At 33.2% G+C, this 68,214-nt stretch overlaps 5 protein-coding genes and 1 long non-coding RNA gene across 8 annotated transcripts; 2 read left to right on the top strand and 4 right to left on the bottom strand.

Annotated features, from left to right (window-relative positions):
* Positions 1-19,980: 19,980 nt before the first annotated feature.
* Positions 19,981-21,315, top strand: LOC126715447 (calmodulin-like protein 3). The gene has a single exon (XM_050416046.1). It carries the CDS (start codon positions 20,179-20,181, stop codon positions 20,878-20,880), a length of 702 nt encoding a protein of 233 aa, XP_050272003.1. The 5' UTR covers positions 19,981-20,178; the 3' UTR covers positions 20,881-21,315.
* Positions 21,316-23,421: 2,106 nt separating this feature from the next.
* On the bottom strand, positions 23,422-28,034 carry LOC126715446 (uncharacterized). The gene is made up of 5 exons (XM_050416045.1): positions 27,613-28,034; positions 26,718-26,868; positions 24,492-24,712; positions 24,113-24,286; positions 23,422-23,849 (listed from the first exon to the last, which is right to left on the bottom strand). The coding sequence occupies exons 1-5, from the start codon at positions 27,814-27,816 to the stop codon at positions 23,763-23,765; spliced, it is 837 nt and encodes a 278-aa protein (XP_050272002.1). The 5' UTR covers positions 27,817-28,034; the 3' UTR covers positions 23,422-23,762.
* Positions 28,035-38,268: 10,234 nt separating this feature from the next.
* Positions 38,269-42,850, top strand: LOC126715444 (serine/threonine-protein kinase PBL35-like). Its single transcript, XM_050416043.1, has 6 exons — positions 38,269-38,722; positions 39,595-39,914; positions 40,016-40,151; positions 40,717-40,850; positions 40,940-41,063; positions 42,010-42,850. Exons 1-6 carry the CDS (start codon positions 38,602-38,604, stop codon positions 42,468-42,470), a joined length of 1,296 nt encoding a protein of 431 aa, XP_050272000.1. The 5' UTR covers positions 38,269-38,601; the 3' UTR covers positions 42,471-42,850.
* Positions 42,851-45,923: 3,073 nt separating this feature from the next.
* LOC126715445 (U11/U12 small nuclear ribonucleoprotein 25 kDa protein-like) lies at positions 45,924-51,814 on the bottom strand. Its single transcript, XM_050416044.1, has 4 exons — positions 50,147-51,814; positions 49,824-49,920; positions 48,857-48,956; positions 45,924-46,479 (listed from the first exon to the last, which is right to left on the bottom strand). Exons 1-4 carry the CDS (start codon positions 50,337-50,339, stop codon positions 46,450-46,452), a joined length of 420 nt encoding a protein of 139 aa, XP_050272001.1. The 5' UTR covers positions 50,340-51,814; the 3' UTR covers positions 45,924-46,449.
* Positions 51,815-52,039: 225 nt separating this feature from the next.
* On the bottom strand, positions 52,040-54,703 carry LOC126715442 (uncharacterized). Its single transcript, XR_007651864.1, has 2 exons — positions 53,729-54,703; positions 52,040-52,850 (listed from the first exon to the last, which is right to left on the bottom strand). It is a non-coding gene; the product is annotated as an uncharacterized LOC126715442 (long non-coding RNA).
* A 3,323-nt stretch (positions 54,704-58,026) lies between these two features.
* On the bottom strand, positions 58,027-65,919 carry LOC126715441 (UDP-N-acetylglucosamine transporter UGNT1-like). 3 transcript variants are annotated; one of them, XM_050416040.1, is made up of 11 exons: positions 65,596-65,919; positions 63,694-63,770; positions 63,190-63,351; positions 62,960-63,093; positions 61,830-61,960; positions 61,693-61,737; positions 61,484-61,581; positions 60,269-60,376; positions 59,344-59,400; positions 59,122-59,238; positions 58,027-58,526 (listed from the first exon to the last, which is right to left on the bottom strand). In XM_050416040.1, exons 1-10 carry the CDS (start codon positions 65,801-65,803, stop codon positions 59,164-59,166), a joined length of 1,095 nt encoding a protein of 364 aa, XP_050271997.1. In that variant the 5' UTR covers positions 65,804-65,919; the 3' UTR covers positions 58,027-58,526; positions 59,122-59,163. The 3 variants fall into 3 exon arrangements, with proteins under 3 accessions (XP_050271997.1, XP_050271998.1, XP_050271999.1); XM_050416041.1 differs by lacking the exon at positions 59,122-59,238; XM_050416042.1 differs by lacking the exons at positions 59,122-59,238; positions 59,344-59,400.
* Between the last annotated feature and the right edge of the window lie 2,295 nt (positions 65,920-68,214).

Genomic DNA, 68,214 nt, shown 5'->3' with positions numbered 1-68,214 from the left:
CACCCGCCAGAATCAACTGGAACCAATCTGATGCTAACCAAACTGACTACTCTAGCAATCGGACTTGTCTCTTCCTCCAAAAATCGATGGTAACAGGTCGGATGACGGTTCTCCTGCACCAAAACTTGAGCAACCCAAGCCAACTAACTCTTTAAGCCTTTTCTGACGAGTTTTGGTAGATTCGGAAGGATCTCGACCATTTCTAGCGAGGTCTTGGCTAGATCCAGTGAGATTTCGACTGAATCTAGCGAGATGTCTTTGGATTTTCACCATTTTCTGTTGTTATCATGCCAGATTTTCCTTTCTGACCGCCATTCGTTGAAGGCCTGATTCGCCCGATCTAATCATCTTCTCAAGTGGGTTGCGGGTTCAAGATTGCTCCACCCGATTAGGTCGGGTTATGCCTAAGCCCAATCTAGCCCGAGCTGTGGATTGCACTATTTGGGTCCATGAGAAATACCAAATATGCCCAATTCACCCTCCATATTAACCACACTCCCTTAAATCTTTACTTAAAGTATGGACTTGGGCCACACATAATTTTTTTTTTTTTTAAATGTTACAAAATATGTGTAACTAACCCAAAGAAAGTTAGGCTTTGCTTTGCGTTGGGCTTAAAGGATATTTACAAAAAATGGCCATCAACACCTATGTTGATCCCACCTAACTAGGGCCTTGGGAGGGGTGGCTTGATATGATTTATTTTCCTTTGGTTTCTTAAATTTTTAACTCTTATATATACCCACTAGTTCCATATGTATAATTTAAATTTTGTACTAGTTGGATTCCCTGATAAGATGGTAGGACATGCTCTAACTACTAAAACTGTAGGGAAAGGGTCGATCTGAGCAGTGGGGTTTTTGAATGTGACATGGCATACTTGAATAAGGTGCATGAATCAGAATCATGTTCCACGACTTTGCCATCAGTGGAAGGACTTGATGTTCAGCTTTTATGCTTCATAGTAATTTTTATTCACAGGTTTTTCACCGAGTGCTTAGTCACCAGAGTGGATTTGCAAAGGCAGAACACATGAGTCTTTACATCAATTAGTCCTTTCTGTTGTTATACTGTTTACATGTACTGGCTCTTTGTCATTGAAAAGTGCCCTTCAGCTTTCTACATCTTGCTGGATATGGGGCCAAACTCATCTATTTAACTAAATTCGGGGATTTTTTTAGAGGAAGATATCCAACAAAACTGAAAAGACGAAAAAAAGATGAGTACTTTTTCTTGTCTTGGCCAATTTATGCGTGACTATCATGGAGTATAGTATTATTATTCTGAAACATCTACTGCCTTGGTTGGTTGGCTCCTTCAAGCAAGGATACGAATTTGGTGAAAGAAAAAAATTTCTCATCTTGAACTCTTGTACATCCCTTTTAACCAATAGATGGGTGTGTTCATAGCTTTTCCCTCCCTTTTTTTTCCCATTGTACCTATGGTTAGAGCCTTAGAGGAGGAGTGGCTAAATTTCCTATTTTCAATCAAATGATAATAACAATAAACAAAGAGGGGACAAAAAAAAAAGAAAAAGGCACTTTGGCCAACTATGCCAAGTCTGCATGTCCTTTGCGGTAAAAAGACTATGATAAACCTAATTACTTTTTTTTTTTTTTTTTTTTGGTTGAAATTCGATAGTTGTGAATTGGGAGATTTGAATTGTGAATATCTAGAACGGAAACACTGAAAATAGTTAACTAATTGAGTTATAAGACCCTTGACAACCCGATTATCTAATTAACGGATTATAATGTTTGAAATGGAAGCTTTAGCTAAATAGGATATTGAGGTTAATGTGTCATAACATTAAATAATAGTTTATATATAAAATACTCACATCATATGCTTAAGAATTATTGCAAAATTAGAGAAGATAAATATTTGTTTCCCTAAGATAATTAAACCAAATTATCAAAAAATTAATAAAATTAAACAAATATCTCGTGCATGTGGTTCAAGTGATAATCCAATGATACCCACATCTCCCTCCCCTACTATTTACCTATCTAAAAAAATATTTAATGTTTAAATTTGAAGTCTACTGAAATTTCTTCTTATTGCATTTGAATGAAACTTTAATAGTTCATTTCACGAGGTTGAAGCTTGAAGGGTATGTATTATATTTTTTGTTTGATTCACACACACGTTTAGGTTTGCATATGTTTATTTTCCAACAAAATTTGTATTATTCAATTTTAAGATAACTTATCCTTGGTTAGAATTTTGCCATAAAAATTATATAGTAAATTAAAATATAACAAACTATTATCTATTTATATCATGATTCTATGGGCTTATTTTGATTAGAAGTGTAACTAACCTACTATTAAAGATAAATAACCTGATCCCTTTTTATTAAGACCCACATAAAAGTAGAGTCCAAATCTAAACCATCAATAGCATTTATATCATTTGTAGGTGTGGCTAATTACTTGCGAGGTAAATGAATGATTTTTCAAGATTGAAGAGCACCTCACAAATTCAAAACAAAAATAAATAGAAACAAAGTTCTAATAGAGGAAATCAAAGGACATGTTTCGCCATTAACATAACGTAGATAGAGGCATGTTATAATATATCTAAATAATAAGAAATTCAAAATAGTAATGTATGTCATGTCATATATGTAAATCAAAATAGTTTACAAGTTCAAATTTGACATAGTATTCTTTAGTAATCAAGTTCATTAATGCAAATATACATCATTTTTCCGTTGATAATTTTATAGTTAGAAGTATGAGAATTTAATCCATAGATATTTCAATTGAAAACACCCACAGCTATAATTTAACAACATTAGGATTTATATATACTTGTGTTTTAAAAGGAGAGTATAATCTAGGTGGTGGGTCGCACATATATTCTGGTAGTAAGATGTAGTTTGGCAGTGGATCCACCCAAGCGTGTGGGCAGCAATAGAGGACAGAAGAAGGGCAGAGAAGATGAAAAGATGGTTATGTTATCCTTGTATTGTTGTGATAATTGTAGGGACCCACATCTATCTTTCCTCCAAATCAGCAGTAAATTTTTTTTATTATGTCAATTTGTCATATGATTCATGACAACTCTGTGCACGAGTAAACGCATCATCTGATCATATGCAGTGGTACGGATCAATGCAACCGTATCATTCTGTTAGTTCTGATTACTTTGTTTTTCTTTTCTTTTCTTTCTTATTTTATTTTTAATTTAGGTTGATAATAATGGGCAGATAGTTCGTGGTGTTTAATTGGGTAAAATTTACTTGGCTGCTAATTTGTCTGAATGGATTCAGCTCATTTAAAAAGAAAAAGAATGTAACCTATTTTTTTTCAAAAAAAGATCCACACTCTTTGCATTACTACAGGTATCATTGATATGGATTGAGATTAGGATCAATAGTTCTCAATGATTGAGAATGAGTGTTGAAAAAGGAAAAGAAAAATTCAGTTTTAACTATCGAGTAAAAAATTGATAAAAAGTTAAAAAGTAAAAATGGTATAAATATTTTGTGAGTGGAGAGTGGGTAATTGCACCGAGTGTTGATATTACGCCCAATCCAAATGCTATTGATAATCTATCGAGATTAATTTTCACTCAATTTTTCGAATTTCAAAAGGAATATGAGAATGTTTGTTTTCATTTTTCATTCTTTTGGTGTAGGTGAATCTATGAAATAAGGTAAATTGAAGCACCTAACATGAATAGAACAAAATTTCTCTCCAAACTAGTTTGAAGAGAAACTTTTCAAACTTCTTATATATATATATATATCTTTTTTTTGAGTGTGTATTTTGAAAATCTAACCATTAAATTTCATGTTCTTTATGTTCTTAACATGAATATAAAATTTTGTTCAAATCGGATGTTATTTACTATTCAATCAATAAACTTATTTTTATACACAATTTTAATTCACAATTTTTTTTTGAAATTTTAACATTTATTTGATAACAAAGCAATTGATCTTTGATCTTCTTGAAATTTTGCAAATATGAAGGATATAATAAGAAAATTCAATTCAACGGTTAGATTTTTAAAATTCACGCTCAATATAAATATATATAAAGAGTTTGTAAAGTTTATCTCCAAACTAGTTTGAAGAAAAACTTTGGTAACTGGATTTTGAAACATTTGTGTTTGTCTTTGTTGTAGGTAAGATTGGTGTGGAATTGAATGAAGGATGGGTTGGCCAATGGTTGGAACCGTCCACATGTCCAATATCTCCTAAATGACTTGAATTGATTGGATAATGTAGAGGTTGTATTTGTCAACCGAAGAGGGTTTTTTTTTTTTTTTTGGTAAATTCTACTAACTATTGAATGGCAGAGCTCTCACCAAACAGTTTGAAGAAAAACTTTGGTAACTGGATTTTGAAACCTTTGTGCTAGTCTTTGTTGCAGGTAAGATTGGTGTGGGACCGAACGAAGGATGGGTTGGCCAATGGTTCGATTCGTCCACACGTCCAATATCTCCTAAATGACTTGAATTGATTGGATAGTGTAGAGGTTGTATTTGTCAATTAAAGAGTTATTTATTTATTTTTATTTTTTGTAAATTCTACTAACTATTGAATGGGAGAGCTCCAAACAAACAGAGAAACTTTTCGTCATAGGTGCAATAGTCCATTTATATAAACTGGGGATTTTTTTTTTTTTTTTTTGTAAGAAACAAATTGTTAAACACACACACACATACTTAGTGTGTGTTTGGCTTCAAATTAAAAAGCCAGCTTATTTTACTATTCAGTTTATTTTTGCTACTATTTATTGGTCTCATTGCACTTTTTGATACTATTCATGAGTCTCACTGTACTATTTCAGCTAACTTTACCTTTATTTACCGTACTTTTTGGTACTATTACACTTCTGATTCCCATCATTTATTGGTTTTTGTCTGTTTCTTACTTGCATTGTTGGTTGGTGGGTTCGATCTTAGTTTCTTAAATTTGGGGTTAGTTTGATTTTAGTCTCTTAAATGTGATAGTGGTTCAATTTTTATCTCTAAAATGTGGAGTGCCTAAACATTTTGTTATTCATGCAAATCAAATAAGAACAAAATTTAGCTACAAAACTAGTTGTACCTTAAGACTACAACCTTACTCAATAAAATAAATATTACTACATATTTTAAAATCTAACTGTTGAATTGCATATTCTTTACACTCTTAACACACATGTCAAATTTTGTATCAATCGGATATTATTTACTATATGATCTATAAACTTATATTTTATGTATAATTTTAAACTACAAAAACTTGTAATTTAAACAATTTATTGATGACATAGCTATTGATCTTTAATTTTCTAGAAATTTTGCAAGCATGGAGGATATAAGAAGAATGTGTAATCCAATAGTGAATTTGTCAAAATTTACCTCCAATAAAAAGATATTGAGTAAGGTTGTAGAATTAGGTTACAACTAATTTTGTACCTAAACTTTGTCCATCAAATAATTACATTTAAAAAGTTTTAAGAACCAAAATAAAACTTTTTTTTTTATACAAGATAGAATTTTTACTCTAGCCTAATCTAAGTGTATATGTGTGTGAAACTCCCTCCTAGAGACTTGAAGTGACCACTGCACCAAGGGTATGCGGTGGTCAAAATAAAACATTTTAACATTGAGTGGCCATAATGTAATAGACGTCATAATTGAGGGACCAAAATTTACCTAAATAGAACAACAATCATGTCTCTCTTCTTCGTTGTCCTAACGTCTACCATACAATGAATGTACTTTTTATCTTTCTAATCCCATTCTCTTTACATTAATTCCTTACATTCTAGCATAGTTTTCACAAAACATAGTGTTACTTAGCTTTGAATATATAAAAATCTTCTGTATCTATTTTGTATTCCACTTTATGCTTCACCAATTGTAATATGCGTTTTTTTTTTTTTTTTTTTTTGAGGAAAAAATAACATGTGTCTAAGCTGTGATAGTAAACATAGAAGATAATACTTTTTTGAGAGGAAATAAAAGATAATACTAAGAATGAGATAGTAGAAAATTTTTATAGGAATGCTACATGTTTTTTCTTTTTTTTTTAGAAGATAGGATTTTACATGTTAATATTGAAAGTAAAAATATTCTTAAATTATTGACCCTAATTTGATATCCTACCATCATAGGACTTTAATTTGACCAGAAAATCCTTTAAAACACATAAAATTATATCTAAAATAACAATAATTACATTAAAAAAAAATTTTCAAAATGTGGGATTAAACATTTCACTAACTCCTTATCTTTCATATTAACTCCCATATCTTTATATTTATGTTGTCATATTTATTCATTTTAATTATATAATATTAAAATGCTACAACAATTGGTTCTATATATATATATATATATATTTAAAATTTTAGATATATATATTTATATTTTCCCTCTCTTCTCAAAGAATATAAATATGAAATATTAAATAATCATCTGACTTATAATTAGGACCCAAAGTTAGACGTTTGAGACTTTGGGATTTAACTAATGTTGTTATGCATTCCCACCTAAGTGCTTATTATTTTTCATCCTTGTGTTTGTTGTCTTAATTTTCAACTTAACAATACTAATTAGAAGTTGGACGTTATACAATTGCAAGTGTCTTCCATCCAAAACGATGGGTGGTACGTAGGTTTTAGTTTGAGAATTAGCTTTTACAAAAATTAGAAAAAGGATTTAAGGTACAAACCATCACACTCGAGAGTAAAAACCCCACACAAATAAAAGTTTTGTGCATTGGTACAATTTTTGGCCCCCAAAACAGCAGGCCTAGATCCGTTCTCGCCTTGCCGAAAGTTAGATTATTGGTTTACAATAATCAATTAGGTTCATTATTATATTTTTGACGTGAGGCCCATAAAACAACAGCCCTCATCATTCAAATTTTCAAGAAAGCAAATGGGGATGGAATTTGTTGCCCAAGGCCCCAAACCAACCAACAAAAAGAGAAGAAGATTCTCATTGTTAAAATTGCGTTTGGGGTATGCTTATATTGGGCAGTTTTTTTTTTTTTTTTGTTGCTATTTATGGGTTTTATTACACTTTTTAGTATTATTCATGAGTCCTATTGTATTATTTAAGATAATTTTTAAATTTATCTACTGTACTTTTGGTGAAAAAATTTCAGTTTCAACTAAATAAGTTGTTCTCAAACAGACCCTAAACGGGGTCGAGTAAGTTTTCGACACAATCTTGGCAGGTGTACCATTAACAGTCATTCTATATTTAGTTATTTGCCTTTCTTTCCTTTTGGCTAGAGAAGAATAATATGGTAATTTTCCAATCATAAAAAAGAAAAAAAATTAAAATCAATATTGTCACGGTCATTTTCACCGGCCACAATAATTATGCATGAACAGGAACAGTTTGGAGCTTTGAAAGCTTGACACGTTGCAAGTAGTTAATGCTCATTTGCCAGTTACCACGTTGTTAGCGACTTAGCGTATGTAGGGTGAGTTTGGCTTAATTTTTTGAATTTTTTTTTTAATAAGATAGAAAGTTGTGATTTTAAAAAGTTCTCAATGAAACTAGGCTTTTTAAGAATGAAAAATATTTAATAAAAATTATTAAAAAAATGTTTTTTTTTTTAAAATTGTCTAGTATTTGACTGGCACTTATCAAAATTGCCGTTTGTGACGTAAATTATCAAAAATGTTGTTCAGGAATTCTTTCATATTTGTAGCTTTGCCTTAATAATATATTTTTTATGGTAGTGACTTTTGTAAAGTTAAATAATCATTAGAATTTAAATAAATTTCATAATTTTTTTAGATTAAAATTTTCTACTCTTTAACTTACACTTTAAATTTGATTTTTTTTTAAACCCTTAGTTAACTTTCAACCATACTACTAATTATATTAATGTAAATTAAAATTAATTTTATAAAAAATATCACACCAAGGCTTTAAAAAAGCAAAAATTTTTAAAAAGAAAAACGAGAACCACACAAATGGGGCTCAGACCTGTCTCATATATGGTGAGGCACAGATCTTTTGGAACCACAGTGTTTCAAAAAGAAGGGCTATTGCCTATAGGCCCATCCCGGTATTTTACTACCAATTTTTGACAGTGGACAAAATTTATCAGTGGGTTCCCAAATATTTTATAGGTCATAAATCAGACATTGACCATCAGGAATTTTTTTTTTTTTTTTTTTTTTTTGGAAGGCCCTAATGAAATCTTTATTTTTGAAGGCCTTGACCATCAGAAAATTAAAAATAGACTATAATTAGAATTGTATCGGTCCATCAATTTCAACGTGTCACAGACTCACAGTTAAGTTTGTCGATAATAGAACACGAACCATTTTTTGTCAAAGAAATTGTATTTGCGTGATGACGAAGGAGTATTGGTGTTGGTGAATATTCCAAACATTTTTATTATTCTTTATTTTCTGGATGTTGGGAATTTATGAGTAAACTATTTTTTTTTTTTTTTGATAGGATTATGAGTAAACTATTCATTGAACAATAATGGATAAAATAGTCATCGAGCAATTATGAAAAAATTAGCTATTGGACAATAATGGGTAAACTAATCGTTAGACTTTTATGAGTTATTAGTAACCAACAGGGGCAGAGCCACATAGTGGCTTGGGAGGGCCGTGGCCCCTGCCAAAAAAAAAAAATTCCCATTAGCCTATGAAGAAAAAATAAATGGGCCCCCCCAACATTAGACAGCCGGCCCCCCTACCCATTTCTCACCCATTCTCCCAGCCCTCAACCAAAATTTAGGAACACCTCAAATTAAAAAAAAAAATAAAAAATAAATAAATAAATAAATTATCTGTTCTACTTTCAAGCAAAAAATAAAAAATAAAAAATAAATAAATAAACAAAGCCCAGCCCACGGTGAGCCCAATAGATGACAGAGGTAGCTCGCTCACGGCAAGCCCACGGATTCTCAACCAAAAAAAAAAAAAAAAATCAATATAGAGAATTAGAAAATGAACCCATCACGTTGCTGGTCACGTCCCTGCCAGAGAAATCAAACCCCAATATTACTGCCTATACAGAGCAAATCAGCAAAAGCAAATCAAACTCCAGCAAAACCAAACACAGACTCACAGAGTGATAGAGGTGTTTATCTAAAAAAAAAAAAAATCCCCAATACACAAACCAAAACCAAACCCCAGCAAACCAAACCCAGAAACCCACGATCATGTCGCCGCGACGCCGCAGCTCGTCATCGCTCTCCCCTCATCGCAGATCGCAGATCGGAGATCGCTCTGCCTCTGCTCCGGTGCTCGGTGCTCCCTCCGACCCTCCCTCAAGGTATTTCTCTCTTTTTCTCTCACTGAAATGAAAAAATGAAATGAAATGAAATTTTTGCAGACGGCAGATCGTAGATCGGTCATCGGAGATCGGCTCTGCCTCTGCTTCGGTGCAGCGGTGCTCGTTGCCAGTTGCTCCCTCCGGCAGTCCGACCCTCCCTCAAGGTTTTTCTCTCTGACTCTCTCTCTCTCTCTCTCTCTCTCTCTGAAATACTAAATGAAAAAAATGAAATGTAATTTTTGAACGTTTCTCTCTTTATTCTTTAACTTTAATAGCCTATCTGAATATCTGATCTCACATCTCAATAAGTCTCTCTCTCTTTTGAACGGTCTCTTATTGGCTGGCTTTTACTTTTTTTTTTTTTTTTTTTTTTCTGTTTTTGTCTTTTTTTAATTTGGCTTTATCTTATCCCTTTTTGTTGGTTAGTGTGTTGGTCTTTTATTTTTTATTTTTTGCTAAAAGTCAATGTGTTAGTCTTTAGTGTAAGGTGTGTTTACTTTGTTGTGATTTGTGATTGGCATTGCAAAATTTTATGATTGCAGCTGGCTATTGTGATTGGGGCGCATGTTGTGCTTGTCTGTTGTCCGTTGAGTGGGGTGGGGAGGGGGTAGATGGGCTCATGGGGCCGGGTAAACAATAATTAAAGCAATGTAATATGCAACACATTACACTGCTTTAATTATTGTGTTGCACATGTAATGTATAATGTTCGGCTCTTTTAATGTAATATGTACAAGGGGCTAAACAATATAACAAATTAAAGCAGTATAATTAATGACAAATAAATTAAAGCAATATAGTTTATTGTTACGTTAAACAACAATAATTAAAGCTATATAATTAAATTAACCAATACATTATAAAAGACAAATTAATTAAATTATTTTTGTTTTTGTTTGAGGGGTTATTATTAATTAAAGTTGTATTAAAAATGGGTTGACTGTTTAAATTATAGTGGAAATTTTGTTTTTTTCTTGAGTATGAATAACATTCATATAACTAAATAAAAATTTCTAATTAATATTTTATTTTTTAAAATTCTTTTCAGGTTAATTTTTGAGTCATATTCTTAAAACTAAAAGAATTATGAGCAAACGAAAAACAATCGATGCATTCTTTAAGAAAAAAGATGTTAGGAATTCAGAAATTAGGACACCTGTGACTGTAGAAACAAATGTTAATACTTAAGAATTATATTTAGTATATCTCTGTTACAACCCGGCCCCCCCAAGTATGTATTCCTGGCTACGCCCCTGGTAACCAATAATCACAAGTCATTATTGTCATGAGTAACATATATAATACTTATCACAACACCCTTTCCTATTAGTCATTTTTATTCCAAATACACAGTCTTTATTCTCTCTCCCACATATTTTTTTACAATTTATATTTGTTTTAAGAAAAGACATTAGAAGGTTGTTCTTAAACCTTCGTGAGTGGAAATGCGTTCATTACAAAGGTTGACGCTATATTCTAATCCTAGGAGTTTGGTTGATCAAGAAACCTTTAGTCGTTCTGAGTTTTACTCCGGGTGTGACAAATCAACCTTTTAAGGACAATGTATCTGCAACGTGATTCTATAGCATTATGAGATCATTCTAAATTTATTTTTATTTTATGTTCTTGCAAATTAGCGAGTTATTATATGTTGTATCAAAATTTTTTACTCACTAAAATCTTTCCAACAATCTAAAAAGGTTGATCTTTGTGTTTCAAAATGGATAAACAAGTTATTGATCATGAAATTTTATGTTGTGGTATGATAGTATGTTTATAAAGAAAAAATGCTAGTGGTTACATTCTTAGATATAATTACTTATATCTTTTGTGGAATTTCATTTTCTATATGGTTAGTCTAAACAATTAGGCGGACTAAGATTTTAAAAAGGAAAAGATGAAGTAGGTGATGTCTATTTGTATAATCCGCTCCAACTGTGAAAGGAATCTCGATAACCTTGCCACATTTGCTCCACACTACCATGGGTTCTGATATCACCACTTGTTGGAGTTGATGGGGAGATAAATTACTTGGGGAGACTACTTGAATAATTAATATAACATATAGAGACATTTTAACCTAAAAGGCCTAAGCCCAATAAGTATATGTTCAATTATATTATATTAACCACTCATTATTCTTATTATTATTATTCAATGTGGCACTTCACTCACATATGTATACCTAAGGGTGTGTTTGTTTGGAGGTGAAATAAGGTGGATGGAAAACTTTGGAAAGAAAATGGGAAGGAATTTTTTTTTGAGTGTGTTTGGTTAGGTGGAGAGGAAGGAAAATAAATGATAGGGTCTAGGTGTTTTCTCTCCAAAATGGAGAGAAAACTGAAATGAGAAAATGGGGCTGCTTAATAGACAAAAATGCCCATGTCCAGTTCATTTTTTTTTTCTTTATTATTATTATTATTTTTTTTGTGCTCAGCACGTTGTCTATTTCTTTCTTTTTTCTTCATTTTTTGATTTCTTGGGCAGTGGGTGGGCACATTGCCTTTTTTTTTTTCCTGAACATTGCCTTTTTTTTTCCTGAACATTGCCTTTTTTTTTTTCTAGGCGGAGGGTGTGATAGTTGTTTTGTTTTGTTTTTTTTTTTTTTTTTTAACTAGACATGAATTTTTTTTTTTGGGACATGATTTTTTTTTTTTAATAATTTGGGTGATTGCTTTTTTTTTTTTTGGTTGTTTGTCACTTTTTTTTTTTTTTTTTTTAAATTGACGATCATTTTTTAACAAGGATGTATGAGTAAATTTATACAAACTTACTTTTTCCATCTCTCCATTTTTTCACTTCCAGCCAAACAAAAATGAGAGAAATTAAAATATTTTCTATTTTCCCATTTTTCCATTATCTCACCATTTTCTATTCTCTCACTTTTTCACCCCTTCAACCAAATGGGCCCTAACAGTTTGGTTGTTCTCCACCCCATCTAATCGGGTCTGGTGTGGATTAGACAAAAACTCAACCAATGGACACCCCTAGTCTAGCCCTTAAATACCCTTACTTGGGCTTTTTAGTTGGAGCAATGTACAGACAGGACCGGCCCGAAATGAAACAATATGAACCGGTAAAATTTATTATCCTTCAGTCGCGTTTGTTTGTTTCGTATTATACAATATCCAGTGGACACCCCTAGTCCTCAATATTTGTTTGTTTCGTATTATACAATATTTTCTCCTTTGCTTTTATTAATAGAGCTACACTGAATAAGCATCAACAACAGTAAGACGAAGGCCCGGTGCTCCTTTGCATGAATTTTTGTTTGTGGGTTAACTTGAGAGGGTCTATCACCTGTTCTATAATGTGAGCCCATTAGTCTTCAGGTCTTGTCAAAGTCCAATTAATATTGTTGAGCAAAAAGTTTTTTTTTTTTTTTTTGTAATTTAATAGTTGGGGAGAAAGATTTAAACTTTGAATATTTCCTTTGTAAATATAAGGAAATGTTAATACAAGTTTATTTATTTATTCTTATTTTGGGTTGAATGAGTGATTTTTCTTTAGTCACTTCAATATTATATTTTCATTTTCCATTTGCAAAAAATTCACTTTTGGTTTTTGCTGATTTCATCCTGGTCTTTAATTGTGTCAATTTAGTCAGTTATTTCTTGATACTTTTTTAGCATTATTTTTATGTTCACTATAATCACTTTTAATTCTCTCATTCTATCATGGGCTTGAATAGTAAGATTTCCCACTATCCCATGCCAAAGTCTTCAAATATTCACTTCTAAATTGGGGAACGTTTGTTTTATAGGATTTGGAATATGGGTGTTCAGATAAAAATTTTGTTTAGGGATTCAAATTGTTATTAGTACAATATCACTTCTAATATTACTTTTATTTTAGACTAATCACAACCTATCTTACAATTGTGAAAAATATTGATAAATTTGTTGTGCCACGAAAGCTTTTTGTTGTTGGTTTGTGTAGTTGCTTTTGATTTGGTAATGTATTTTTGAGTGAGCTCTTTTTTCTTTTTTCTTTTTTTCTTTTTTTTTTGGATTGATAGATGGGGTAATTCTTGGCAAAGGGTGGGTGCTAGTTGTGGCTAGTGGAACTGCTGGTGGATGGAAGCAATCAGTGACTCATAAAGAAAAGATGAGGGAGAGAGTTATGCCAATTTATTTGTTGGTGTAACTATTTGTACAACCTAAGCCATTGACTTGGACATAAGCATTGCTATATTAGCTAAAAAAAATAGGATAAGGGTTGAATATGGGTAACTTCTCACCAAAACCAAAAGACACCCAAAAAAACCCTTCGGCATCAACTTACCCAATTCACTCCTATGATAGGTTTTATGAATAATGGCTCTCTATTTTTAGAAAAAAACCGTTCATTCCTTAAATCCTTTATTTATTTTTTTTGTGTCTTGATAACTATAATGAAGTAGGAGTTTTGAAAAGTGAGAAGAATGATAATTAAAAAAAAAAAGAATAAATAAATAATATTTAAATGAAATAGAATTTAAAATAAAGAACATGATGTGAGTGAAAAGAAAAAGTAATTAGCTAATAGAGGAAAAGTAGGTTTTATCCTAAAATATGGAGAAATTTAATAAAAGGCTGGAAAGCTACTACCAATTCTACCATTTGTACCCATATCAGCTTATTTTCCATGTCTGTATATATATATATAAAAAAAAATAAAAAAAAAGCTTATTTTCCATGTCATTTTTAAGCACAACTCTATATATATATAAAAAAATTGTTAAATCTGTTAGCATTTTCTATGAGTGAGATTAGAGTAAAGTTAAGATTAAAATTAAATTAAAAATAACCAAAAATGAAATTATCTTATATTTATAGCATTATTAGTATTGGGAAATTTCAATTCTACTCTATTTTACCATTCCAAAAAGCCACTTTATCATTATATCATACCATTTTACAATACCTCCAGTATCCCAAAACTCTATTTTTATTAAAATATTATTTTTTAATCTTTCTTTATTATTTCTTTCCAACCGTCACTTTTTTTCAGACTTGGTTTTCCTGGGCTTTCCAACAGTTATTTTTTTTTCCTCTAGCACCGGTTCAACACACAAAGCCACACACACACATAGACCCATGATACACCGATCAACCTATCCAAACCCATCACCACACACACAGAGCCACACACACACACACAAACACAAACCATCAAAACTTCAACAGAGCCACACACACACAAACCATCAAACCAGTTGGAGCCAACAACGGCCACCACACCCACCACCCAAGCCACCAATCAGCAAATCTAAGCCACCAATCAGAAACCCATGCCGTCGATTTGAAACCCAAACCGTCGAAAATACCTAGAAAAACGTCGAAATTACCCAAAAATACCCAAGCCACCGATCAGAAACCCACGTCGCCAATTTGAAACCCAAGTCGTCGAAAATACCCAGCAAAACCAAAACCAAACCAAAACTAAAGCAACGCCACCGGAGCAAACCCATTCAAAAAAAAATCATCTCCGAAGCCACCATCAGAGCTACTGATGATCAACCCAACCGATCCACTCATCGATCAACAAATCCATCGTTTCAAACCCACCGATCAATCGAACCAAACCCACCATCAATCGATCCCAACCCACCGATCCAAACCCAGCTTGCCGATCCAACCTACAAAATCCAAAACCCAGCACCAGTGAGAGACAGAGAGAGGAAGTGAGTCAGAATGAGAGAGGACAGTTGAGAGAATAAAATATTGTTTTTGGTTTTACAATTATGCTACAGTACAATTTTAAAGGTAGAATTACATTGTAGCAGTATTGCAAAAAAATTTGCAATACTTGAGTTTAGAATTCTCTGATGTAGTGACATTTGGGACTGCAAATGCCAAATTCTCCTTACATTTAGCATTAATATTTCCCAATGCTAATGTTATAAATAATTCTTTCCCACACCACATTGGAGAGAAAAGCTAGCTATTTGGGTTACAATATAATTTAAATATATGGCATAGTGGTTGGAACTTGGAAGAAGACAACAAGGGCGGCCACAACTAGTCAAATTTCCGTTGAAAAATTATATATATGCCCTGATCCAAAATTGACCATCCTTTCAGTAGCTATTTGGCACATATTATATGCTATTTTCTTTTTCTTTTTCTTTTTCTTTTTTTAGAAGAAGATCGAAACTTTTTATTAATTAGGAAGGCCAGTTAAGTCAGCCTGAGTACATGAAAAATATCTAGTAATAAATCCTCTATCCAAACTTGCATTTGAGATTAAGAAACTGCCCTTTTAGTTAAAGAATGAACTACAGTATTACACTGTCTACGCAGATGAGAGTAATTTATTTTGAAATACAAGAGCCAAAATACTGAATGTCTTTCATTATGTGGCTCCACTCAACAAACTGCTATCTTTTTTTTTTTTTTTTTTTGGTAAATAGACGTTATATTAAACAAAACTAAACACTTACAGCAGAAACAGAACACATGCTATTACAATAAACACCATTCAAGTCATCCTCAAAGGCATTGCAAATGTCCACAGGTGGACTTACAAAGGAAATAAAATCAAGCTCTTGAGCAACACCCATTTTAGCAAGCAAATCCGCACAACAGTTAACTTGACGATAACAATGATTAAACTGAATCTGATGAAACCGAGCTGCCAAGAGTCTACAGTCAACAAAAATGGGAGAAACAACATTATTTTCACAGGCATTGTTCTTCAATACATCCACCACAGCTTGAGCATCCAATTCAACCATAAGGGATTCAATGTTTAAATTACAGCACAGTAAAAGACCCTCTCTCAGCCCCTATAATTCAGCTATGAAGCTACTCGTAGAGCCAATGTGTCTTGTAAAGCCCGCAACCCATTCTCCATGTTCATCCCTTACTAGGCCACCACATCCAGCTCTATCCAACCCTCCCAAGCAAGATCCATCTGTATTAAGCTTCTTCCAGCCCGTTGGAGGCCTTTCCCAGCGAAGATTTCTACTGATTTTGTGATTTGGACTCCTGGGGGACTGCACACAGTAGATAAACTCTAATACTTGGTCCATTATCTCCTTAGGCAGATTTTGGTTCACCCTTTTCCCATGAAAGACAACCATGTTCCGGTTTTTCCATAAGCACCACATAGCAAAAGAAAAAGTAATTTTCCAAGGGGGTTTCTCTTGGGCACAGCTGCAATTGGTTCTCCCATTAAGGTTAATCCAGTCTTGAAGATTACTCATCCAAAAATCCCGGTTAGAAGCACTCACACCAAGCTGCATCCAGATTTCCTTAACCCACTCACAATCTCTAGTGGCATGAATAATTGATTCCAGAACCCTTTGGCAGATTGGACATAAGTCTTCAATTGTCACCCCTCTCTTAGCAAGGCAACTCCTAACACCTATGCTATTATGTTGGCACATCCAAAGGAAAGTTTTAATCTTAGGCAGCGTTTCAAGCTTCCAAATCCACCCAGAACTGAACAGAGGAGTATCTACATCAGCCGTGGCAATTGAATAGGCACTCCGAAGATCGAAAGTGCCCCTTGGATTACCTGACCAAGCAAGCCTATCTTGACCTCTACTCGTGATAGGAATGGGAATGGCTTGGATTATGGCCTTTACCTTGACAGGGAGATCAAAAGGAATCCGCCCCCAATCCCAACTAAAATCTGAAAGTAAATCACATACCTTCCATTATTATTATTATTATTATTAACTTATATCCAAACATACATTTAGTAAATTAGGAAGAATTATTAGATGCTCCTATGTTTCCTCATTTTATATTCGTAGTAAACCATACCATAAATTTAATTAATAAAACTCGTCATAATTGTAAGAAGAGTGAGCACAATGTCACCATACTCCAAAAATACACAATAATTACTTGCAAGTTAGTAACAAAAAAATGAAATAAGCATTAACGTTAGTCATGTCAAGGTTTGGTAAATACTACAGTATTCTATGTATATGGTTCAAACCGCCCCATGTCCCCCTCCCTCCCACTATTTACCTTCAAAAAATTAATGAACTTAGTAACTAATACCAAGGATTAGGGATCAATGATTAATGAGTACTCACGTATGATTTGGGTTGGGATTAACGTCTTAAAATCGAGCTATGACTGAACCCTTTTAAAGAAGAACCTCCACGTTGTGGCTTGTTGACTTGCTTACTATTTGTTCCTCAATAGATGTGGATTACTATGATACGCTATAGATAGGAGTTTGTACCACCTTTTTCTTTTTCTTTTTTTTTTAAAATCTTGTCTTCTGCATGAATGTTTTTCTTTGGGCCCTTGCCTAGACAAATTAGAAAAATATCTGGCACTCCCTCAATGAGCAGCCTTAACTTTATCTTTCTAAAATTAAAGATGAAAAAATGGCATCATTCTCTTCTCTTGACGTGTTTTTTTTTTCCAAAAAGAATTTATTCTTACGGCTCTTGCTGATTGGCAAAAGAGTACTCTGTATTATTATGGCCCGTAAGTTACGACACTGACAAATCTTGCAATTTCTAAAATGAAGAAGTTGTGAAGAACACACAAGCGAGTGAAACAGAAAGATTCAGATTCTCATGGGCATTTCCATGATGTTGTGGCCAAAAGGCATCTGATGCTGTGAAATTAACTCGGGTGCCGCATTAACCACGGCACTTTAGCAAGAATTTTTTGCTCCAATTATAGGGAAGTCCAATAAGAAACAACCATGAAAAAAAATGCTTCCCATTCTTCATTGTCGTTTGTTATGAAACTTTCCTAGGCAATTACAATCAAGACTATGTTGTGGGTTTCAGTTAGTTCAACTGGTAAAGTCTTTGATGATTGTATAAGAGATCTGGGTTCAATCCCCGCCTATACCAAAAACTGATTGGTGTCTTGGTCTAATGATAAAGAATTATTATCAGGAGTAGACGTCATAGGTTGAAACTCTCTTTAAAAAAAAAAAAAAAAAAGACTTTTATCACATCAATAAAAGTACTGGAAATTTCCATATTCCCAAAACATAGCTCTACTTGTTAGAACAGTTTCCATTAAGTCTCTGCACTTATCATTTTTATTCTTGCTTTCTTCTTAATCCTTATTTGTTTTCGTAAAATAGGATTTGGCTCAAAATTGCCCATTTTTAATTCTAGAGTTTCTCTGAATTTAAAAGTTATCGTTTAGTAAGTTTCCATATCAACTTTCTCAAAAAAAGAAAAAAAAAAAAAAGTTTCCATCTCAAGGCTCAATTCAATTAAATCGGTAGCTCTCTATGGATATGGAATGGAAGGCCTATAGAAATCCATAATCTCCTCCTCACCCAACTTTAAAGTTTTTAGTCCACATAAAGTCATCAACCACTATCTCACTCCACGAATTTTTAATAGAAAGATCCAAGGGCTATGAATGGCTCAACATTTTTCATTTGGAATTAATACTAGACAATCATATATGAAGTATGTGGGGTTGTCGTAAAGTGCAACTTGGTTGGGTTTAACATTGTGCAATGGTGGGACGGTGAAACATAAACATCATTTTGTTCCTTCCACGAGGACACAAAGTACTAAATACTAACAAGTATGATGTCAAACAATGAGTGCATGAATGTATCATCCAACTAAGATCCTCCATGCTCCATTACACACGCCACAAGATGAGCCAAAAATAATTTTTGTTGGAAATTACCATTTCAAATAGGGTTATGCTAAAGAGTGCCCTTAGGGCATTAGTTAATAATTTATTTTAAGAAAGTTTTGACACTACTTTTATTGGGAAGGAAAAAAGTTGTCAAAACATTAATTTTTTTTTTCCCATAAAAACTTTCTTTAAATGGATTATTAACTAATACCCTAAAAACATTCATTAGCATTTCTCTTTCATATATATATATGTAAGGTTTCCAATAGGCACTTTTACAGAAAAAAAAAAAAAAAAAAAAAAAAAAAAAAAAAAAGGGCACTTTATTTTTTTATTAATTCAAAATTTTTTTCGAAGGCTTTTGTTAATGGATGGCCTATATTAAATAATATGTTTATTCATTTAAAAAAAAAAATAAAGTGAAATTGTGCGCAAATATCTAAAAAAACCACACATAACTACAGTAAATTCGTATGTACTAGCCAATAAATCATTAACAAGTTTTTTTTTTTTTCTATTTATAAATATGCATTTTGGCTCATAATTAAGTATTTGTTAATTTTTAACATGTGCCTTTAAGATATTCATTAATATATAATATCATTTTTCTAATAGTTGCGAGTGATTTTTGTGATAAATACATTTTGGAGCATCTTGATTAAATTAGGGCAAAAATCAACTTTAGTGTGTTGGATTACTGTTGCTTTTATTATTAAAAAAATGCATATTTATATTAATTTTTTATTGACATATTGAAAATAGATAAAATTATAGTTTTATTTAAAGAAAAATGAAATTTTAAAAAAGTGTACATAAATCAATAAAATAATAAACTACGGAAAAAAAAATAAATCCAAACACGAGTTTGGCTAGCTTTTTTTTTTTTTTTTTTTAATGTGAGATAAAAATAATTTTAAATAAAAGTATTAGCCAACAAAAAGAATTAGCTTAAAGCCACTTTCATCTACCTTTAAGCAAATGAATTTAGCCAACCTCATTATTTAATTAGAGTGGCGTATTCTCTGTACTGTTGTATATATAGAATTGTCAATTGCCTTTGTTTAATCCAACGGTACAACATTCCATGATTCCATCAATGCCACCATGTGTCACCAAACATATTTATATATGTGACAACTTTACAGTTACTACGGTTCACGCGGTTTGTGGGGATCAGAAGGTACCACCAAACACCGCGTCTTCACTTCAATACTCAACCAAGCTTTTTCAACACAACAGAACAAAGTCATAATCAAACAAACTTCTCTATATGATATTTTCCAGTCTTCCTCTTCGTCCTTAACCTTTTCTGAATTTCTTCTTTTGATTGTATTTGGGAACAGAAATGGTGCTAATAACAGTGCTGTTATTAGCAGTTCTATTTCTTGCTGGCTTCTTAAATATATTCTTTCATTTTCCTAGCAAGAAGTTTCTTGCATGGGTGCAACAGTATTTTTCACCCATCAAATCTTCTTCTTCTTCTTCTTCCTCTTCTTCTTCAGCTATTTCTCACACACCCCAACAAGTTTCTCACAAAGAGAAGACTTCCCACAATAAGGCTGAGCTCAAGAAAGTCTTTTCCACCTTTGACAAGAACGGTGATGGATTCATAACAAAGCAAGAGCTGAGAGAGTCATTGAAGAACATCAGGATATTTGTGACAGAGAAAGAGGTTGAAGAAATGGTTTTGAAAGTGGATGCTAATGGAAACGGGTTGATTGAGTTTGATGAGTTTTGTGTGTTGTGTGAAGCCATGGTTGGTCAAGAGGGAGCGAGCGAAGGAGATGGGAAAGAAGGTGTAGGAAAGGAAGGAGTAGAGGAGGATTTGAAGGAGGCTTTTGATGTGTTTGATAAAGATAGAGATGGGTTAATTAGCGTGGAGGAGTTGGGCTCGGTTTTGTGCTCTTTGGGGTTAAAGGAAGGAAAGAAGATTGAGGATTGCAACGAGATGATAAGGAAAGTGGATATGGATGGGGATGGTATGGTTAATTTTGTTGAGTTTAAGAGCATGATGAAAGGTGGAGGAACCCTTCTCTTTGGCACCTAATTCTCTCTATGTAAGCTCTCGATCTCTCTAATTACACATGCACACACATAAATATAATTAGCAGAAAGCGGAAAAACAACAATGGAACAGTATTCCTCACTACATATATATTCTATTCTATGCTTCAAAGCTCTAAGCAACAGACTATGAAAGCATATATTATTGGTATTACAACGAAGTAGCTAGGTGTTTCATTTCATCCTTCGAACAATTTCTATATAAGAAGTTCATCGATCAACCTCACATGGAAAAGAAAGTCTGTGTGTATTTACTATTTAGAATTAGAGCTTCGAGTATGTAATTTCTTTTTTCCCTTTTGTTTGGTTTTTAAGGACTGGTCCGGATCTGTGGCCCTTGTTTGTCCTATGTACATATGATATTTGACTCTTCGTAAGCTGTTTGGTCAATAGACTCAATACCGCGGTGTTTATTATATGCTCACCAATTCACATTTCACCCACTCTTACCCATACAAAAATATCTGAAATCAATGTTTAGAGTATTCAAAGTGAGTGCTTAGTCATTCAGCCAAAGAAAAAAAAAGTTAGTGCTTAGTCATGACTTCAATTCATTTTTATATGCGTGTGTGTAAGAGGGTGTGAATTAATAATATATACTATATAATAACATTTTTCATTTAAAGTATGAGTAATGATACATACACAATAAATTTTATATTTGCTAAGTTGACATGTTATTATTAATTTTCATATGAGCTAATTATTAACATTACTTTAATATTTATTATTAACAACTTGCCAGCTTAGATAACAATTTGTCAACTTAAATAAGTGTGAAAATTATTCTAATTTTGGTGTGCATCTATACTTATTGTCGAAGTATAACCCGAAACTAAACAACCCATTGGCAAGGTTTTGTCTTTTTGACTTGTTACATTGGTGACCAATTAAAAAATATGTATATGGGCACGAACAAATATGTAAAGATGCTCTTAATTTCAATTTGTTTGGAAATTAATGAGATCTTCCTTTGTGGTGAGTACTAATTTTTATGGATTTTATTTAGAAAAAATAAGAAAAATAATTTATTTTAAAAAGCATAATATTCTATGTAAATATACTTTTAGATTAATAGTTAACTAAATAAACATTTTATAAATAATCACTGATTTCAATAAAATAAATAAATACAACAGTCATGTAAAAAACCATGTCAAAAGGATATGAAAAGAAATGCAAGCAAAAGTGTCAATTCCAAATAAACATAACCTTTTGCTTTTGTCCATAAATTGGGTCCCTGCATGCCCAAACCTTGCTAATCTTTTTAAGTCAATCCAATCATTAATCCATATGGTGCAAAGAACCATGATTATTCATGAAGACATGAATAATTTGTTCATTGCATCAAGCAGAATTATCTGTTTCTATATCCAAGCATAGCTAAATTATGCTATCCATCTTAAAGCCATTCCCTCCTTAAGGAAGTAATCAGAGAAAAGTGCAAAGGAGAACCTTGCATGTGCGTAAAGAGAATTCCTAACAATGCCAATTACAGAATTGGCAGGCGTGCTCTTTGGGTGTGAACTAGATCCCAAAAGAAAAGAACCGAAACCTTTAGCTTAATTGGAATAATATGGGGCCTTGTGTTTAGAATCCCTCATCACGATGATTACGTACTCCAGTGTATGCAATCAATTCTATCTGTATTTCACAATTTATTAAAATGAACGTGGATTCGAGGGTTACTCAATCACTAAGTTTCTAACTCCTCTTTTGGTTTATGTTCAAGACGAATTTTCACTGCGTTTTTAACTTGCGGTTTTATGATGTTCACTTTTCAACAGTTAAAAACTGCTTGAACTCATATTATTTTTATTTTTTCCTTTTTAATAATTCGACAGTTATACTGAAGAATAAAATATTTGAACTATGAACATTTTAATTGGAAACACCATGAGTTACCACTTCAGCTAAAATATTCTTGACAACACAAACTCATATCACTTAAAATTGCATTTTGAAGATGCAGGTATTTGAACTCCCACAAATTAGACGCTCCTATGAATACAACTATTTAGTCTTGATTAAAAGAAATATCACCTTAAAAGAACCTTGTAACTCAACTAATTAGCACATTCCAATGTTCAAATCTCTCACCTTAACTATCAATGATCCAACACACAATAAAACAAAACAAAACCTTTTTCTTTTTTCTTTTTTTGAAATAGTATCTTTTAAGGTGTGATTTCAACTTGCCTTAATGGACAAACACCGCTGTGTGACACCGCCATGTGAAATTGCCAACATGACATCCCATCTTCAAGATGGGATTTTACTTGAAGTCACATTTTAAAGATGAGTATTTAAAGTCATGTATTCTCGTATTTTGTATCAACTAGCGGGTATTTTTACACTTTCATATTAAAAAAACAATTCCGTATAACATTTGTTATACAATTAATCTGTATTCAAAATCAAGGTTGGAGAAACGGTTTGAGAACGTTCTATGCGGAAAAAGCTTCTCACAATAGCATTACTTTATCAACAGACGAACCAGAAGTGTGAACCAGAGAGAAAAATATTAGAGATAATTTAAGCACCACTAATCTTTTTATCAAGGTATAGTGCTACAATATATTTATTTGATCTCTTAACGCATATACCTACAAACATCTATGATGTGTAACGATTTCAATTCAAATCGAGGACACAAACAATAAAGAGAAGTGACCCTTAATGATGTATTCAAATGAAAGTAAATGTGTCTTTCATCACTGCCTACCATTTGACAAAGAGGGCAAAACCCCCCACAAAGCAATTGGGACATCAGATACCATTTGTAGTGCCTACAGATAAATAGCACTACCTTTTTCACAGCAGTCGAAAGCACCCACCAGGTCAAATTAACATATCCAAGAACCACTAGAAGACGTCAGGGTGGAAACGCCCTGGGATGGAGTTGCTTTGCTGAGCCTGTTTTAGATGCATTGTCAATGCATAATTGTTCACCTGGTAGTGCATCACAAATCAAACAATAATCATCAGACTAAAGAAAATATAGAAAACAACAGCAGGAATATGGTTCAATCGTGCAATGACTGTAAAGAAGCAAAGATCCAATCAAAATGACTATGCCAAGAAGACTAAATGCACAATTTTTGTTAACATTTTCTTTCAAATGCCAAACAGCATAGCCTCAGAACACTCTGCCGCTGACATGGAACATGAGATCATATACAGAGTCAAGAAATTATGGGGTCTGTGAGTCAAACCTCTAATGTTCTCAGCTGATCCTGGTACTGGGATACCAGTTGCTTCAGATGTTGCAACTCCTGGTTTCTTTCTTCAGACTCTTTCTGACGTTCATGTTGGATAGACACTGCTCGCTTGAGAATTGAATTTTCCTGAATAAGTGCTTCTACTTGTTCCTTCAGCATCATGTTTTCCTACAATAGAGCAACCCACAATAAGTAAACAAAGCCTTAAAAGGAAACATGATATTATTAGATTTAAATTGTCCAAAGAAAATATCGCATCCACCAAAGAAAATAAAAATAAAAAGGAAAGAACAATATGGGAATTTATGATTACATTCTGCATAATTGTAGAAACCACAATAACAGTAACAGAAATGACAGTAAAATAAACAACCTGGTGAAAGCTTTGGGTGGCCTCAGTGCTTGCACGTGCACAGATGGATCTCTCCAAAACCTCAAGCACTCTTGAAGCACGAGCTCTAGCATCATCTACATTGGAGGAACTCATCATTTCTCTAACGAAGAGCTCCACCCAGTCATTACCATCCATGGGAGGGTTCTGTGGAGCTGATTGCTCCTCACAAGGTGTGACCTCTCCATTATCTGTCACTACACCTGAAACAAAATATCGCACCCATCCCATGAAGAAGTCCACCACCAATTAGAAATGGTTGCAATGGCCCAAAACTTAGAAAATCAAAGGTTGGGGGGTTTTTTTTGGGGGGGGGGGGGGGGGGGTTGGGGGGCAGCATATAGTTGACACCAATAATTATGACAATTGTCTTGTATTCTTTAAAAAATTTACTCAGCAATGAAGCACATTAAACAAGTTGCACTAAATTCTGTTAAATTTTAGAAGGAATAGTTGCAAAGCAAAAAGAGACATAACATTATGTAAGCTATACCCCCTGACTTCACATTCACCTTTTCAGTCATAAATTGCTTGAACTCGTTCTCTATTAGTTTACAAAATCTCAGATAAAATCTGAAACAATAGCATGGATTATTCTCCTCACCTGCAACATCTGGCACTTCATAAAAGCACCATCCATTTTCAAAGAAACTCGTTTCTTCTGAGTTTGGTTCAAATTTTCAAAAGCATGATGGGTGAGGATATCCTTTCAAAAAATCAGTGTTCATAACCCTTTTGCTATGTTGATTCCCTTACGTAAGAAGAATCAAGTTGGGGTCAAAAGCTGCTTTTAAGCAATGAGTAATTGCCAATAAGATTCAGTCAGGGGGTCAAAGGGTACTCGATCCATTAGCACCTAACATACCAATTCCCTTGACATGTTATTGGCACCAACTTGATTCAGTATTGTTAATGGATTCCCTTCAGATGATTCCTTTCCACATGCCAATGGATCAAGTCAAAGTCAAGAAGTAGCTTTGCAACTTGTAGAGATGAAAAGATGGTTTCCATTGTCAGTGCAAATAAACACGTCTTACCATTACCATCATGTGCCGTTAAATTACCTAAGGTTTTAGCCTAAAATTTTACTTTTTATGGAACTGAAATTTTGACCAAAGTCAAGGTTTGAACTCTGAATTGGATTAAAATTCCTGAACCAAGATGTGGCAGCTGACGGCAATGTTATGGACTCTTTCTCTCTCTCTCTCTTAAATAGTAGCCTTGGCTATGTCTCAAGTACCAACTCTCTTTCTGATAAATCTCTAAATTGATCTCTATTTGTTAGCAGTCAACAAACATACTCAATTTCTTCCTCCAAAAAGCAGTCAAGCAATGTTTCAAGGTCCAAAGCAAAGTTTACATTAAAAACTATAAAGAGAGGTCAAATGTAGTCTAATGCCTAAACCCAGGTAGACTATTTGTAAATTTGAATGAAGAAAGTGGCTCATCAATACAATGGAGAAGACAATGTCTTCACATTGACCGACCAACCAAAGCTACAGGACTGATAAACTCTCCCAGAGATTTAATACACCTATATTCCAGTTTAATCTGCCATGAGTAATCACATCATCAACATAAAAGGCATGTGAGAAGCCCATGTGCCAATATGTGTCATTAGATAAAAGGGGAGACAGAGAACACAGAAATGGGGGGAAAAAATGAACAGCTAAAGATTGAATTAAAATTCTTAAGGGATCATCAAATCAGAATCAATAATTAAGATCACATGAGAATTATTGCCATATATCAGAATTCTAAGGTACAAAATGGGTAAGAGAGAGAGAGAGAGAGAGAGAGACAGGCAAACATAAGGTACTCAAACTCAGGCAATGATCAGACAATCCAATAAAGGATAACCCTCTTATGGTCATATAGGTCATAGTGGTGGTGTTTGAAGAATAGAAAATACATATTTAAAAAATTGTTCTGAACATTGTTTCATGATTCAGATTAATATATTATCAATGGTAATATATGTTCATACAGTTTATAAGAAGTTACAGAAAAGGAAAACTATTAGACCTTGCATTACTGAACATACAGAGAGCAAACCTTCACATGCAAATAATTCATAAACAATAAGATTCCACAGACACACACATAAAGAAGAAACAAGTAAATCTGTCAAACCAATGCAAGTTAGAAACAGCCAGAAACATCAAGATTGAGTTCAAAGAACTGATTCAAAATATTTCGTAAGCATACCTTGTGATTGAACATTTGCTTCCGGTATTGCATCAGATTTGGGTGCAGTAGAACCCAAGTTATCACCAGTAGATCCTAAACGAAGCTCATTCAAACTTCTGATAGCGGAATCAAGATCATCACCACATTCTTCAAGCGCTCTCTCAAGAAGCTATAATGATCATAGTTCTCCATAAATGTTAGTAACTACCACCATATTACATCAAGAGTTGTAAGTTGTAATGCCCATCCTCCAAATTTCAAAAGCACATTTAATGAGCTAACTGCATTCTCAAGACTATCCTAAAATCTTTTATTGGCTACCTTAATACATGAATTACCACATTTTTATCATAAATTATTGAGGCATAGCATTTGCCTAAGCTTGGTGAAAATTTTGGGGATTATTCAGCAAAATAAATGTCCATCTATCCAAAATTAAAACCAACATATTAGGAACAAAATAAAGTAAAGATTTACAGAATCAACTATTGCCACCATTTCATTATATTATAATTGAAGGAAATGTCATTTGAGCTAGAGCTAATTGGCGCATATTAAAAAAGTCAAAAAGAGGCAAGGAATTTCAATCCACTGAAATTCCCATTCCCCAAACACTATTTCTTATTATTAAAAACAAACAAAAAGTAAAATAATTTCCATGAAATGTCAAAAATTCAATAACAAGTAACATAATTTATAAAACAGAATACCAAATCGAATCAAACCCTAATAAGAAAAACCCAAAACAATGACCATCAATCAAAAAACATTAGAAAACAAAGAAAAGGTAACAAATTTGAACCAAACTGAAAATACCCAATTCGTAATTCTCATTTCTCATCCAACCCCACATGATAAAAAAAAAAAAAAAAAAAAAAAAAAAAAGTAAATCAAAACACACCGATCCAATTACCTTGTGGTCCATGTGAGGAAAAATAGTCGTGAGGTGGTGGATCAAATCGAAGGAGGTGGAGGAAGAAGAGAGAGTAGTAGTTGCGGTGGTGGGCGGAGAGAATCGAACAGGTGAAGAAGAAGAGCAACGAATTCTCTTGGAAACAGGTGGGCTGAGATTATCTTCGAAAATGGAGGATCTCTTCCCGCACACTATGGCAGACATGTTTCGTTCCCTCCTCCTCTACTCTCTCTCCCTCTTCTCTATCTCACACCCCTTCTCTCTCATTCACCGACTCTTTTCTTTTTTCACTTCAACCCCCCCAAATATATTACTGTGCAATTCTTTTTCCCCCAATATGCAAAGACAAGAAGAGCTTGGAAAAGGTTAAAGAAATGGTAATAATATTAACTTATAGTCTTGAGATTAGAGAGAGAGAGAGAGAGAGAGAGTTTTTCTTTTTCTTTTTTGGATGAAAATATAGATAGTAAATAAATTAGGGTAGGCTAAGGCTCTGTGTCATTCATGGGTGAACAAAGTGAAGAGAGAGAGAGCAACCGACCAACCACGCGTGGGGTCGGGAAAATGGATGACCAATCAGGAGCTGACACGTAGCTAAGATTCGTGAGTGGGAAGAGACTTTAGATGTGAGACTTTCGCTTCAGAGACGTGTTTCATTCAGTTTGGTTTGGGATAGGAAAATATATATATATCTTTTCTATAGTGGGCTTTTTGTGAATCTTGTCTTTTGAGACATGATAGTTGATACCTTTGAGATTTTTGTTTTGGTTTTGTTTTTTTTTCTTGTCGTGTTTGTATTTAATTAATAATTTCTAGTTGTTGTGGAATTATTTTATTTTATTTAATCCCTATCAATAGTCGTTGAACATGAAAGTCGACAGTACACGCACTTGGGTTTGTTGAAACTTCTAGTTCTTTGGCGAATGGGAAAGGGTGGCGGAGAAAAATAGAGAAGTGAAAAAGAGGGTTGAAAATGCACTCTTTTCACTTTTCTCTCTCTAGAACCGTCCGATTATAATGTTAAATGCCTCTCGTGGGTTCTATAGCAATCTTTATCTCTTTTTTGTCTTTTGAGACTTGAGAGAGGCTTGAGAGTTGAGACAGACAAACTGGCAGACCAAGCGGGAAATGAAAAAGGTACATCAAGGCCCAACCCAACTTTACATTCTTTTGGGTTCAGAGCTCTTCTCATTTTTTTGTCTTTTGTATGTGGTGAAAAGGTGGGGTGGGAGGTCTTGAAATGGCCCATCAGGGCAACAAAATACATTTGATAGAACCGGTCTAATATAGGTCTTAAATAAACAGGCCCAACAAAATGGCCCCAAGTCCAACTATAAGTGTAGATTCGTCCAAGGAGTTTTCTACTTTGTGGCATTTTTTTTTTAATAATGAAATTGTGGCATGTTTGTTTAGGAGGGCAGATTAAACTACAATTTTTTTTTATATATATATAAAAAGTATAGCCTTTAAAATTCTACCTTTTTCTAGGTATAGTTTTTCATATTAAAAAAATACATGTTTGAATCGCATACAAAGTATACGCAGCAGAAAATTAATAGATCTAATTTATTCGCAATTGATAATGTGTACTATATAAATTTCAGAATATAAGAACAAAATAGTGTACCTTGTAGTGGTGAAATTCAAAACCAAAGATTAAAAGTACTTGAAAACACTTTTAATCTTCACTCAAATTCCACTTATGCCCAAAAAGTGTGGTCCCTCAATTAATTTATATGTGTTTGTTCAAAGGAGAATAAGAGAGTGTCAACACTCATATACAAACCATTTCATTCTCATACAAAATTTTGTATGTTTCTCTTCTTATAACTGATTATCTAATTGGACTAGCCTATTGGGCCATTCCGATTGGACTTTAATATGTGGTTTGGAGTGGGACCAAAAATAAACAAATAAAACACTAGTTCCAATGGGCTTTGGGCTTTTCTGTCAACTTTTGACAAGTTCAAAATTACCATTAATTATATTTAATACCACTATATAAATATAATTGCACTCTTGGCCTTATTAATAAATTATGTCTCAAGACTTTATTATACATACAACTCCTTCAAAAAATATTCGTAGTAATACAAAATCATAAATATAGACTGCCACTTTGAAAATTACTACATCTTAATATTTGAGTACTCGATTTAATCCTTTAAGTTATTCATCATATATTTATGAAATCCAATTTCATAAATATATATTTTAGTAACTCATTACTAAAGTGATTAGGCTTAACACTCTGAATAACCAAACCCATTAAATTTATCTTAAGGGAATATTTTATATCTCTGTTAAGAAATTATAAATTTCATCTTAAGAATATATGTTCCATCAATACTGAATGTGGCTGCCCAACATATTAAAGTTTTGATCGTAATTTTAGATCTCACTCCTAATATATCAAAGTAACCTACACTTCATGATTAAGTCTATTATTCTCTTAGGATTAAGAGTTGATGTAAATAGAAGTCGTGAGATTTATTATTCATTTAACAATCATTAGGAGAATAATAAATCTCACAGCAGTCCAGTTCAATGTGTCGTAACTCTTAAAATATATCAACATATCAACTAGAAGTCTCCACTTCCATGATCAAGACAAATTATCTTAGTTGATATGTTATAGTTTTTGCAGATAAAATGCCTAATTTCATTACCGACTACGAACTAAAAGTCTGAGTTTACAAAAAACTTGTGACTTATATCTTCTGTAACTAAATCACATAAATCACATACTATGCATCTCATGGACTATATGATAATGTCCAAATATTCATGTTACCATTTGTTAAGGGAAGAAATTGATGCCTTTGAATGAAATGTTGGGAAACCAAACCGAGACTTAACTATGGGCTCTTGAGATGACACCCATAGGCTTTCGGCGTGATGACAAGCCTATCCAAGCAAGAAGAAACAAGAGCTGCACTTAACAAAACGACAACAAAGGCCCAATAAAAAATACGTTACAATACTTAATTAGTATATTATTAGTGGTCTTGTTTTGATAGTCCAAGGGAAAACGAATTCTCCAGCGGTAAGGGTGAAGTTATTCTTAAGTCCAAAAGGTAAATTGTCCAACAATAGGGGTGGAATTACACAGTCCAACCATCAATAATTAGATAGATTTAGGCAAATTTTAGGTCCTTATATGTCTCATTCAAGAGGAATTTATTGTGCTTTCAGCCATTGTTACATCAATGTGAGGAAAAAGTTCAATCGTTACAAATACATCATACCCTTCAATAGTAAAGTAAAAAGTAAAAATTAAAGGCTCCATAGGAAGAAAAATGGAGGATTAATTGGTATGGTGTGAAAGGAGAGAAAAACCCCCAACTCAGTGCAGCAAATTTTAAGCTAAGATTTTAGTGAGTGTAAATTTGTAAGGCATAAATAAGATGAATGTGGGCTGCTTTTGAGTTAGTGAGATGGGGTTGATGCTGAGACTAAAGTCTTTTATGGGTAATGGGCTGTTTGTGGTTAACTAGAAGAGACTTATGAGCTGTGGTAGTGTAAAGGGAAGAGAAAAATGTCTGGGATCAAATGGGTATGGGTTGAAGGTGATGGATGGTGAGCTAGAAGAAAGTTGAACCACTAGTAAAAATGGCCAACGAATTTCAAAGTCTCAGAGTCTCAAAGGGGTGACTTAGTTGGTTTTTTGGTTAGCTTCTTTGTGCTTTTATAGTGGATTTTTCAGAGAAGCATTTATTGACAAAGCTCCAAAAAACGTGTGACCACTCAGAGGTGATGAATCAGAGTCAAGCTTCCTTGGGATTTTTGCTCAGAAGTAGGAAAATCCATTTAGGGGGCTGCTTTGCTTTTTTGGGTAATGATGGGATTTTAGAGCTTTTTGCATTAAATGCCAGGATTCTTAGGGCTGAGTTTGATTATTGTGATTTGAGGCGGGTATCATGAGTGAATCCTAATGCTGCAACTGAGATTCGGACCCCTGAGAAATAAGATTTAACACCTCAAGTCAGATGTCAAGTTCTAATCTACTTTAAGGGGGTTCTGTTGGAGATCCCTTTATGCCCTCCAAAACACATGTTCCCAATTTTTCCCCTTTAGGATTCATGGGCTTGGCACATGAATCACGTTTTGATTATTTTTAACATCAATTTGTTAGGGTTTGAATAATTTGGTTTCAACTCCCCTTCCGTTGGAGGTACTATTTTAAGAAAGATGATGAAGTTCCATCATTCTTTAGACTCCAGCTAATATGACAGCCCTTGGGCACTGTTCATGTTAGGTAAAGGGTGACAAAAAACTGATGGGATAGCCTTTAGTCCATTCTCAAAGGTTTGGTACCTTTGTATGAGTTCTTAGTTGCTCTTTTTGGTTAGGAATGAACAAGCGCAGTTCTCCTTTGCCTCCTGCTGGTGTTTTTTTTTTTTTTTTTTTTTTTTTTTTTTTTTTTTTTTTTTTTGCTTGGGCTTGCTCTCATGGGTTGGGTTGTGTGCACATATTGCCATGGGTCTTCATTCCTCATGGACTTTTATTAGTAAATATTTTTTGGGTTTTTCATAAATACTTGCAATGGGCCTTTGGGCAATTTGTAATATTTGAAACAATAGGACAAGTTTCAAAATACTTTTGTAAATAATATTTACTTTGACGAATTCTATGTTGCAAATAATGTTCATGGTTTCTAATAATTGCATCATGACTTAAATGATGATCTTGTGGGTTTGAATGTTTACCATGAGTGTTTGAAGGTGTATATTATGGATGTCGCAATGCAAATGACGTCCATGTATTTCATGGGTTTTATAATACAAGAACATAATCCTCAAGATTTTAACGTGAGTTTTTTCATAAGATGATTGCCATGGTAACATTTTAACGTGATATTTTTTCTTTGCCAAGCGTTGATAATCTTGGACTATTTTCTTTTTGATGAAGTAGTGCCAATGAGAATTGGGCTTTGATGTTGCCAATGAGAATTGGGTTTTGATATTGCCAATGAGAATTGGGCTTTGGATGAATGAATCGCCATGGGTTTGAATCATGGGCTTTGATTATGGATTTGAATTTCACTGATAAAATTGTTTTGTCATGGACTTGAATCATAGGCTTTTCAAATATTGTCAAGCATAAGTATTCTTTGGGCTTTAAATATAATAAAGTGTGTGTATTTGAAAGTAAATAGGTGGTACTTAAATAAAGTTAGGTGTGATAAAAAAAAGTACCCTAACACCATTATTTTAGATAATAATAAAATAATTTTATTAATTACAACATTAAGTCATACATAATATCATATATAATATCGTATATAGCATCATATAATAGGATTTAAGGGCACTAATCCTAACATTTCAAACAACTCATTTCCAAAGGGCCCTAAATAAGGGAGTATCTTACCCATGCCCAGGAATTAAACAGAAAAAGATGATATATTTATCCAGGCAAGAGTCGGTCTAAGGAATATGACCCTAGTTTCATATCCTTTCAAAGTGTGTTAGTGATTCCTATTAACTGATGAAAGATATTAGTGATGAGGCTTATAGTCGTTAGTCCCAAACCCACCTTAAAAATAATACTCTATCTTATGCTTTTATGGAGGAGAAAATAAATTTTGCACCTTCAGTCAGATTGTGAGTTGTGTAACTCATCTCAAAACAAATTGGTAATAAAAAAAATACACTCAAATCTTTTATAATATTCAACTTCGCTAGGTAAACTCATCCCCACACATCATTTCTTACCAGTGGAGTAGAGTAGGACCAATCAGACCAGATGGGGTATTTTTTTCCATCCATATTGTCAAGCACCTCTAGATCCAAATCCAATAATGAATACGTCACATCTAGGAATAGATCTTGATAGGGTAAATCGCTAAATCATGGAAAAGAATATATGCATATTTTGGTAAGTTCGTTTTAACAAAATTCTAAAGAAAATTTCCCCCTTTCCTTTTTTTTTTATATAAAAGAAAAGAAAATTATGATGAAGAACTCGTTTTAAAGTTCGAATATATATTGTGTCTTTCTAAATCTTTGGTCGTATTATTTTGTTCGTTCCGCTCACCCATTTTTGCGAGTCCTTATCCATATATGTAAATGGGTTGAGTGTTAAATTCATTGTGCTTCATAAAATATGCTTTCGGTTTGTGGCTCTAATTATATTTTTCATGTGAAGGGCCAAAAGTACAAGCAATAACATTATATAGAGACCATATCCATAAGATGCTACCCATGCTGTCCACTGAGTTGAATTGATAATTGGGTTAACTGCAATCACTCAGTTTAGTTGTTGGCTTTCACACACACTATGGTGGAAACTAGTCAAGAAGCATCTTCACATCAATCACATATTCTTTAGGATATGTATCATTCTTTCTGCCAAGCCACCAATGGCATCTCATAAACATAAATAGTAGCAACCATGATTAAGATACCTGACATGCACAAGTGGTTCACTGTGTTTTTGGTTTAGTCAACCTGAAAATTTTGCATGCCCAAAACCAATTTTCATTTTGAACTAGCTAGGTACATTGGATAATTTGGATGGTTCATGGATCATATCAGATCATGATTATGATTATCTATATACACAGCTTGATTTCTTTGGGCCCTAGGGATACTACTCAGTTGGTCCAATTCAGTAAGGGCATAGTATATTTTGTTGATCACAACTCTCTCTCTAAAAAAAATCAAAAACCTCTAGAGCTTTCTCCTGCACCAATTATATGGGTTGGTAACTTTATACCTCCAAAAATAGGATATCTTGTTTGCATATGATGACACTGAGTGGGCTTCACTGGTCAGTGTTCCAACTTCCAAACTCTCTCTCTCCGAAATGGTGGGGGCCTGTAAAGGTAGGACCCACCCACTTAGTGGGGGCAATTGGTACTAAAAACCCTTTCCAACAAGACCTTGTCCAAGTTGCATGCACAGTGTAGAAAAAAGAATAGGATCTCTCTCTCTCTCTCACATTGCTTTTCTTCACCCAAAGCATCATAGAATACAATTTTATTTTGTTTTATGGTTGGTTGATGAAATGACCTCTCACCAAGCACCTCCCGCCATACCCTAACCCCACTCTCCCTCTCTTCTTCTCTCTTTATTAAATAAATAGATATATAGACTTTCAAGAGAAAAACCCACCTATGATAAACCTGCTAATTCGATATAGGAATATATATATATATATATACACTTTTATTGTCTAGAGGGAGACTGATTGGATTGCACTCAAATATGCTCTTGACTATCTTTCTATTAGTTTTGACCAATCGATCGATAATATGACCAAGATTTTTGGTTTTTTTAACTCATAGCAAAACTTATTTGATTAAGGAAAGCTTTTGGAGATAAAATCTAGCAAATTTACAAACTACTTCTATGGAAAGATCTTTAAGCTCAGTAGGTGCCAGAATTGACAGTAACCCAAATCTAAACCCAGAGAGAGAGAGAGAGAGAGAGAGAGAGAGAGATCCAAGTCAAGAAAGTGAAATCCAAAAGTGAAAGAAAACCTCAGGACCAAAGCAAAGTCCCATTTCCTAATAATGGAGAATAACATAGTGGTGCATATCATGCTACCTCTAAAAATATGCCATCCTTGTTGTTTTTTTTTGTCTTTTTGGAAATCAAAATGCTTGCGTACGTTAAATAGTATGAACGTTAATCTTAGTTGCTTAATTTCAAGGCAAATTACTGATTGGCAGTGTGTGGAAACCTTCTGGAAACTGAAGCAAATCCACTAAAACTTTATTGGTTCATATTCTTCATTTTTTTTTTTTTAATGCCAAGATCCTAGTTTCAGTCAAGAATATTATTCTATTTTTATCTCCTATTTATTTATTGTTTCTTTTTTGATTCAAAGCTTGAATGTCAGTTCTCAAAGATCTCGGGTATAGTTTCTATTTTCCTCCTTTATTCGGTGGGGATATTACGTCCGTACTCTCCCCCCATCTTTGAAATTATTGCTTTTCTGCTTAACCTACTTGTTATATATTTAACCTAACCTTAAAAATAAATTAAAATAAAATTGTTCATACAACCATTGGTTAAAAATAAAAATAAAAATAAAAACCATTGGTTAAATGCCACTCTTGACTGTTGTCTTCTATAAAAGATTGAGGGATAAATCAAATTCAAAAAAAAAAAAAAAAATGCCTATAGTGCAAGGAGGCTAGTTGTTATTATGTTCTTCACCAAATATGGAACTCAAACTAACTTCAGGTCAATTGTCAAGCAGTTTTCAGGCAATATTTTACCATATATAAGCAAGTAGGACTAAACTTAGGAAGTTGGCCACATGAAATAGAGGCATCCATATGGTCCATTTCCCTAAATTGCTACAAGGTCTCAATCAAACACTTATATCTCTCCCCAAACAATGGTAGCTAAATAAAGCATAAAGTTTACTTTTATTTTTTTATTAGAGGCTTATTAAGCATAAATACATGATTTATGGAGTTGACTCCCATAAAGCAAGGTATACCAATGTTTTTTTTATAAACCAAAAATAAATAAATAAAAAATGGTAGGACGAGGCTGCCAAATGTAGCATTCTACTTAGGCATAACTATAGTAGCATTCTTTCCCTCTCCCTTGTGTGTGTATTTGTTTCTCAAAAAAAAAAAAAAAAAGGCAATTATCTCACATTGCTTAAGAGAGTGTGCTATGTATAGTATAACTTACCCCACCCTCCTTTAAAAGTTACCATGAACTTTTGAGTGGAATTGTAGTGTGTCTTTGTGTTAGAACACCTTTTCATCTCCCTTGTGTGTGTGTGTGTATTTGTTTCTCAAAAAAAAAGAATGAGCAATTGTCTCACATTACTTAAGAGAGTATGTTTCCTTGTGTGTGTGTGTGTATTTGTTTCTCAAAAAAAAAGAATGAGCAATTGTCTCACATTACTTAAGAGAGTATGTTGTGTGTAGCATAACTTGCCCCACCCTCCCTTAAAAGTTACCATGACATTTGAGTGAAGTTATGGTGTACTTTTGTATTAGAACTCATTTTTCTCTCACTTATGTGTGTGTATTTGTTTCTCAAAAAAAAAAAAAAAAAAATTATAGTAGCATCCTATCAATTGGGGTTAAGCCTGCAAAAAGTGAATTGTTTAAGCCATAGCTTGACCCAACCTCACCAAAGGGAATACAAATCATCTATACCACATTTTGAATTTCATTTTATATTCCATCAATTACAACTTGTCATATTTTTTTTTTTCATTTTAAACTTTGGCTATTTTATAAGGAAAGTTAAACAAATACATGACAAGTTGTGATTGTTAGAATATAAAGTGAAATACAAAAAATGGTACAAATAATTTGTATTCCATCAAAGGTACTAGTGAACATTGGACTAATGACATGGAAATAATTTCAAGTGCTTCCTATTTTTTATTTAACATTAGGAACTACCACCCACCAAACCTTTGGGGGGGGAGGGTAAGCCCAATGTCAATAGACCACCACCCTCGATGGTGCAAGATATACCATTTATTATTGGAGTTTACATGATAGTGTATCTGTTTGGATTGCACTGATTCTGGCGTTTGCGTTTCTGTTCTGCGTTTTTATCTTTTTTTTTTTTTTTTTTTTTTTTTTGTTCAGCCCGCAATAGTTGACTTGTCAACTGTGAACAGTGCACCCGTGTACTGTTCACGGGTCTCACAAATTACACTTTTCAGCAATTTTTTTATTAAAAATGGGTCTCACAGCACTATTTATACATTTAAAAATTATTTCGCTACAGTGTTTTCAGTTTCAGTTTTCAATTTCAGTAAAAATAAGCTCAATCCAAACGGACCCAGTATAGTTTCAACTAAATTGCATGGTTTAGTCCACAAAGTTTGACAATTTTTGTTTCTTTAAAAAAAAAAAAAAAAAAAAAAAGGTTGACATTTTTTTCTTTCAAAATAACTCTTATACTTTAAAATGTTTCAATTTAATCCTATAATTATTAAATTGTTTCAAAAATATTCTTATTGTTATTGAATTTATGGAAAATGACGATGTATCAAAAGGATTTCATGTTACATCATAGGTTCCACGTCATCAAACTAACTTCAATTTATTGAATTACATTAGCATTTTCTATTAATCAAATGACGTTAAAGACTTGTCGAGAACTAATTATACAATTTAACTAATAGTTTTCATCAAAAGGAATACGGCATGAAATAGGAATTTTAAAAATAATATCTTAATATTTTCCATAAAACATTAATGTTCATAAAGGGAGGCATCAATCAATATCTTAGGAAGAAATCCTCTTGCATTTTCTTAATTTTGTAGAAGAAAACAAAAAAGAAATATCCTTACAAAGTGATTGATAGGTTTCCATAATCACCAAATAAAACTTTTTTTGATGTAATGTTTTGTGGGTATAATAAAGATATGGATACAATTTTTTTTACAAAAAAATTTCTAATTGTTAATACAGAATCACAGATAATAGTAGACACAATTAACACTCATAGATCCACCTCTTAGAGTTAATCACTTCAGTTGAGTGTGAAATTTGATGAGAAAAAAAATTGTGTCTATGGCATTTTTTTTTATTTTTTTTTTATGGAGTGTCCATGGCATTATTATTATTTGTGATTAATATAAATATTTGTCAAATTAGAACAAAGATAAAAGACACAATGTTTTTGGTAATTTTGTCATTTTAGAGAGAGAGTGAGAGAGAGAGAGAGAGGAATTCCCATGATCCCATCCCCACACAAAAGGTGGTGGGAAAAAAGTTCTTTTTGTACACACTGCGATGATGGCGATGATGATGCCTGCAATCTCCAACAGCAGCAGCAACAACAACCATAACACTTTCTCACTCTCTCTCTATCTTTTGTACTCTCTCTGTCTCTCTCTCTCTATTTGCCTCTTTCCCTTCTTCTCCTCTGTTCTCTTCCCTCACAACCATGGCTGATTCCTTCTTTTCTCACCGCTCTCATCCAATTATTATAATGGGAACGCATCAAAGTTAAGAGAATCAGCGAAAAGAAGCAGCAGAAGAGAGAGCTATGGAGAAGAAGTGTGGGTGCTGGGCTGTGTTGAAACGCGGCGTTAGAGGTTCCTGCAAGTCCTCTGCTTCTAAAGACTCTGCCAACACTATCCCTCGTACTAGTCTAGTTTATGACGCAGGTATTTCTTTTATATATATGTATAAACACACACTCTCTATCACAAACATACAAATATGTGTGTTACTCTATTTTTGGTACCCAATTTTAGTACTTTCTGCTACTTTTAAATCTGCAAGATTGATATAACTTATCTCAGAAAATGCTCCATTTCTGCCTTCATATGGGTCTCCTCTGTTTTTACATTCTGTGAGACTCTCTCTCTCTCTATCTATCTCTCTCTCTCTCTGTCTCTCTCTCTCTCTATCAAATTCTAAAGTAATTCAACTCATTTTCTGTGGAACTTGGATTTGAAAGGTAATTTACTCAATTCCCCTGTTTTCTACAAACCATTTAAATTTTGAGTTCTGATAAGGACTCCTGTATATTGTGAGATCATGATGTAGTTGTGAAGTAGAAAACAGATCCCAAACTGGGTCTCTGCTAGTTATTCTAATATCATCATTTTCTTTAGTTCTAGCTACAAAATACAAATTTTCTTGTTCTGTGTGAGAAGAAATATTGTGACAATTGAGAGTTAACTAATTTTTCTTCTAATAGCTGCATAATTGATAATTCTGTTCTTTGGATCATCTAAGGCCTTGGTACTTCATATGGAAAGTAGTCAAGCTTTAACAGATAAAGCTGCAAAATTTTTCATGCCACCTTGACATCTCACTGAATTCCCAAGTTTTGCAAAATATGAGTTCTCATGTGTCTATTCTAGTCCAATTGAGATGTTGATTGTAATAGTTCATTTCTGCTGAGTTTGTTGATGTTCTTTGTGAAGCCTTTGTAGCTCAAAGCAAGCTAATTTGACATCTATCATGTATTTTTTTTATGAGAGGGGTTTTGATTAAATCAGAACTTTTGACAATCATTCTGCCAATGCAGCGACTGAAACACGATATCTAAATGCTAGCAACAGAGAACTCTGTGCTCCCAATGAAGCTCAGCTATCATCGGATAAGCCTAATCCACCAACATCAGAAAGCAAAACTCCATGCCAGCTGCTCCAATTTTCTTTTCAGGAACTAAAAGCTGCTACCGGAAATTTCAGACCCGATAGTATTCTTGGGGAGGGTGGATTTGGATATGTGTTCAAAGGATGGATTGAGGAAAATGGGACAGCACCAGCAAAGCCCGGGTCAGGAATTACAGTTGCGGTCAAAAGCTTGAAGCCGGATGGTCTGCAGGGCCATAGAGAATGGGTGGTTAGTAGAATATCTGCTTTGGGTTAGTAGATTGATGTCAAAAGTAAATTGTTAGTGAGATGCTGGAAATTGGGAGTGTAACTGTCACTTACTTAATGCAGGCTGAGGTTGACTTTCTTGGACAGCTTCACCATCCCAATCTCGTTAAGCTTATTGGGTACTGCATTGAAGATGATCAACGGCTGCTTGTTTATGAATTTATGACCCGTGGAAGTCTTGAGAACCATCTTTTTAGAAGTGAGTGTAGCTATGGTTTAACCTTCCTACTTCAAATTTTTATTGCAACTCATCTTGCTAAACTTTTATATTGTGGTGTTTATTCTGGAAAACTGCAATGAGAAAGTTGCTTGGCATTACTATTTTCTAAATTTTAATTAAAAGAATTTGTCTTCTGAAACATAAGTGATATTGCTACAATAAATTTTAGTTTCTTATGAAACATGGAATATTTGTTCATCTTACTCCAATATTTAATTTCCCCCTTTTTTCTCTAGTTTCTCTCCGATATGTAATGCAATCATTGAATCCTAAAATCCCTTCCATGTTGAAGTTTGATTTTTCTTTAGGAGTATAAGCCTATAGATATGTTCTATGTTTTTACAACAATTCTTCTAGATCAAAGATTGATAGATGCTTAAATTAAGATAATGCCGTCAATTTAACTTTTTCTTTTCTTTTCTTTTCTCTTGCCTTTTTTTTTTTTTAATTATTTAAATTTTGTATAATCTTGTATTTTTCACATGATCATGCAACTTCACAATGTTGTATTAAAACAATGCTGATTTTGTCAAAATTTTTGAAGGGACCATACCTCTTCCGTGGTCCAATAGGATTAAGATTGCACTTGGCGCAGCAAAAGGATTGGCCTTCCTCCATAATGGTCCAGAACCAGTCATATATAGAGACTTCAAGACATCCAACATATTGCTTGATTCGGTACGTAAATAATCATATTAGTGAATGATGAATTTTAAATTTTTTGTTACACTTAGTTGTTAATACTATATAGGGATTGTCTTCTATAGGAGTATAATGCAAAGCTTTCAGATTTTGGTCTAGCCAAAGCCGGGCCACGAGGAGACAAAACGCATGTCTCTACCAGGGTTGTTGGAACTTATGGGTATGCTGCTCCAGAATATGTAATGACAGGTAAGAAGGTGCTAGAAGAAATTTTGAACTTATTGAAAGTTTTCAAACTCTCATGTACCGTACAAGCCTTCTGTTCGGTATCAGAGGAAATCCTACAAGCTATAATAAGGTTGAATATCTATATACAAGAGCAGAAATATTTACAAGCTTGGATACCATTTGTACAAGTAGGCATTTGTATTCAATCTTGAACCATAAAAAAATCTGGATGCTTAAGGACAAGTTCAAAAATATAGATTCAGGCTTTAATATAGTTAATAATTAATGGTCAGAAGACTTCATAGCAAGATTTAGTGAGGCATTCAGATAGCAGATAAGGTGATTGACTACACACTGAAGTTGGTGATAAGACATTGTGTCATCTCTAAAATCACCAATGTGTTCATTTATGATCATGACTGACTTCATCAGAACCTAAATGACCTGATTTCTAGGGTCAAGTATACACTCACTTAAAAGCTACAAAAATCATATGAGTTTTTTTTGAATGTGTTTGCATCAGTGCATGGACACACAGGCACATGGTTCAGAAAAATTTTCAATTTTTGAGTATTTGGACCTTTAAACCCTGTGTTTTGTACTTCTACTTGCATGACAAATATGAGGATTCAATAGAAACTTCTTTTACCTTCACATGGCTAATTGTAGGATGACTAAATTGATCTTGAGGTACTGATTTTATGATGTCAGATTAGCCAGTGAAAGATTTACTTGAAGAGAATCCAATTAAGTTCATCAAATGAGATATTTCATATCAATCTGATAATGATGTTGCATTTAGCATTGACTATCTAATTAGTTGGTCCTGCAACCCCAAATACTTAAGTTCTTTGCAGTTCAGATGCTTCAGGTTTTTGGCTCACAAGCAAGTCATCTCATGTATTTCTTGTACCGTAAGAAGTTTGAGATCTAACCAATTTTACAATTTTGGCTCTTCTTTCCCCAGGACACTTGACATCTAAAAGTGACGTTTACAGCTTTGGAGTTGTGCTTCTTGAAATTTTAACGGGCAGAAGATCAATGGACAAGAAACGTCCTAGTGGGGAACAAAATCTTGTTACATGGGCTCGGCCATATCTAGCTGACAACAAGCGAAAGCCGCCTTATCAACTGGTGGATCCCCGCTTGGAACTGAATTACTCTCTTAGAGGAGTGCAGAAAGTCTCTCAGTTAGCTTACAACTGCCTTAGTAGGGACTCAAAATCGCGCCCCACCATGGATGAAGTTGTTAAGGTTCTGACTCCATTGCAAGATCTTAATGACCTTGCCATCTTATCTCACCATTCTCGATTATCTCAACAAGGGAGACGCAAGAAGAAGTCAGATGGAACTCCACAGATCACATACACCCATTGCAAGAGCATCAGAGACTCTCCACTGAATACCGGCAAACAGCTTTATAGATGATGAGCAATCGCATCCCTTTTATTGGCTCAACTATTTGATGAAACAAAAGTTTGGATGCCACCTGTTTTAACTGGGATGTCTGAAGACTATATTTCAAGCTTATATAATTTTTGGGTGTTTGAATTTTGCCAGAGCATCAGGGACAATGGATTAGGAAAGGTACATCAGTTTCCTTTTCTTAAACCCTTACGTTAAAAAACTAACCATCAATTTGGAACATTCCTCACAATTTGCCTGTGTTGTAATTGAGCTATCTCCTGTAATTAGATAAAACCTGTCATTTCCAAGATTGTTATTTGCAACTGCCTGATTTTTCCAACTGCTTTGAGTTGTGGTAATTTCATTATTCTATTTAATGTAGTCAAGGTATTATGCTTCAATTCATTCTACAGAATTTTACTCCTAGAATTTGATCCACTTTTTGCCAATCATTTAGAGTTTGCTTCAACTAGGAATTTTATATATTAGCTAAATACCAAGATTTATCTGGGCTCAATCAATACAGAAGTCTATGTGGGCAGAGAGTCATTGGAGCTGGACCATCAAACCCCAGCATCTATCCATGTCATGTTCCGGGCAAACAAGCTTTCCAGCAAAAAATCAAAGCATATGCTGCTTAGAAAGATACAAAGCATATATGTCTTTATGCAAAGCATAAATATCCATGACATTCATTTTGCCTTCACATGTTTTTGATGTCACATAAGACTAGGATCTTTTTTAGCTTTAAATTTTTCCATGCCTCATTTCTAGCTAGAAAGGACATATTTCTAGTTGCACTAAAGAGTGTTAACCACCTAATCTCAAAAGGACTCAAGCAGCAATAACTCTCCAAAGTAGCCTTGCCAACAAAGAGGAAAATGACGATGCCACTAGCAGCACTTCTATCTTTTACCTGTATGAGACCACTCTGACCCTTTTTAGCTTTCTGTCTTCCCAAATAAGAAGCTATTTTCTTCTTTTGAGGTTCAAGTTCAACAGTCATTACAGCCATAACTATACCAACCTGAAAATTTTTATATGTTACTTTAAAGCTAGCCGGGATTACTTTTGATGGACATATCACTTGTAGCTTCCTTTATAGCTGTCAGCTGGTAAACAACATGAACTATACTTGTCCAGTCCCTGACATTAGAGTGTCCCTGTCTTTGTAATGTTATTGTGCAAGGAAGCAACAAAGGGTCTCCTTACCTCGCCCAAAAGAAAAAAAGCATTTCATGGTTTTTACATCTGTAGGAACTAAAGCTAGCTAGGAATATCCTCAATATCCTGTCAATTGCACCTTCTTTATAGAAAGAACCCTGTACATGTCATTTTATAGGTGTCTATGCCCTGGAAAAATGATTGACAAATGCCTTTTTGTCTTGAAAATAAAGAAAACTCGAGTATTGTAAATTTGAGTGATTTAGGGAGCAGATGCAAAGTGTTTCTTTTCTAAACTAAAGTGAACTTTTCTTCTCTGTGGATGATTGCTACATTGAGTCTTCTTTACCTTTCTCCTCCCTTTTTTTTATTTTCAAATTTTTGAGTGTTGTCTATAATAATTCTTGACTTTTAATGGCAGTACTTACCAAGCTCTGTCACAATGTAACCATTGCAGACATCCTTCCAAGAATAACTATCAGTCGGTGATCTCAAATAATCTCCCAATACAAACTAGTTTCCAATTTTCATTCAGGAAATCTGTGCTACAGTAACAGCTTAGAGGAAATTACAACCAAACTTGATCACTTTTAAAAGCAGTCTAAATAATAAATATGTTTAGAGCCCTAGTTCACCACCAGAAATTTTGATTTGGGTATTATAAAAACAATGGTCCCTCTAAAGTTGATCAGATCTTAAGTATCCCTATCTAAAAATGAGAACTTTCACTAAATAGTTTCATAAATTACCACCGAGCTCTAGTCAGAGTGCCTATATATTCAAGCTAAGTTGACTTGGGTTTATACCCATAAACCATAATAGAATCTCCCAGCTTTAAATGAGACTATGAATATGTAATATCAGGCCGTTCCGGTAAGGTAATATTTTGGAGTGTCCCAGTGATTGTTTCCTGTACCATCTATACAAAATCATAGTGGAACATGCACTGAGTAGTCATCCATTCACGACTCTCTTTGGTTTACCAGTTTACCACCATTGTAATGTCTTGCTGGGTGTTGTGATTCTTCTCTTGGTTTCTGTTAATCTGCATGGATGAGAAAACTATTTCACCTTCATGTTTAGAGCCAGCAAATTAATGGACGTGTTATATATGCCAACTTATATGTATTAATGGTCTTCCTAAATTAGCTTTGAGTTTTTTGAGCGATTGGTTCATCTGTCTAAAAATTCTACAGTTCGAATCATGAGGGTCTCCTTCTCGGATATTTTCAAGTATTCAGATGTACATTCATATAAAAAAGAATTTCAAATGTGCAATACTCTCATACTAATTTTTTTTTTCCATATTTTCAGTATGCTTGTTTGATTGATGTACCTTAATCTTGTGGACAATGACTATAATAAAAACTCCCAATTACCCTACAATAGCAAGTTGTGATGCATGCAATCCATGCTATATTAAACTCACAACGATGAAGTTTAGAATCCAGACCCCATCAGGAGTTCAGACACTCTCTCATCATTATTTTACTTTCAATTGCAACATGTTCAAACACATCATGAAGAATTAAAGCAAAAGAAGACAAGCCATCAATGGATAGATAGACTAAGCCAAAAATATATGTACATTGAGGACAAAATTTAGCTACAAAATTGGTTGTAATCTAAAACTACAATCTTACTCAATAAAATAAACATTACTACATATTTTGTAAATTTAACCGTTGAATTGCATGTTCTTTACGCTCTGATTACACATGTCAAATTTTGTGTCAATCGAATATTATTTACTATATGATCTATAAGCTTATATTTTATGCATAATTTTAAGCAATAAAAACCTGCAATTTAAACTATTTATTGATGACATGGTTATTGATCTTTAATTTTTTAGAAATTTTGCAAGCATGGAGAATTAGAGAGGAACATATAATCCAATGGTAGATTTGTCAAAATTCATCTCTAATAAAAAAATATTGAGTAAGGTTGTAACCTTAAGTTACAACTAATTTTGTAATTAAACTTTGTCATTGAATTAAACCTGACTTAGAGATGAAAATCTGAAAACTGTCTAGGCTAAGGCCAACTTATTATCAGGTTCACTCCCACAAAATGGAAATTATTTTTCCCTTTCTCTTTTGCATAAAGAAAAAAACCAAAAAATTTTCAGGCACCTCAAGAAAGCTCAATATGCTAAGTAGGCGCTATATGCTCTGAAAATGGAACAGTGCAGTTTGCCTCTTTGTCCCAGTCATTTTCATAGACTCAGCTGAGAATACCATTAGTAGTATGCCTCCTAAACAATTCCCAGAAAATATTAAGGGCTAGTGTAGGGTTTTTATTTATTTATTATTTTTATACCTATTCCCTCTACTACTCAATTTCCCCTCACACAACAAATTTGGAGCATGAAAATCGCCCTTCAAGAAGTGTGCCAACATGAATTCCACATCAAAATTCCTGTCATCGATTTCATAATATTGGCACTCTGAGGTAGTATATATCTTCATTGATCAGCATCCTTCAGTAATGCATTTGGATTAGCCTTTTTTTTTTGTTTTTCTCTTAAAGCTTATTTATTTGCAAATATTTTTTAGAAACCTTACTTTTTTATATACAACTGTACTTTTATCAATTTTCAACAAATAAGCTTTTCAACAAAAAGTTAATCCAAACACATATGCGCCAACACTAACAGACGAAGTGATTGCTTTCAGTCCATCATCATCGGTAGCCCTAGGTAAAGGATTCAGCAAGATCCATCAACAAGCCTTCTAGCATTAATGTGTTAATCATTTCAACCACAAGTCCACAAGCTGTTGAATGTTGATAAGCAGCAGTTCTATGCTTTATTGGTCTCTTGTCTTGGCCACGGTTAATTGAAAGATACCGGGCAAAAACAAAGCTGCATTTTTCAAAAAAATAAGAATTATTAGCCAAATCACCTAAGCAGCTGTTAATTGAACCATGATCCTTTAGTTATACACATGCGTACAGAGAGAAAATTTCATATAGATCAACATTCTTAAAAACTTGAAACATATTGCGGGAAAATCTGCAGGAGACTAATTTCAAATTGATTTTTCTTTCTCATTCTAGTGAATACCAAAATCCAATTGAATTATACAGTCTATACATACTTCTCAGCAAAGGAATCTCTCCATCAAATATAATGACTCGTAAAATATTCCCTTTACTTAAAGGATAGAGTAACCTCCCTGGTGGTCTTTGACACTAAAAAGTAGCTAGAGGTGTTTTCCTCTCTTATAGGAATAGACATTAAAAAGATGACCAAGCCTCAAGCAAGGAACTTCACCTCATATTTAGTCCTTAATTAATGCCTAAATGGTTAACATATCACCTTTCTGTACAAAAAAAGCTTGAAAACAATCGGGATTTGTTCTAGATCTTCCACTTCAAAAAGGTGAGAAGTGGTGATCCAAAAAGTACCCGGCATTTTGTCAAAAAAAAAAAAAAAAAAGGGTCCCTTGAATAGCCTTTAACTTACGAAATCCTACCATTGTCCAACAACAATATTGTCATGAGATCTAGAGAAGATTTATCTAAGTTAGCGGTCTCGATATACTAAGCCATACACATGTGATTTGCTTTCAGGTCTTACAATACTTTTGGTTTTTGACTGCTAGTATATACACATCTTTTGGTATTAGAATGCTAGTATATACACATGTTTTATATGACTTGATGTATTTTCTCTCTATATTTTTGTTATGTATGTATCTTAGACATTGCATATGCCATAGATCAAGGCATATCAAATTAGACTCGTATAATTCAATCATTATGTGTATATACGCCCTATATTGGCTTCTTGATATGCCCAATTTAGAATATAAAAATCTAAAGATTTTTCTTTGTGGACATAAATCATCATGCTAAATCACATAAACGCTTACTACTTCCAATCTCTCTTTCTTTATATAAATTTTTTTTTTCTTTATTTTTATTTAAACATGATATCAGAGTCACTTTTATGTGGCCTTCCATGAGATTCAAGTAGCTCATCATTGACCATCACTCGGCTTACTACTAATCATTGTTTGGACTGCAAGCACTACCGACTATCATTCTAAACAATCATAATCAACCACTACGTACCCCAACATCCTTCATAACTGCTTCTCTCTTGGTAGGGCACTTTCCTAATTCATGTTTTCAGTAGATTCCGATTTTAAGGCTTGTTTTCACATTTGAGACTCTTAAGTCACCTTAATTTGTGCATTACTGATTTTTTTTTTGGATTTAATCTATGTGAAATCCATCAACTCATTCATATTCTTCACCAAAACGTCGGCCTATATATGTTGATATTCCTTAGGTTAACAGTGTAGCTATCCTCCGGCCATAGTAGCCATTCTTTGGTCATTGGTACAATCATTCTCCAAATACTAATTGATTGTCACTATTTGTTGCCAGAGTCAATTTTTGGCACAATTCATTCCAAATTGCCAAATCCATTTTACATCCAATCAAATCATTCATGGTTATGGTTTTCTTCACAAGATTAAAATTCCAAACTCAAAATTACCTTGAGTTTGAGGGGTTGTTAGTATATGCACACGTTTTATATAGCTTAATATATCTAACTTTTATGTTTTACTATACATGTACCTTATTGTTTGTCTCTTATTATACCCTAAATTAAGACATATCAATTATCATTGATTCAAAAATAATCAATGACCCTTATAGGTCAACCATTGTCTATATATATACCTTATATTGTGTTATTATAATATGTGGTATAAAATAGTAAAAATGTAGTTACTAAAAACTTTTTGTCATGAACATAGGTTAATAGGCCAAACCAAGTAAACTCTTGTTTTTGCTCTTTCATTCTCTCTCTAAATCTTTTGTTTTTTCCTTCTTATTTTAACATTGACATAATGACATGTATTGTATGTATGTGAAATACTGCTCTCCACTCTCGAAAGAGTATTATCGTTGTCTAACTTGCAATATTTTACCAAGTGAGTAACTTTTCTGTCATCAGTGAAGCATTTTTAGGCTAAATACATATTACAAAATTACTTTCTACAAATCAATCATTGTAAAATATTCTATTGTCTCAAAATTTATTTTATATGAAGATCCTGATCTAAACAGTTCAACTTGATTAGAAAGCAAAAATGAATAGAATCTGACTAATTGAGCTTGAAAACGTCGTGCTACCACCAAACAACGTACGAGAATCCATTCATATGACTAGTATATATATACATTCTCAAACTCCAAACAAGAAGATGGAATATATAGCAAACCTGAACCCCATCCTTGATTCCAAATAGCCGGATATATGCTTTGTCATCAACTAGTTTCTGGCCTTGGTAGCTTAAGCAAAAATGACCCCATACATGAGACCTGCACACAAATTTGGTGGCACCCGAATGGGATTTTATATACTTAATATGGCCTGAGAATATTGACTGCAGAGATTATTTGTTCTTTGAGTGTGGTTTCACAAAGAGAGTTTGGAAAAAGACCATGGATATTTGTTTGAACTCTAACCCACCAATTGAATGGGAAAATGTGGTCGATTAGGATATTAACAAATGGAAAGGGAGTAATCTACAAGCTGTTATTAGTAAGCTCTCATGGGGGAGCTACAGCCTACCATGCATATTTGGATTTAAATTAAGAAACAAAATTGTCTTTGGTGAACAAGTCAAGTCTAAAATAAGTATTGTCTAGTCCATCAAGTCTAAACTAAAAACGCATGTAGCTGCTAAAGAAAGGTTCATTCATTCTGTTTTAGGCTTTATGCTGTTATTGGGTTAAAGCTGATTGAATTATTGTAGCTGTAGCTGTGTTCTTATTAGTTGATGTATTTTTTTTCTTTGTATCCACAACTGTGATTGTATACTAATATGCCTTTGGACTATGACTTCTGTAACTGAGTTTGATACTATGTTCTAATAAAAGTTCCTGCTTGCTTTCAAAAGAAAACCCTTAATCATACAGTTTATGCCTGGAATATTGAAGAAATTAGAAAAGAAACCGAAAAGGAAAAAGAAATTTAGTCAAGGTTTTGTCATATAGTTTGGTTTAATTAGTATAAAGCTCAATAGAATTAATTTCCACAAAAATATACTAGTGACATTTACCATATATATCCATATGCATCGCAATTATTATTTTTTAATGCTTAATTGCTTCATCCTATTTTGGTTCCCAAAAAATTTATTAAAAAAAAAAGGTCTAATATATAGCTGACAATTCAATACTTACCATGAAATTTCTCCATCCGGCGTAAACTGACCAGTAAAAACCTCTTCCACCGCCTCTTTCAGTTCCGCTATTGTTGCCTTCCTCCCAACTTGCACCCCTGCTTGACATTAATTAAAATTTTCCGATATGTAATCACATCCAAATTAACAAACTTATGCATATATATATATATATATATCTTGTACATTAACAGCAATTAATATATACGCATGCATTTCTATATACATGTACGTACCTGCCTGCATGCATGCATGCAATATTACACAATTCATGCACATATATATATATACACAACAATATTGAATGGGAGAAAGTATATATACCAAAGCATGAGCCATCCAATTTGAGAATTGAGAGGTTGAGAGGCTCTTTAGGTAACCTTTGGTATGTTAATGTACTTTTCCACGCGTTTAGCAATTGACCACGACGAGATTTGGGCGAGTAGTCTTTTTGTGATGTTCTGGGCAAGCAGTCATCATCATGAGGACCTGTAGCTGATCCCATATGTATATGCATTGCCAATTAATAAGCCTCTAACCCCTACCCTAAATGGGTTTAAGGTTAGGGCCTTTTGATAATTATGTATATTCTGCACATGCAGGTTCTATATATGGGGGTTAAAGTAAAACCCAGAAGAGGTCAAAGTGTTAGAGATACATTCTTTCTTAGTTGGTCGGTTAGGCTTTGAAGACGGAGACAGTTATTTAATTATGTTCAACAAAGGACTAAATTAACGACGTAGTTTAGATATATCTTCTTTATTTAATTTCTTAAACACAAATGATTATATATATATAGCTATCATATGACGGACAGAATATTTTTTAGTTAGTGAAATTATTATTGTTATTATATATATGTACTATTCATATACTTTTGATGTGCACAATATATAATCCCTAGAGTCCTGGACCCACTTTTTTTCCTTTAATTAATGGGACAAGATAAGAATTCATCAAAATAACAATACGTATGGCTACACTAAAAAAATACATGCCAGGCCAGACTGCCTTAAAAAAAGGGAAAGAAAAAAGTTAATATATATACACACGATTTCTGTACCTTTGATGTGTACATATTCTCTGACCTTTTTTTTTTTTTGACGTCATGTGTACATATTCTCTGACCTTTATCTTAACAGGACAAGATAAGAATTCATCAAAAATAACAAGTTGGTTATTTTGACGCGAGCTAGCTACATGCCAATGCCAGGTATCATTGCCTTAAAAAAAAAAAAAAAAAAAAAGGAGAAAAGACAAAAAGTTTTTTTTTAAGAGAGAAAAAGAACAAATATGTGTAGTTAGAGATCGGTTAGATGGGAACTTAGCACTCCTCACCTAGTCCTCTTCTATTGGGTTAAGGCTTTTGTTAAGTGGAAGAAAGAAAGAAGATAAGGGGGAAAAAAAAAAGACTCCATAGTCCAGGGTGAAATCTCAGGCCCATATCCATGAAATTTTGTCTTTTCAATTTGTAGGTAGTTGTAAGATCCACACACATGATCACCTAAGGTGTCTATAAGAAAGATAAATTAGTTTGGCTCTAAACTTGTTTGAAGTCTTAAGTTTCAACTTACAATATAGAAAGATTATAAGTGTTTTTTTCATGTGCAATATATATGATTCACTTAATTATACCTAACCAAACTAACCAAGTGAGTTATGTATTTTTCACATGACAAGAACGTATGTCATCTTCTTATTAAGGGTTGAAGTCTAAGGCTTCAAACATGTTTAGTGCCAAACATTTTCTCTATAAAAATCAACACCTAGAAATGGAATTAGATGGAATAGTCCTTCTTGGTTGTATTTTTTATAGTTATTGAAAAATGTGTTCACATTCCTATCCTATAATACGGCTCACTATATACTCTTTTCGTCCCAAATTGTTTGATCTAGTTAGAAAAACTCAATTATTTAGGAAAACATTATTAACTACCTTATCTTTTTGAAAAAAGTTAGAAATTTCCTAAATTAACCTCAAACAAATTTGTTTTTTTTGTTGAAGGTTTTTTTTTTTTTTTAATTTTTAAATTTGAATAAGGATAGCATGTATAGTGGATTTCAGAATTTAGGTTTTTAATTTAAAAAAAAAAAAACTATTCTCACAAATAAATTAAGGACATAAAAGATATGTTAGTAAATTAATAGTGTTTGACTTTTAAATAGGACATAATTTTGAGACATTCCAAAATAGAATACTAGCCAAACAATTTGGGATAGAGAGAGTATCAATTCTCATTAATTATTTGTTCAGTTATTAAGTCCATATATGCAATGTATCATGAATAGTCAAGCTTATAATAACATCACATGAACAACTCATACAGTTTATCAAAAAAAAAAAAAAAAAACATGAACAACTCATACATATAGAGATAAGATTTGTTCACAGAGAAAAAACCGAATAGGTAAAAATACTTCAGGGCAAAACCTAGCTCATCAAATCCACTATGAAGGTTGTTGTGGGTACAGATACTCACTAGACTTTTCGAACAAGTAGATAGACAGCGTACCCCAGCTCCCCACTTCTACTAGCAACTATAAACTCTTGCTTTGATCCTTTACAATCACCTGATGCTGAGAATCAATTCGCCGACTGCCAAGCCAATTTGTTTATTACTTCAAGACTTCTTTAAGATGTGTATAGTCTTTGTGGTTTCAAATAGCATTCCAACAACATAGTAGGTGATCTTTTGGTAGTGTAAAACCTCTCAAGCATAGGCAATATAAAAGGCAGGAATAACTAGAAGGCTTCAAATTGTGTTTTTTAGGTTTTGTGCAGATGTCATCCTTCTTTGAATATTAGGGTTAAATTTCCATGCTTATAGGTGAGGGTTATGAAGTATATATGATTGGCCACAAAAACAGTAGTGAAAACCCAGTTAGTGCTTTCCTTAAAGGATTCACTCAAGCGAAAGTTTCTATCCAAAATTATTATTTTTACTTGACTAATCATAAATTTCGCTTGACCAAATTCTGAAAACTTACCCAATGAGCAACAAACTTCTATCTTTAACCTCAAGGACACCTAACAAATACAATTCAAAATGGTTCAACAATTACATTCAAACCTTATCATAGAATTAGTCAACACTAAAATACCCAACAGTAAGAAAATTATCATTATAAGTAGGAATATATGTAACTAGGACTGAAGAAGGGAGATTTCGTTTCCACGTAGAATTAATGTTCATATTTTCCCTATACAACAGCTACAATACAATCCCTACTCATTCCCACACAAATCCTTTTGGTCAGCATAACCGCGTACTGCTTAGTGGATTGCTGGATGTCTTAGTACAAGTCCTGGTGAGGAATGGAACTACTACGAATTATTGTAAAAGATTAAAAACATCCAAATGACAATCCTACTTCTTCTTTTTTTTTTTTTTGGGGGGGGGGGGGGGGGGGGTGTGGGGCTGGCTTATATATGATGACCTTATTCCACACCTTCAAATGTTATGTTGAACAATGGAGTGATTTTACTTATGTAGATATATAATTTAAATAGTCTCTTATTGGATTGATATTGTACAAAAAGTACATTCACTCAAAAGAATAAGAGTTTAATTAGTTTAAGACTCATGCATACTAAAAAAATTCCAATCACATTTTAGAATTTTAAAGCCATGCTTTAGAGAGAGTGAGAGAGATGAGATTTTCTACTTTTAGAAACTTATTCGGAGTGTGTCCCATACATGTGTCTCTAAAGTAGAAAAGGCAATATATGCTGTAGGGATAAATGGGAAAAGGAAGTTAGGGAGTGAAAAAGTTTAGAAAGTTCTTTAGGTAAGAACTTTTTTGCTAAAGAACTAGATACACATAGTAGGATCCCACCTTATTTAAAAATCTTAAACCAATATATATGTAAGTTAGAGTTCAAGAATACACCACTGATTCCAGTACCTTTAGTGATGTTAATTTGGGCACTAGGTTTCGAACCTCATCATCAGCGTTCAGCACCCTCCCCCTATTTACCTTGCAAAATTTTAAAAAAATAAAATAAAAGAAGAAGAAGAAGAGTTCAACTCAATGTTATATCAACCACGTTCACTATATTGTGGGATACCCTCAAACCTGAATACTCTAGACAAAAACAAATACTTTAAGAAGAGAGATATTACATATATTAATGCAATTGACATACATAAAATTGTGGCATATATATATATAAGGGATAAAAATAGAAGCATAAATATTTTGGTCTAATTATAAAGACAAAACATGCAACATCATGCAAAAAAAGTAAAAAACTGGATATCAGTTAAAACATGTGTTCAAGAGAAACTGAGTTTTTGAGTGGGAAAGCAAATGAAAAAAACTCATACAGAAAGTGATATTGGCGCGGCTCAATCTGAGATCGTCTTTTACGACACTTCCACACGTAAATCCGTCATCGGATTGAACCTCACCAACATCGCTTTCCTTGCTTCCCAATCAACCATCAACTTCCCCTCTTATATACTATAAAGAAAAGCATATATAAAAAAGCAAAAGTTCCTCCACCGTAAATGAATGCTACAGGAAACAGATGACGAAACTCAAGCCTGCACATGTGGAGGACTGAAGAGTGTACAGTGATCTTTTTGTCTTTCAATATCTTGCAGGGCCTGGTACCGATTACCAACCAGAAAGGAAAAAAGGTACTTGACTAAATAATAACAGTTATGGTCCCATTTTCCACCAAAGGCAATAATATGATAATATTGGGTACCCATTGTAGGGGAAAAGAGGCTACCTGGTGGAACAGGTGGAGATAGTGGTTGTAGATGGTATATGTAATTATTGGTGAAGTGGGATATGCAAATCATGATCTATATTTTGCGAATCCAGTCATTATCAATGCATTTTTATTGCATTTGTAAATTTTTTTAGCTATAATTATCATATATGCTAAAAATAGAAAATTAGAGGAAAATTTAACAGATAAAGTTTTATAGTTCTATAATATAATACTATATCCCAAGTGGGGTCTTACAATCGTATTTGTATTTCCATAAATCAAGCGAGGGATCCGGATAGGAAGATAAAAAGCGCGTAAGGAAGGGATGATTTGACGCACATATGCGTTACATGTAGGTTGAAGACTTAGATTGTTATATTTATTTTTTTATCTAAATCCATGGTGAACTATTTAAAGAATAGTTGTAATACTAGTCATGAATCACTGAATGTTTCTACAACAGTACTAATGATATTGATTGAAATGAAGTGTTTCAACTAGGAACCTAGAAGTTAGGGCTTAAAAAAAAAAAAAAAAAAGAGCTTAAATGTATGATATATAAGCAAAGATAGAATGACCATGATCAATACATGCATGTTAAACTAAACAAACAACTATATTTTGATAGAAAAAGTGTAGCTAAGAGTGATCATGGAGTCATGGTTATGAAGAAATACATTGAGAGAGAGAGAGAGAGAGAGAGGAAAGGTAAGAGTGGAGTGTGGAGAGGAAGGGGTGGAGAGGCAGAGAATGTATACTGGTGAGCTAGGTTGTGCCTCGGGATGGGAAGGTGAAGGTGGTGAGTGGAATGATGTCAAGAGGGAGCATCACTTACTTTAGGGTTTGTCATGCTTAGTTTGTACTCAATAAAATCAAACTCCACCTTCTTGCGCATGCACCTGAAATATTCTCCACCAAAAAAACCCCAAACAACTCCTTTTGATTGTACCTCTAACCTTTTTCTATTGTTATTTTAACCCATCCTCTAACCTTTTTAATTATATCATGCCTTGCATCTCATTAAATCTATGCTACAGAGAATAACATAGTTGGCTTATATGTGTGCCTTGTATCAACACACTTGTCAAACAAATTGCCATCCACGCTTTTAATATCGTATCTAAAATGAAATTCCATAATTTATCTAACACTTGAAAGCATGCTATTTAGGTAAACAAAGTCGTTGATTTTCAATCTTTGCTTGCATGGTACACAAAAGAATTATCCTTGTCTAATCTAAAGCAACAAGAATATGCCTTCTAGTGTAGGACAAAATAGTAGGTTTTTGAGAGCGTAATACACCCTCCACGCCGTGTATATGTTGTTAACCTAAATTTGTTCTTATTTTTCCATGCTGCCCAAACAAGTTGTAGATATTAGTAACATTTAACGATCAATACGTATAGTACTAGAAGACTAAAAGTCTAGAAGCAAATAAAAGATGGTCAAATAGTATGTGTTTGTGTGTGTGTGTGTGTGAGAGAGAGAGAGAGAGAGAGAGAGAGAAAGAGAGGGAGAGAGAAAAGAATCTTGGGAACATGAGTGCAGAATGTCAGCGAAGGGGATTTTGTCTAGAAAGAAGTTTGGGAATGGAAGAAGGGTACGTACAAAGTTGATAGCTTTAAGACACACACACGCATTTTAGCACTAAGCAAATAGGCAAAATAGCCAACAACCCAAAGCGGGGACACCGGCGCTAAAGGAGTTCTGCCTTGGGCCTGCATTAGGAGACACTTTCCTTGGGTTTTGCTTACCCTTTTCCCTTCACTCTCTATTCTTTCTTTCATTTCTTTATTTATTTTTATATAAAATTAAATTAAAAAAAGCCACCCACTTATTATTCTCTTTGGAGATTTTGGGAAGTGCCAAAGAACCTTTTAATAAAAGGGCTTAAAAAAATTAATCTGCTGAGTCTATTTCTTTCTCTCTCTCACTCATGATTTGAGGCGATAAGTTCGCGTGCCACTACCTAAATAAACAGATTCCTTCACGCCTTAAACCATTGCACTTCTTATTCTTCTTTACACACCAGATCCTAGGACTTTTTCTCTCCCAATTTAGCCTAATAGACTGAGAGGAGGTCAAAAGCTAAGCTAAAGCTAAAGCTAGCTAGCTCTATACTATACTTCTTTGGCTTTCTGTGTTGGTGCCTGTTTTGCTTGCTTTACCTCTAATTATAACATTGTCCCTCCATCCCATGTGTGTTGTTGCAGTAGAAATTTGCAGTGTGTAAATATATGAGTTCCAAGGCCCGGTTGCTGCTGGCTTGGTCTTTGAGAGACTTGATTAAAGAGGTGGACAAAAAGACACCCACGTTTCTACTCATAACTGAGATCTTAAGAAAACTTTTGCGGGCCATATTGGCCTTTTCTTTAATTTAAAAAAAAAAGTGAACACACTTTCTTAAGTGTTACTCTAATTCAAGGGAATATTTGAATCACTTTATTAATTGACTTCTTCCTTTATTTTTATTTTTTTCTTCTTTGGCCCTTATGCTCCTCCTTTGTTTAATTAGATTGAATGTTGTTATTGCTGTCCGGAACTTGAAATTTTACTTTTGTTGTTAACTTTTTTTTTCCCCTCATTGTTCGACAAATAATAGACACCATCTTGGAAATTTGGGTTGGTGGGGTTGCAATCTCTCTTTTCTCACACACATTTTGGCATGAAATGAGGGTGAAGAAAATGTAAGATATTTGAAACTTTTTTTTTAGGGGTGAAGGTATGTTTCAAGTTTTTCAACCATGCATAGCATTTAGGCCAAACTCACTTGTCCGCTTGTGGAGACAAGAAAGACACTCTTCACAAACTCCAGTTTCTCTCTCTCTTTCTTTCTCTGTCATTACTATCATGCCCTGTGTTTGTACGTGTGAGACTTCTCTGCTCACACATGCAGGTAGGCTTGCCTCCTAGTAACTCTCAATATATTTTCTCAGCAATGAGTGAAATGGAAGATGCTTTTCACTTTTTGACAGGTTGAACCAATAATGCCAGACCAAAAAAATAAATCCACAAGGCCACAGACCATAAGTGTTAGTGGTACATAGGTTCACCAATTACCACACGTAAAACCTTATGGGGTAAAGGGGACAGAAACTTCCCCTGAACTGTCCTCTGTCACTTGGCAGAACCTACCTTAACTGAAAGATCAGATTCCAGTACATTTCCCTGTAGAATAACATCATAATGTCCGGAGCTTTAGGCAGCGTGTGCTAATATACCACAACAAACCATAAAGTAAAAGAAATATGCTAATGGTACTACAAATTTTATCACATAAAAATAGGTGAGGAATAACAGCTTCAAAAACACCCATTACCGACATTTGGTGTAAAGGAAAATGACTTATAATAAAGCTGAGTGAATTCTTGCTCAAAGCTGTAATGCAAGACAATAGCCTAATTATGCATATTCATTCATATCATATCGCGCATTTCAGATCTCATTCATTTCACACGACCCATTACAAGCATGTCCACAATCATACTGCCAGTGTCGCCTTCTTTTTTTCCCCCATAGATCTTTTTATCCCACCAAATAATTACACATTATGATTACCATTGCCATAATCACATTCTCACCCTTTCAAAGTTCTCGTCTTGTCTAAATCATTTATGTGCTACAATCTTAAGATTTTATTTTCAGCCGACACTTTCCCAGCCATGTGGGGGTAAAGGGCACAATACCTGGAGTAAAATATTTACAAAATTCCTACACATTACAGAGGGAGGACCATAATTTTCAACAATAATAATTAAAAAGAAGAAAGGAAATAGCAGGATTTTTCAATTTCATTTCACTAATAAAGACAAGTTGGGAAGTTTTGTTCATATCAACCTAATCCTACCCTCTTTTCTTTAATCTAAAATGTAGACTGCGCCTTGAAATACGACTCCAAAATCTTCCAACAAGTCCAATCTAGTTGATAATTTTGTCAAATAAGATAGCTGCTTCATTTGACTCTCATTGGGAGGGAGAAATCTAGTATGTGAAATTCGAAACAAGTGTCAGTTACAAACAAAAATCACAAAGAGTCAAAGTAAACTCACCAAAATTATTTGTAATATAGCAGTGCACATGCATATTTGAATGGGAGGCAGTGTACATTTAATTTTAAATAGGAGGGGTGGCTCAGGGGTTTAAGTTTAAATCAGTACTAGAATAAAACTATCAAAACGTTGGGCTGAACAGGTTAATCACAAATGAGATCAAGTTTGCAGAATGGAAAATAGAATTTCAAATTTCAGTAAGATCAAGAATTGCCATCTAGAACTGATTTCTAAAATGAATAGAACCTGAAAGCTTTGCCACTTCCAATATTTTTAAAGTTTTCTCTGAATCTCAATTAATCAAATCAGAAAATGGAAAATGAATTCAAATGCCATTTTAATCTACCAATCCCCTGTAAGGAGATAACACCAAAAAAAGGCCCCTGTTGTTTCTCTTGAAAATTCAAACAGGAACCCATTAATGCAAATGAAATTTTAATATGTTTCATCATGCTCTATAGGAACCTTTTTATTATTATATCAAAATTTGCAGCTGAGCAGAAACACTGAGCCATTGAGCAATTTACCTCCATTAAAAAGGAAAACTTTCATGCAGCAGCTTAATATAATTATTTTCCTTGGAGTTTATAATACGCATATAAACAGGATCCAAGAAAACCAAGTGACTGGCCAAGAACATTCAACTGGAAGCAAAAGTGAGAAATTCAACATGAGAAAATAAGATTGAGAATGGCATATGTTACGGGCACTGTGAGACCAAAAAAAAATAGTTGGAAGTTTATGCTCACAAAATCAAATGGAAGCCCACCAAACAGTACCCAGCCAAGCCCAATAGTAAGAAGATCCTATAACAGGTAACAGCAGAATCAGAGTCAACATAATAAGCATCACGAAGAGCTGTGGCAAGGGCACAAAAATTGACAAATATTTAGGATATGCCCCAGAGGTTTGCAAACCAAGGACAATAATGACCCTATAGGCTATAACCATTAATGTAATTCATAAAACCAGAAATTTAGTTTGCAGAAATATTTTGCTATTATATTTATAAAAAATAAAAAATAAAAAAAAAACAAAAAAAACAAAAACTTAATAATACTATCAATATTACTGAGTCATTATGGGTTCTAAAGCAACAAATTGAACCAACAGCTACTGGAGCACATCAACCAAAATGCTTGTGATTTGTTTCCATGAAGCTATTGAATGTTCTGGAAACCAAAATAGGGCCTAAAATACACATCTGATCTAATGTGTGCCATATGTGTTGGGCCACCCTAAGCAATTTGTTGTATCAGATGGTCCAACTGACAGAGTCAGGCTCATCTAGTCTGTGGTATTTGGGACCCATGAGGGCATGTACTTTATTGACCAAGAGCATATGGCTGGCAAACATAAATTAGATATTCATGATACTAATTTAAGTCTAGACAATTATTTACTTCAACTCAAAATTTGCTAAATAAATTTAGATTAAGAATAAAAAGATGTCAAAGAGGTTTGTCGATCAAACAGTTATAATTATCTGAGCAGTTGACTTCATGTTTAAAATGAAACAATCACAAGGAAGCCAAAGACTTGGTCAAAAATCAATAGTAATGCACCAATTTCCAAGTAAAGAACAGTAATGTTAACATAATAACATCAAGATTTAGAGAGCTCATGTCTGCTTGTTTGAAGGGTAACATGAAGTTGGAAACAGACATTACATACCTTCAAATTACCACAAATTGTCTGAGTGAGAGCTGAATTGAGAGTTGTATTCAAAAATACACAATAGTTTATCAAGAAAGCCAAAATACAGGAAAGAAGAATCACAACCTGCAAAATTCCAATGCAGAAATTTTGAAATCAGACCAAAAATCATTCATTGATGCTATGGCACTCGTATAGTGCTCTGGGGTTAATAAAGTCTGCATTGGTATCTGACTAAAGTGTGAAAGAGGCAGATAGAGCATATATAAAAATAAGAAATTAGGTCTTCATGGAACCAATATGACTTTGTGCACTGAAGTTATAGTCTAGATGGTTAAGAGGAACTACATAATGCTATCTGACTAGACATTGATGTGTTCTTTCCAAGAAAGGAGTTCAAGGGGATGCAATTAACATCAGAACAGTGTCATCTGAGAAATGTCAATCTAGAGTATGGGGGTGATATCATACCAGCACTTAAAGTTAGACCTCATCAAAGTCAAGATCTTGATTAAGTAATTAATGTATAGACTACTAAGAATATTTATTCAAGATGAGGATATCAAAATTATTCAAATGCCATGCTTCAAATGAAAAATAAACATAGACTATTTTTGCACTACATTGATCTATTCATAAACAGAGAAGCAAATATGTGTAGATGCCCTTGGGGATTGTTCTGACAATACTGCTGAGAAATTAAAAAGTAACGACAAGTGCATTGATTTGGTGGAAGTTGAAGGCTAATCAATGGTAGTAGAAATCCAAAACAGACAGATAATAACAAAATCCCCTGCATAGGCCACTAGGGGGTATTTACAAGACTATACTTTAATAGTAGATAAGCTAGTAACAGACAAACAGATGGAGTACTGTTGTCATTGCTAAAACCAATTGGCAGAATTAACACTCAGGTTAGCAGTTGTTATAACAATACTTTTGTTGCTGAATAACTAAATCTCAGGAAGCAAAATAGGTAGGACAGAAGACTTGAGAGTAAGAATAATTAAGAAAAGAAGCAGTTGCTGGCCAAATGACATAAGTAAAGAAAAGCAACAGTATTAAGATAGGAAAATCATAACAACCGACAGAACAAGCAAAGAAAGTGAGGGAGGGAACTCCAGCCAGTAGCAAACAAAGTAATGGCATTTTACCATAATAATGCCATCAAGCATTCACTAGGAAACTTTTAAGTATAAGTGCATAACAACTCTTTAAGTGAACAACAAGCACCTGAAAACCAGGGAAGAATAAATAAGGAAAGTTCAGTGTCACTTGTAGGTCCCCTCTGATTGATGTCCAGAACAGCAAGATTGGTGCACATATTATTCCTACAGAAATCAAGCAACTAAATTTTCATACTGGGTTCTGACAAGCTCAATTTATTTTTTACAACAAATGGAGCTAAAGGTCATGCAAGTGTGTTAAACCCCTTATCATACCATTACACCACATAAGACCAAAGGTATTCAGGCCACTGGATTTACCTGAAAGATTGAGGATAAAGTGAATTATAAAAGGAAATGCCCAACCACAACATAAATGAGCAATGAGAAGACGTAAGATTTGAATATATTACCAATATGAGCTATAGAAGCAAGATATACTGCTGTACAGATGTTTGCTATGAAAACAACAGCATAAGCATAGGCATCAAATGACAAGTCCCGAGCTCCGGCAACAAAGGCACCAAGTAAAATTATCCCCACACTGATGAAATTCTTGGATTTATTCAATTAAAACAGGTATAACCAACATGAATTGCATGATAATTCTAACATATATAATATATTTTGTCATTTGGTTATCACTCGTAACCTTGTATAGAAAATGATACCCTTTTTTCCATGATTTACAAAATCAACTTCATTTTTTCCAAGACCTAAAATAATTCAAACGTGCCTAACAACATTACCGAAACAAACCTAGAAGTATCAATAACAAGAACATATAAAATCTTGTTTGTTTTGGAATGTAAAAAGATATTTACAACTAAATAAAAGTTCAGAAGCTTCCAACATGTTTATCCAGTGCAAAATCCACCTCTGGGAAATCGTGTCACAACCAAGTTAAGAAGTCCAACATATGGTTAATGCAAATATAAAGATCAAGACCGATCAATACTAATTACTCACCATGAGGAGAGCCAAAACTACTGAACTGGGGTTTGGCCTCCAAGATGAGATTCTGATTCATACAGCTCAGACCGAAGATCAGCCAAAGTCAAAATTTTAACAACAATTCAATATGATATGAAAGATAAATCACTTGGGAACACCCAACGATTCAGTTTAACTCAAAAGCCCCATTATTCAAACGAATATTTGGTCTTTTAGTATATTATGGTTACCTTCCCCTCTCCTCTCCCTCCATGTCCCTACTCAATAGCTCATTCCCTTGTAAGAGCAAGGTGGAAAGTGAGATCATGGATTCAAAACCCAACAGCTGTGTAGCCAACCAATATCTTTGCCCAATTACTTTCATTTTCTCAATATATTATAATGTTTATAGTCATATTCATTCATTTGGCAGGCATTCTTGGTTATAAACACTTTACTTGAACCCAATTGCACGTTAATACCTAGCCTGCATGCACATGCACCCATGCATACATGTATTAAGTTTGAAACAGATTCAATCATTTTCCTACTTCGAATAATATCAATGACAGTCATTCAATGAAAGTAACTATACCAAAGGGTTGCATACCAGGCAACAATAGAAGGTGAATGCTTCTTCCCAGTCAAAACATACTCCACAATCATTGTAAAAGCCACAGTAGTCCGCCTGAGGGTGGTGTACATCGGAACACTTATGCCCCGAACAGATTCCATTGAGACCAACTTTTACCAAAAGAGAGAGATGGGCATTCTTTAGAATATTACATTTTCTACCCAAGGAAAGAAATGTTTAACTATAATATGCCATTGTATACATACCATGTAAAGCAAATACGAAAATGCAAGAGGAAGAGTGTGAACCAATGTCCTAAATGGTACAAGGGTTGCTGGGTTTTTAGTAGTGTTTTGCGGTTCATCCATTGTGAAAGAAATGATCTTCCATAATTTCATTGCATAGAGAAACGAACACGAACATAGCATCTAACACAACCATGAGATACAAAATGCCCCAATTAGGTTAGTAAAAATCAAAAGGAATTTTCAACCAATAGTTTCTGAATAAGCATCAATATGTCAGGCCAGCATGAATTAACATAATGAAACTTTAATGACACATTTGTGTTGCACAAGGACATGAATATAATTGCAACAACAAAAAAAGGACGACAATTGTTGAACTTGAATTCAACTATGATAATAATTTAAAAGTTAGTGCTAAGTATTTCCATAGAATTGCAGAATATTGTTAGCAAAAACAACTAAATGGTTACAATTCAAGGATATATTGCATAGTTGGTGAGACAAACTTAGCAAATGAACTACCTGAAAAAGAGTGATGACATTTACACATGGGAAATTGTATGACGAAAGGGCTGCTTTGTTGAACAATACCAAGAGAACTGCAGGATGGAGGACAAAGCATGATCATAGTCACTTAAACAGCAATAATGGAAACCCCATCGGTGATGACGAAGTACAAAAAGATAAAAATAATGAGCTTTACAGTAATTAGATATAAATTATAAATGCATTAATTTTGTTTCCTCCCTTTTTTTTTTGTATCCTTATTAATTAAAAAGTCCTTACAACTAACACACTGAATAATCTTTAATCCAGGCATATGTGCGTTTGTATTTACATGCAGATACACACACATATATGTATATATTCTAAAACTGAAATTGAAAGTAAAACCCATATAAGGGACTTGTTAATAAAACTACCTGTTCTGATAACAGGTTATCAACGCCATCCAAATTGCAAACAACCAAAACTACTAACACTATTCAATATCAAGATTCCTGTTTCATTGATCGAAATACCTTTCCACGGTACAATTTATTAAGGACTACAACTTTAACTGGGTTCTTTATGCAGCCTAGCATTTTTACAGCTACAATGCTGATTTATTCTATAGGTCTCCAAAGACACTTCTCCATTTCATCCTAATCTATGAATATCATCACATACTCCTTATCAATTGTTGCTTGAATAAAACAGTGATGACCAACTCAGTGTTTTCTGGGCCTTTAATTATCACCATTAGTCTCTAGTCCTAGTAAAATTTCAGTTTCATATATTCTGTTCGTATCATACTCATTTTGAAACATTGGTTGTCACTCCTCTCATTAATTTGCACCGTCAATTATTTTGTGTCCTTAATTGCACCAATGTATCTACTACTAGGTATGAAGTTATTTCTCACCATTTACCTTACTGTCTTTGATAACTCACTAGATTCACCAGTCCCAAAAGTTAAACTTATTATGAAATGGTACTATTATTCTAACACTCCTAATCATGTGTGGGTCCAAACTCTTCTCAATTAGTGAGACCTAAGAAGCACAGACACTTCAAAACGCCCGTGTGTCCATGTCCAATGCATTTTAATGTCAGACATGCCATGAACACTTCTGCATGCATGTCCTCATTATGTTGGGAGAAAAAAATCTGTTTTTTTTTTTTTAATTGAAAAAGAATTCCTTTAATTTTAGATATGTTTTTAAAGTGTTTGATAGTTATTATTATTTTGAAAATATATAAATAAATATAAAATATGCCTTTAAATAAATAAAATATACCTAAAAGTATTAATTAATTAATTGCGGTATCCCCACACCATGTTGTGTCGTAATTTTTCAAGACTTAGCGTGTCCTCGTGTCCTAGTCCATGCTTCAACGAGTGAGACCCAACATATGGATTTTTTTTATTTTTTAACACGGGTAAAGATTGGATCAAACTCACTCAAGACTACCTACTCTAATACCTTAATAAATTCACCCAAGATCAATATCTATGTCATTAATCAAATATCTAAATTTCAAGTTTGTGTAATATAAAATTATACATAAAAGAATAAGATTACGGATCAAATAGTAAATAACATCTATTTAGTATAAATTTTGACATGCATGTCTAACCAATAGCTACAAGCAAGAACCAAGTTGAAGCCAAATTTTGTCCTTCTAATAAGCTCCTCATTTTTTTTCCCCTCTCTCTAAACCATTTTGTGAGGAAAATACAAACAACAAAATTCTAGTAATCTTAATCAACGTTTAATCCTCACTCAACCATTTTCCCAAAGTTTCACTCATAACTATCAAATTAAGGAACAGATAATTCACCGAACAAAAAATGAGAAACATTGAAAATATCCATAACAAAATAATGCAGAAAGTGAAAACGGAGAGGAAAGAAAAACCAAAAAAAAAAAACAAAAAAACCTGCAGTGAGCATGTAAGAGATAGCAGCTTGAGCTCCTTTTGTGGTTATGGCAGAGGCTTTCTTGTGAGTCTCATCACTGAGCAAGGGATCGGATACGGGCAGTTTCTGGTTCTTCTCAGAAGCCATAGCCAAGGCACCAACTCCAACCAGTTCTTTGTCTCTGTGACTCTGTGCATCTGTGACTTTAAATTTCAGAGTCGAATCCATGGATTGTCCTTGTCCTTGGCCTCGCTAAACTTCAAAGTAATAAAAATGCAAGTACTGGAGTGGAGTACCGCACTGACTGGACTCAGCTTTTCTTTTATATTCTCTCTGCTTTTCTTTATGAAAAGATGGTGGAGCTATTTATACATTTATGGAAAAAAACGAAGTTTTACCATTTTATTTTTTTACTATTTTTATCTTCCAAATATGGCAGCAAGTAGTACTACACTTTTATAATTTCGACTCACTAGTGGTCAGCTTTTCTCACGATCTTTTTCTTTCAACTTTTTAACTTATTTAATTGTTCTTTCTCTTAAAAAAAAAAAAAAAAACTTATTTAATTTTATAAAAGATATTAACTTATTTATTTATATTTAGTTTTTTTTTTTTTTGAAGTCTTCTTCTTTTAGGTAATGTTGTGCTTTAATTCAGGGAAAAAAAAAATCATCCAAATAGCACCACTTTGTTACGGTTCTACTATTTATAGGGAAAAAAAAAGTTTTGTTTGTTTAACTTATATGGTTCATAAACTTTACCAATTATTAACATGACAAAAATATTGAAATATATATATATTAATGCAGGTTTTTATTTATTTTTTTAAAGTGCAGGTTAGTAGAGTGGCGTTCAAACAACAAATATAATACACTATAAAAGATGCTATTATTATTAAAGTATCACTTCAATCCTTATTAAGTATATTATTGAATAATTAGAATCATCATTAAATGTGTTAATTTTTTTTTTCATATTCACTTTTTTTTATAATTTTTTTTTTTTTCATATTCACTTGATTATTTATAAACTTTCTTCTTTATAAATTACATAGCATGAAATTTTATGTTATCCATAGTCATTTTTATTCCTCAATTGCTATCTTCCTTATATGGCATGAAATCCTATGGATACTGGCATGAGATCCTCTAGAACCCATTTATATAAATAAATATATATATATATATATATATATATGCTATTATTATTAAAGTATCACTTCAATCCTTATTAAGTATATTATTGAATAATTAGAATCATCATTAAATGTGTTAATTTTTTTTTTCATATTCACTTTTTTTTATAAATTTTTTTTTTTCATATTCACTTGGTTATTTATAAACTTTCTTCTTTATAAATTACATAGCATGAAATTTTATGTTATCCATAGTCATTTTTATTCCTCAATTGCTATCTTCCTTATATGGCATGAAATCCTATGGATACTGGCATGAGATCCTCTAGAACCCATTTATATAAATAAATAAATATATATATATATATATATATATAGATATATATAACTAAAGATATTTAATATTTTGTTGACCTCATATATTGCATCTCTTTAGTTTTTTGAGGTCTCACGATTATACAAATCATTATTCTAAAATGAGTTTGAATTTGGTAAGTATGGGGTATAAAATTCATATTTTACACTATCCAATAAGAGATTATCATATCTGCTTTTTACTTAAAACTCAATATATCCTACTACACATAATAACATTTCAATAAACTCACAGTTAAGTTGGATTTTCAAACAGATATTAGAATTTATTGAGTGTAATTGTACTATTTTTCAATATGTAATATGATGATGTGGTATGTTGGGATTGGAGGGGTAAAATTTAGGTTTTACACTATATCTTTATACAATTTAATCTCTTCTAGAATATATTTTTAATTTAAAAATATATATTTTGATAGTTACAACGTGGGAGAGGAGAGATTTTAAACCTTGAATGTCTCCTCTGAAAACACAGGGAGGTACCCACCCATTAAGTTACAAGGCTCTTCTTTCTCAAAAAAAAAAAAAAAGTTACAAGGCTCTTCGTGGGATATAGTTTTTAATTGAGTTTAAATCTATTCTATATTCAAACCTTCCATTAGAATCTTGCCAAATCCATTCTCAAAAAAAAGAATCTTGCCAAATCATATTTTATTTAAATAGTAAAATATCAAAATTCATAATAAATGTTTATTTATGGCTCATAATTATCAAATTTCATATTTTAATAAAATCTTTAAATGATAGAATATCATTTATTTCATAATAAATACTTATTAACGGTTGTCATAATAAATTCATAATAAATGTTTATTTATGACTATCATAATTATCAAATTTCATATTTTAATAAAATCTTTAAATAGTAGAATATCATTTATTTCATAATAAATACTTATTAATAACTGTCATAATTATTAAATTTAATATTTTTTTTATAATACATAGGAGAGAGAGGGGATTTGAACCCTAGATGTCATAAAAAATACTAAGAGGTGTCAACTGCCAAGTGCCAACTAGTTGAGTTATAAGGCTCTTGACATCAAATTTAATATTTAAACAAAAAATAAATAAGAAAAATATCATATTTTACTAAACCTTCTTGTATATATAGAAGTAAAGCAAAAGC

This window comes from Quercus robur, chromosome 2 (assembly GCF_932294415.1).
Source record: "Quercus robur chromosome 2, dhQueRobu3.1, whole genome shotgun sequence".
Lineage (NCBI taxonomy): Eukaryota > Viridiplantae > Streptophyta > Magnoliopsida > Fagales > Fagaceae > Quercus > Quercus robur.
Note: the sequence above shows the minus strand (reverse complement) of the source record. Positions and strands in the feature narration are given on the sequence as shown.

Bases quoted from the DNA above. Each gene is read 5' to 3' on its own strand.
- LOC126715444 (XM_050416043.1), top strand. From the start codon at position 38,602: ATGGAGAAGAAGTGTGGGTGCTGGGCTGTGTTGAAACGCGGCGTTAGA. The intron at 38,723-39,594 runs GTATTTCTTTTA...CTGCCAATGCAG, and splicing joins TAGTCTAGTTTATGACGCAG to CGACTGAAACACGATATCTA. The intron at 41,064-42,009 runs GTAAGAAGGTGC...TTCTTTCCCCAG, and splicing joins TCCAGAATATGTAATGACAG to GACACTTGACATCTAAAAGT.
- LOC126715441 (XM_050416040.1), bottom strand. From the start codon at position 65,803: ATGGATTCGACTCTGAAATTTAAAGTCACAGATGCACAGAGTCACAGA. The intron at 61,738-61,829 runs GTAATATATTCA...TCAATCTTTCAG, and splicing joins TGCTTCTATAGCTCATATTG to GTAAATCCAGTGGCCTGAAT. The intron at 59,401-60,268 runs GTATGTAATGTC...TACCTGTTATAG, and splicing joins CAATTTGTGGTAATTTGAAG to GATCTTCTTACTATTGGGCT.
- LOC126715446 (XM_050416045.1), bottom strand. From the start codon at position 27,816: ATGTCTGCCATAGTGTGCGGGAAGAGATCCTCCATTTTCGAAGATAAT. The intron at 24,713-26,717 runs GTATGCTTACGA...ATTTTGTTTCAG, and splicing joins AGCAAATGTTCAATCACAAG to GTGTAGTGACAGATAATGGA. The intron at 24,287-24,491 runs GTTGTTTATTTT...GCTCTATTGTAG, and splicing joins CCACCCAAAGCTTTCACCAG to GAAAACATGATGCTGAAGGA.
- LOC126715445 (XM_050416044.1), bottom strand. From the start codon at position 50,339: ATGCATATACATATGGGATCAGCTACAGGTCCTCATGATGATGACTGC. The intron at 48,957-49,823 runs GTAAGTATTGAA...ATTTGTGTGCAG, and splicing joins CCGGATGGAGAAATTTCATG to GTCTCATGTATGGGGTCATT. The intron at 46,480-48,856 runs GTTTGCTATATA...TGAAAAATGCAG, and splicing joins GAATCAAGGATGGGGTTCAG to CTTTGTTTTTGCCCGGTATC.
- LOC126715447 (XM_050416046.1), top strand. From the start codon at position 20,179: ATGGTGCTAATAACAGTGCTGTTATTAGCAGTTCTATTTCTTGCTGGC.